This window comes from Zingiber officinale, chromosome 3B, assembly GCF_018446385.1.
Source record: "Zingiber officinale cultivar Zhangliang chromosome 3B, Zo_v1.1, whole genome shotgun sequence".
Taxonomy (NCBI): domain Eukaryota; kingdom Viridiplantae; phylum Streptophyta; class Magnoliopsida; order Zingiberales; family Zingiberaceae; genus Zingiber; species Zingiber officinale.
The window spans coordinates 125,864,108-125,936,196 of NC_055991.1; the positions used below are offsets into that span (position 1 = coordinate 125,864,108).

The window sequence follows — 72,089 nt, forward strand, 5'->3', positions numbered from 1 at the left end:
TAATGGATGCCTGTTTGTTGAACTCAAAGTTAAACTTGAATCTAACACAAGTTAAATCAAACCCTAAAATTTAACTTAACTCATCTCACAAAATTATATGATTTCTTGATTGAAAATATAGTTTAGGTGAGATGAATAAGGATTAAAATAAATTAAAATCAAATTAAATTAAATTATAATCAAGTTCACACTTGAGCTAAAAGTTTGTTTCTTCTAATTATTTTTAGAAATCTAAATAGATATTGGATAGTGGTTGCTTCCGACACATGACCGGGGATCAAACCATGTTCATAAAGTTAACCTTCAAAAGATTAGGAACAGTTGTCTTTAGAAACAATGACAAACTAATGGTAATTAGAATAGCTAACATTGAATTAGAATCTAATTTCATTATTAATAATGTACTCCTTATTGGAAATTTCAAATTTAACTTACTCAGTATTAGTCAATTGTGTCACTCATAATATAAGGTTAGGTTTACATCCACTCAATGCTTAATTAAACATATCAAAGACCCCACAATAAAATTAAAAGGATTTAGGAATAATAATATTTCTATAATTAATCTAGCCAGCTTCTCACTTAAGTCTTACTTGACACAAAAAGAGAAAACCTGATTGTGGCATAGGAGAATGCCCCATACTAACTTTAGAACCCTCATCAAACTAAATGACTTACTTAGAGGACTACCAAAACTACCTAACTTAGAATCAACAATTTATAATGTTTGTCAACAAGGAAAACAGACCAAATCAACCCACAAACCAACTAATCAGATTCAAACCAACTCAACACTTGAATTATTACACTTAGATTTATTTGACTCATATGAGATTAAATCGATTAATGAAAATTTACACCGTCTAGTAATAATTGATGATTACTCAAGATTCACTTGGGTAAAATTCTTAAAAAATAAAGATGAAACATTTGAAATATTTAGTAATTTTTGTAAATAAATTGAAAATGAAAAAGACTCAAAAATCAAAAGAATTAGGAGTGATAACGGTGGAGAATTCAAAAACCATAGATTTACTAAATTCTACTTAGAAAATGGGTACCATCAAGAATTCTCATGTCTGAGCAGAAGCTGTTAGTACAGTCTGCTATGCACAAAATAGAAAATAATAAATAAGAAACACAATAAAACTCCATTTAAAATTTACTATAATAAATTATCAAATATTAGATACTTTAAGGTATTTGGATGTCCTGTTTACATATTAAACACAAGAGAATACTTAAGAAAATTTACCTCAAAAGTAGAAAATATAATCTTTATAGAGTATTCTCTAAATAGTAGATGATATAGAGTTTATAATAAAACTACTCTAAGAATTGAGGAAACAAACAATGTAAAATTTGACGAAATTACTAAACAATCTAACTCAACTCAACCTCAATATCAACCAATGGACTTCGTTAAAGCTAGCACTGATCTAGGGGGAGCAAGTGAAAACCTAATAGGCCAATACGAGGATGAACAAAATCAACCACAAGAAAATGAACAAACACAAATTGAGTCTAGAACAATAAGAGTCAGGTCAGACCACCCAATTGAACAAATTATAGGTGACTCAAACCTAAGAGTTCAGATTAGATCATCCTTCAAAAACCTAAGTCAAATATTTTAATCTCTAAAATTGAACCCAAAATAATAGAAGAATCCCTACTTGACCTAGACTGGATTATAGATGTGCAAGAAGAATTGGCTCAATTTAAAATAAATGAAGTCTGGGACTCAGTACCACTACCTAATAATAAAAAGGTAATAGAAGCAAAATGAGTATTCAGAAAAAACTAAGTGAAAATGGAAAAATTGTTAGAAATAAGACTATACTAGTAGCCAAAGGGTTTAGTCAAGTAGAGAGATTTGACTACGATGAAACATATGCTCCAGTAGCCAGACTTGAGTCTATTAGAATGCTATTGAGCTATGTAACCCATAAAGGATTTAAGCTTTATCAAATGGATGTTAAATCTACCTTTTTAAATGGGCTAATAAAAGAAGAAGTCTATGTAGGCCAACCACCTGGGTTTAAAATCCTAGATCATTCTGACCATGTCTTTAAACTAAAGAAAGCCTTGTGTGGTCTTAAACAAGCACTTAAGACCTGGTATGAAAGGTTGACCTCCTATCTAATTTCTAAAGGATTAACCTAAGGTCATATTGATCAAACTCTATTTGTAGAATCACTCAAACAAGATATCTGTTGGATCGAAAAGAATTTAGATATCTCCACAATAGCATGATATTGTCCACTTTGGGCCTAGACCCTCATGGCTTTGCTCTTGGGCTCTCCCCAAAAGGCCTCATGCCAATGGAGATATCTTTTCTCTTATAAACTCATGATCTTTCCCATGTGTTTCCAATATGGGACTATGTTTGCAACCTTACAATCCCAACAATCCCCCTCTCAAACAAAGGACCATAGGCTTCCCACGTCCGATCCTCGACCCACCAGGTCTTCCTGCCCCTCGGTCCACCCGACCTACTAGGACTTCCTTGCCTAGTCGCAACTAGGACTTCCTGCCTGGTGTCTGGTCCTCTTGATCCGAACATAGGAGCCCCCATTCTTTGTTCGAGGTCAATATTGTACTCACATGGCTCAATCAGATCATAGCTCTTGTGCACAGTCGGCGGTTAAACCTTCTGGCAGTCCAGGCTCTGATACCAATTGTTGGATCGAAAAGAATTTAAATATCTCCACAATAGCATGATATTATCCACTTTGGGCCTAGACCATCATGGCTTTGCTCTTGGGCTCTCCCCAAAAGGCCTCATGCCAATGGAGATATCTTTTCTCTTATAAACCCATGATCTTTCCCATATGTTTTCAATATGGGACTATGTTTGCAACCTTGCAACCCCAACAAAATCTTTATAGCACAAGTATATATAGATGACATAATCTTCATAGCACAAGTATCTTCAAATCACTCAGAATTTTTAGTTCAAATCCTTAATGGAACAAGAATTTGAAATGACCCTAGTAGGCAAACTAACCTGATCCGGTGATGAGAAGAGGCCCGCTCAGCAGAGGGGGCAATGACACGGTGGTGGTCAACCTTACGTGATCATCCAAGTGGGCAGTTCACTTCCCCGACCGGATATCAGTACAGCTCGGTGGCATACCGAGCTTCTGACGCTCAGGGGACAAGTATCGGCAAAATCTGGGTGTCGAGCAACCAATCCGCTCGGACTTACCCCGTACCTCAGGGCCAGTAAGGGTGAAGTCACCACCGAGCGGAGCCAAGGCAATGGAAGGCAGGATGAGTGGCTATCCCGCTCGGCTCAAGGGTATGGGCGCCCGACTGGATGAAGACAGGCCGAGCCGAGCGGCTCTCCCGCTCGGCCTGATGGCAAGGTCGCCCCAAACAGATGACGATGAGCTGAGCGGCTCTTCCGCTCGGCCCGATAGCCGACAAAAGAAGAATTAGTCTATATCTTTGTGGGAGCCCGTGCCACCGACAGACGACGTGGCTGGTGGCATGGTCAGGCAGAGGATTGTACGACGGAAGCTTCCACTGTCTTGTCAGAGATATGCTCGGGTTGTTGAGGTATGATGTTAGGGACACTTTTCTAATACGTCTTTTCAGGATTGATTTTGAGGAGCGTACATGCCTCGAGAAGCGTGCATGCACTCTCCGGCAGTCCTATATAAAGACCCCCAAGCTTTGACGGAGGTGTGCATAATCTCTACTGTAGCTACAGTTACTCTACCACTTTGTTTCCTCATCTCTTCTACATCGCTGATGGTTGACTTGAGCATCGGAGGGCCATCGCCGGGGAACCCCTCCCTGGCTCAGCACTGACGTTGCTGTGGTTGCAGGTTTCACCGACGAGAAGTCCACCCACGGCCAACAGGAGTGCCACGTCCCCAGCATCCATCTCCTCGACTCTCGGATAGGATCATAACCTATTTCTTATAATTACAAATTAAATAAAATAATAAAGGAAATTATGTTTACCGACAAAAATACATAAAGGAATTACTTAAAAAATTTGAAATGAAAAATACCAAAGAAATAAAAACACCAATGGCAACTAACACAACCTTAGATAGTGATCCAAATGGAAAACTCATAAATCTCAAATATTGTAGGAGTGTCATTGGTAGCCTTTTATACTTAACTGTAAGTCAACTTGATATTTTATTTGCAGTTAGTATGTGTGCTAGATACCAAACCTGTGCTAAGGAATCCCACTTAACTAATGTAAAAAGGATTTTTAGATATTTGAAAGACACACCAAATGTAGGAATTTGGTACCCTAGAACACCTAATTTTGAACTAATAGGTTACTTTGGCTCAGATGTTGTCGGTTGTAAACTAGATTGTAAAAGTATAAGTGATGGATGCCAATTACTTAGAAAATAATACTGTGTTGCTTTATCTACTACTAAAGTTGAGAACATAGCAATGGGTGAGTGTGTAGCATAGTTGTTATAAATAATGCACACATTAAAAGATTTTAACTTAGACTATAAAAATGTAAAAATCTATATTGATAACATCAGTTCAATTAACTTAACAAAAAATCTAGTGTATCATTCAAGAACCAAACATATTGAAATAAAATATCACTTTATTAGAGATCACATTGCCAAAGGAGATATTGAACTCAACTATATTGAGTCTAAGTCAAATTTGGCTGACATTTTCACTAAATCATTACCAGAATCTGAATTCAGTAATCTGTGAAGACGACTGGAAATGCACACAATAGACTAGGACTTTTATTATCAAACAAATTTTCAAGTGATTTTCAAATTCTAGGAAAATTATTTACTTATGTGTTTAAAAAATTTCTCATTTCTCTAGTATTGCAAAAATTATTTTAGCCTTAGTCTAGAACGAATCTTTAGAAAGTATGATCTTATAGATCTAGGTAATGGGCATCTCACAAACACACTAGGTTTATCTTGATTGTATATTCAAAAATATAGAATGACATGAGCTACATAGGCATTTTACTTGGACTTCAGATGCTTATATTAGTGCATCAACATAAGTCTGGGAGAAAAATACCAAAATACAGTGATCAAATTAAGCAATCCTTCTTAATAAATAATAAGTTAGATCAAATTTTACTTAACTTGACTAACCAAGTAAATACTACTATCTTTTGGTAGATAATTAGTAACTAACAGTTAGACATGTGCTAAAGATATTGGTAATTGAATGATTATGTTTCAAATTAAGATATCAGATTTAGGAGGAGAATCAAATTTCAAAACGATTGTAAAAAATTCTAAGATGTTTACTTGAGAAATTTTTCCTAAAATTTTTTTCCTTAGAAAATTTTTCCTTAAATTTTTTTTTGAAAATTTTTCTCTAAAAATTTCTTTAAAAATTATTCCTTAGAAGATTTTTCTCTAAAAGGATTACTTAGAGAATTTCTTTTTAAAATCTTACTTAGAGAATTTTTCCTTGATTTTTTTAATCTTACTTAGAAATTTTTTTGTACAAGTTTTTTTGAAAATCTTACTTAAAAAAATTTCTTCTTAAAACTGTTTTGAAAATCTTTACTAGAAAATTGGTGGAAAATATTTACTAAGAATAATGTTTCTTTGCAAATATTTACTTAGAATCTTTTTTCTTTGAAATTACTTTACAAATATTTACTTAGAAATTTTTTAAAAAGTCTACTTAGGAATTTTTAAAGTTTACTTAGAATTTTTTAAAAAAAAATTACTTAAAAATTCTTGAAAAAATTTACTTAGAAATTTTGAAAAAGTTTACTCAGATATTTTTTTGAAAAAACTTACTCAAAAATGCTTTGAAAAGTTTACTAATAAATTTTTTGAAAAAGTTTACTCAAAAAATTTTGAAACGGACTACTTCAAAATTTTTGAAAATTTTGGAACATGATTTTGAATTCGAAAATGCTCTTAAAAATATTTGCAAAGTTTTTCTAAATTAAACTTTTGTTCAAAACCTCTTCCTAAGTTTGAGATATACAAAGTATTTACTTTCAACTATTTTTTGTATTACTATCCGACATTACTTCCTTGTGTTTAGATTTCCTTTACTTTAGTTTTTTGATGAATGCCAAAGGGGGAGGATAAGGGTTAATGTAGGAAAATAACAAACAAATGTGATCACGTAAAACAAATGCAAAACAAACTAAAATCATCTGTTTGCCTTTTTACATATTGTCTCTCAATATTGTTTCTTTTCTAACTTTAACCCAAGTTGTCATTGCATCAAAAAGGGAAAAATTGTTGGTGCAATTTACACTAATGATCTAACTCAGGTTTTGATGAATGACAAGTGGATTAAAATTAGAGTGTTTTGTGATCTAATTGCTTTACCAAGTGTGCAGGAGTTGACGGATCTGAAGGACTTGACACCAGGCTAAAATCCAATTAGGTCCGTGAGACTCGATAGCTAGTGTAAAGTCCATATAGGTCTATGGGACCCGATATCTGATGAGAAGTCTGGTTGGGTCTTCGGGACCTAACAACCGGCCGAAATCTAATTGAGTCTGCAGGACCTGACAACTGGCGCGCAGACCTGGTGGGTCAAAGGCAAGTTAAGCAACTGTAAGTGGCAAGTGAAGGTAAGCAACTAAAGGAGAGATCCAGTGAGGATGTATTCTCGGTTGAGAGAACTGTAGGTGTCGATCTAGCTTAAGTCCATTTGAGAAACATAAAATGAGACCTTGACTAGATTCTGGTCTTAGGAAGATAGGATCTAATTACTATTTCTATTTTATTAATGTTGTGATAACTTTATTTTATAGGATAAACATATTTTCTATTGCCTAGACTAACCCTTTTTAAGGGAAGAAGCTACTAAAATAGAGAGTCCAGGCGCTCAGAAGGGATATAGGTGCCCGGACTCTAGGCACCTGGAAGGGATCCGAGCACTCGGAGCTGGTCCAAGCACTCGGACCAGCTCATTCGGGTGGGTGCGGTAGGAACCCGGGCAGTCTGGGCACCTAGTGTTGGTCTAGGAGCCTGGACCAGAAAACTTATCCAAGAGCTGAGTTGGAGTACATCGACTGGCTGAGCCATGTCAATATGGTTCAGGCGCTAGAAGGGGTTCCAAACGCCCGGAATGAGCCCATATAAGGGCCTTCGACCAGTAGCTTCAAAACAATATCTTCTACGACTTTTATTCATATGTGCTGCTCCAGAAAAGTTCCTACGATGCTGTAAAGCTCCTCCGATAACCTGCGATCAAGATCTTCTTATTATCTCCGTTGTCGGTAATATTATTTTTAGTTCTTGTACTTAATTTTTATAATCATTCGAGCTATTAGTGGATTACCCAATGAAAGCACTTAACGAGTGTGGGCCTTGGAGTAGGAGTCATCGAAAGCTCCAAACCAAGTTAAAACTAGTTATGTTAGCGTGTGATTATTTTTTTCCTTCTAGTCTTTTTTTTATTATTCCGCTACGTAATTTGCTCTCAATTTTTTAAAATCGTTATCCCCCTCCCCCCCTCTAGTGTATTTACAGTCCTACATACAACATCTTGTTCATAGTTAGCTCCTTGCTAGAGGTCATCTTCAACACCACTTTCCCTTAGCCTTGAATGTTTGGGGTTGTTGAATTGCCAATGAACAGCTTGTCCTCATCTTTGACTTTTTCAAAGTTATGGAGTAGCTCCTTATTACAACAAATATGTTTGGTGGCACTGGTACCAATCCACCATTATCGTGGGTTAGAACCTATCAGGTTCACTTCAAAGACCATGGCACGGAGGTCCATGTTTGGTTCTTCATTCAAGTTGACTTCTTGCTTCTTCTTTGGTTTTTTACACTCTGAAGTTTTGTGACCAACTCGATTATAGTTGTAGCATTTTCCAGAGATTTTTTTCTTAAAGTTGTCTCCTGTGGCTATCATCTTAGAAGCTTTGGGATTCTTCCGTTTCAAGTTTTGACTGTGCTCGACCACATTAGCTTTTATAGGAGCCTAAGAGAATAGTTTCCTCTTTGAACTCTTATTGTCTTCCTCAATACGAATTCTTACAATGAGTTCTTTTATATTCATCTCCTTTCGCTTATGCTTCAAGTAATTCTTGAAGTCCTTCCAGCCAGAAGGTAATTTCCTAATGATCGCTACCACCTAAATGGTTTCACTCAGCATCATGCCTTCTGAGTGAATCTTTTGCAAGATCACCTGAAGCTCATGGACTTAGCTAATCACCGATTTAGAGTCAATCATTTTATAGTCCAGGAAGAAGCCAACAATAAACTTTTTGGTCCTAGCATCCTCCAATTTCTATTTCTTGTCCAGGAACTCCCATAGCTCCTTTGCCATTTTTTTCACAGTACACAACATATAGCGAGTCGACCAGACTATTGAGGATGTAGTTTCGATATAGGAACTTAAACTCATTGTATTTGCCGACTACAGTGATGGTTTTCATATCAGTTACACCCTCAATAAACTTGGGAGGTTCCTCAGTCAAGATCTGTGTCATATTCAGTGTGGTCAGGTAGAAGAACATATTTTGCTGTCATCACTTGAAGTTCAACATAATCCGATGAACTTCTTTGGCTTTTCCCCATGTATAATTGGCACATTTCCAATCGAGGTGGAGGAGGTCGACACATGTTGAACTTGTTGCATCTCAACATCTTCTACCACCATCTCAACAAAATGAGTCTTTTTTAAGATTATTGGAACTCTATTCACAAGTTGCCGGAGGGACAATACTTACTTATCTGTCAAGATGGCTTGTGCTAATAATCTCAATCTGTTGGCATGGTTGAGTAAGCTAATCACCAAGTTGTTGCGTCGGCGAGTGCTCTAAGTGCAGAGTTGAGGATGTTGATGCCGATGGCTTAAGACGGACACCGAACAAACACGAAGCCTGTGTCTAAGTTGCGTGAGGAGCTTCGCCCGAGGAACAAAGATGTCGAGTCCTGCTGCGAGGCAGTCTCCTTAAAATAGATTCGTCCCCTCCGACGATGCTAAGAGGTCATGCTTGGACATCTGTTTCCCAGGATAAAATGGCGAGATCATGACACAACCTAGCACAGGTTGATGTGATGAATTGAGCATATACCTGAATACTATCACGAGTGTCTATTGAACGAAGAATTACACAATAGAACGAAAGGAGAATGAAACGAGGTAATCACTCTTCTCTTTTTCTTTCCTTTTTTATAAGAATTGTTCACAGAATTCTACTCTCTGACTTGCTTTCACAACTCGTTTCACAAGTTCTCTCTGCTCATATATACTGCTGGCTCCTTGCTCCTTATAAAGAAGTGTTGAGCAACTTGTCATGCACGTGTGTTTATGCATGCATGACACTTGTGCTTCATCATGGATCCTCTAGACCCATCTTCCCTAGCCCCCCTTGGACAACAAAATCTGTATAAAAAGTGGATCACGTACAAAACGTGTGCACACAGAAATGCAATGCACATAGAAACATAGAGAAAGTGCAGAGCCCTAACCTCTCATGATCCAACACCTTCTCCGGACTCCCTGACCAAAACCCACTGCGATCCACCGATGATGAAAAACCACTTCTCTACGAACTCGTCTTCCCTCTCGCACTCCTCTTGCGACCTCCCTGAGCAAAGCCCATCGTAATCTGCCGTCGATAACCTAGTTCTCTGACTCCGAGGCCCCACCCTGCCCTTGACCCTCGACGACCCAAGCTTCGCTGTCGTTAGGGCTAATTTTTAGGTACTATTTCACCCTAATCTCATCCTTTGCCCTAATTTCATCGAGCTCAAGAAAGTCATGGTGTATTACCCCTTTCATATATTAGCCTGATTCTAGAAGAGCATTGATGCACTATTCTCTAGTCCACTATGATAGACATTTGGCCCACTTTCCATCCTATGTTTTCAACATGCTGTGTATGTCCCGGATTGTAGGATCTCACACGCTTATTGTATGGAAGTGTTCTCACATGCCCTATGTTGTCACTCAGATGATCTTCAAACTTGTTATATTAGTGTGGTCTGAGCCACGTGTCAATTTTAGATTGTCATCATTAAATTTGATTAATCAATTTGTATGAATCCAAATGCAAGCAAACAAGGATGAACATTGTCCACGCTCACATTCTTAAACAAGATAATTTTCTTTTGCCTAGGGTTACTTCCATACACCCATAACTATACTATAGTGCTAATAGATGCTAGAACATGTTAGATGCTTCTTTTATTGCTATTTTTTAGAGAAGTTGTACGTGCAAAAATTTTAATTAAAATCGTTGTTTTTAGATGTATCTTTTGCCGTTATTTTTTTAGCCCTAAATCATTATTTTTTTCACATAATCAAAGTAATTATCATGGAAGGTGAATCTACGAGTTGTCATCGTTTGAATTTAGAAGGAAATGAAGATAGTCAGGAAGGTGACTTTGATGTTATTAATGAAGATAATAAGATTCATATTAGGAATGTATTGAGCTTCAATATATCAAATTTCCCTTTTTAGATATTTTGATTTGTTTGTGTGTTGTTATAGGCTAGAACATTGAAATAGATTTGGATATACCACAAATGGGGTTACTGTTTGAGACAGAAGAATATACATATCAATTTTATTTGGCATATGCTAAAAAAGTTGGATTTGGCATAAAGAGAGGCAAAATCCACATTGATAAATCGGATAAATTACTTTATAGGATTTTTTTATTATTGTTCCCAAGGTAAAAGAGGAAAAGACAAATGAGATCTTTATGTCAAAGTAAGTCGTGATGAAACAAGATTTGGTTGTGAGGCTAAATTAAAGATTAGTAATTGGAAAAAAGTAAGTTTACTATGGTGCAATTTGTTAAAGAACATAATCATTATCTTTCAAGTCCAAACAAAACACACCTTTATAGAAGTCATAGGAATATATCTTCTTCTACAGTGATATAAATTGAGATGACAAGTGATGTGGGAATCCCCTCAAAAGCATCTCATGATCTTATGGTGAGGCAAGTAGGTGAGAGAGAGAATTTATGATTTATTCCTGAGCATTACAAAAATTACTTGCGATCAAAAAGAACAATAAACATGTGAGTTGGGGATAAGGGGTGTATTGGAGTATTTGCAGAAAATGTAGTTCAATGATCTAATTTTTTTTTTATACTATTCAAGTTGATGAAGATGATTTGATTACTAATATTTTTTGGTCTGGTCTGATGCTAAGATGAGAGCTGATTATGCTAATTTTAGAGTTGTTTGCTTTGACACAACCTACAGAAAAAATAATGAAGGTCGGTCAATTGCGTTGTTTATAAGTGTTAATCATCATAAACAATCCATACTTTTGGTGCAGTTTATTATATGATGAAATCAGTTTAACTTTTGAGTGGTTGTTTGATACATTAACTAGAGCTATGGGTGATAAAAAATCAACTATTATTCTTACAGATCAAGATGCAACAATGGCAAAGGTGTTAGCCTCCAGATGGTCTAAAACACATCATCATTTGTGCATTTAGCACATTTATCAAAATGTCGTCATACATTTGAGTGGAGTTTTTTTCTCAATTTAAAGACTTTGTTAAAGATTTTGCCTCATGTATATATGATTTTGATGAAGAGGGAGATTTTATTTCAGCATGGAACGTGATGTTAGCCAAGTATGCACTTGAAGACAATGATTGGTTGAGGCGCATGTACAACATCAAGGAAAAATGGGTTTTAGTATACGGACAACAAATGTTTTATACGGATATGACTCCAACCTAAATATGTGAGAGCATGAATAGTATTGTAAAAAAGTATGTCACTTATAAACACAAGTTTTTAGACTTTTTCAATTACTTCCAAAGACTCCTTGATGATCGTCGATATGAGGAATTAAAAGCTATTCAGATCAAATATAATTGTTCCATATTTAATGTTTCTAATTTAGAGTTTAAAGCATGCTAGTGAAATTTATACTCCTAAGGCATACAAGTGTTTTCAACAGGAGTGGTGATTATCTCATGTTCTAGTCTCGAAATTTGTGAAGATGTTGATACATTTACAAAATATAAAGTTACTCCTCACAAAAAGAGAAACTATCATATAGTTACAGCTGATAAGAAATGTGAAAAAATTAAGTGTAGCTGTAGAAAATATGAATTTGCTAGAATTTTGTGTTCTCATATTCTAAAAATATTTACGTGAAAAAATATCATAAACATTCCAAGTGAGTATGTATTGAAAAGGTGGACAAGAAAAGCAAAAATTGGGTATTTTGGAGTTAATGACCAACAATTGGTTACCAAGGCAGAAGAAAGGGAAGACACTTGCAAGTTTGTTAAAGATACTATATTGAGCTTTTGTAAGATGGTGGATGATAAGTTATAAGTTAATGAATCAAATATTCAACAATCAAAAGTGAGCTAAGAATCCTAGGAATTTGATTATTGTGAAGGGAACTCTACTGGAGTGGCAGGATTAAAATGAAGAAGAATACAGTGTCAGGTAAGTGGTTGAAAGGTGCGTTAGAGAAGATTTCAAAGAAAAGAAAAGCAACGAGGAAAACAAACCAAGCTGCAATGATTGTAATAGTTTATACTCCATAACTTCCAAATTTTTATTTATTTGGTATTATTTGTTGTTAAAATTGAACAACTTAAATCATTCTATTTTTTTATAACACAGGGTGTAGATCAAACTATTTCTAGCATGACTAGCATAAAATGTGACCGAATCAATTATCAAGTTAGTATTTATTTTACTTATGATAATCTAAGATAATTTATATTATAACTATCTAAGACTGTATTTTATTTTCTTATTTTAGTCTATAAATTCTGTGCCAACAATTGGTAATCTGTTGGTAGTTTCAGTATGACTGAGACTCAATTTCCACTATTATTGGCATCATAATTTTCTCATGTATTTATTTGTCATATAAGTTCACAATCCTTGATTAGATGGCCTAGTTTATTACTAGTATTTATTTTTCATACAAGTTACACCATTTAGTCATTTAATTTTTTTTTAATAGTTTACGATTGAGTATATATTTGATAATGCTTTACCAGTTGCCATATTATGCATATTACTGAGATTTTTTTTCCCAATATTTTGTTGTTGAAAAGAATTACTATACAGGAAGCAAACAATAGAACTAGTGCCAACTCAAAGATATTGAGCTCACTGAAGAATTAAATTGTCTAGTAGAAGAAACAACTGTAGAAATACTTTAATATACCCACCAAAAATTGAATTGGCATATGTAAGCTTCATGCGTTAACTATAGGGTATGAACAAAACCATTAACTTCATAGATGAATGGGCAGGTAATACTTAACACGAGAGAAGTTGAGTTTTCAAAATTTTGGATTTGGGGGAGTTGTATGCTATAAACCTAGATCCATATTAGTTGCATAAAAAGGTGAAGGAATTCCATGTGCCTTAGGAAGGTCAGTTTGATTACGATATGCAATGCTCTTGGCAGTTTCAACTTCAAATGGGAGCTCTTCCAAAACCTAATCATTTAAACATATGCAAATCAATCTCATTAGCACTTGGTCAGAATTAGGTGGGAATCTAACAACAATATGGAAGTACATGTTAGGCAGTACCTGTTAGGTAGTATCTGATTAAACTTAGTCAGAATCAGTTAAAAAGATAACTAATTAAAAGAGAACAATATAGGCGGTACTTGTAAAGTTTTCTAATTAAAACATTGTGCAATTCCCATTTAGTCATAATACTTTGTTTTTTAATAGTTTACAATTGAGTATATATTTGATAATGCTTTACTGTTATGTTATAGGTGCATCGGCCATCTCATCTTGATTATTTTCTGGCATATTACCTGGAGTAATGCTACAAAGGATCCCAAAACAAGTAATGAAGCTGCTATGTTTCATGGCTTTAACTCTCATGCATATCTAGAAGATTTAAGATTAATCTTTACTAGTCTATCCAAGATATTTTTATCTGTAATTATAATGTTTTTCTTTGATAATTACATATGTGGATTTCTAAAGCTAAATATGAAGAATCCGACCCCTCCATTGTCCATAGGAAGTGCTTCTGAGTTAAATTTCATTTGCATATTGTTGTGGAGTTCTGATGTGGTTTTATTGTGAATATTTTGGGTTTGTTGGAGCGATACAATGGGCTACTGGGGAATTACTACCAATGAATAATATTTTTCAGTTTTTGTATCAACAATGAATATATTGTAGTGTAGATAATAATAACCTTTTTCTTAGAGTTTGGTTAACCTTTTGTTTGTTTGTTTTCATTCATTATTTTTCAATATTATGGCTTCATATGTGTACCTCAATCTTTTGTTTACCTACAATATGAAAACCTTGAGGTTGCATTTGGTTTTTAGGAATTAACAAGAATCCATGAGAGTTGAATGGAACATGGAACAAAATAAAAGGAACATGTCTTTAATTTTTTTATTATGTTTTACTATGCTGAGTGATTTTTTAGCAAATGAAGTGAAAGAAAATATCATATTATTATTAATGTCAGAAATATTTTATTTAGTTGATTACCATCCGCAGAAGTTGCGAATAGAGTTATCCACATAAGTTGCTCACTTCAAATGAGATCTCAAACATTCCCCTCCAAATGAGATCGTCATTTCCAACTATAATCCTCGAAATTTTCTCGTCCCCATAGAACTGTAAGAAAAAGACCATCAAACCGGAAAAGAGAAAAATGTTGTTAGTCTCTGAACTCACTCCGAGCAATCGAGCATAATGTTGCTACATCTCTTCTTAATTTAGAGGACAATTGAAGTGCAATAATAGTTTACTTTTTCATATTTCTAATGGAATGAATATTAATTTCATAAATTTATCCTTGACTGGTAATTAAATTATAATAAAGATTATCATCTCAAATCCAAAATATTTCACAAGCGAGCATAAATTAGAAGCTCATAGTTTCAAATTGCAAACACAAGCAGACACATAGCGAACATAAGTTCATGAAGGTTTCACAAGATTCCCAGATAACAATTTTATGTAAATTCCAAACATCTCAACGAATGAAAATGTTTCAGAAGAATAGAACCAGTTCACTTTGCATAACAAAACAAGTTACATCACTTAGGACTACATCAAAATGTCAAGTTACATCACAAAACAAGTTACATCAACCACATCTCCATCATCACAATCCAGGTACATACAACTACAACTATAGCAATTCTAAATTTTCTATTCAATGAACATATTTGATCACTAAACTTCATAGTTACATGATTATTGTTCCCATCATCCAAAATATCACTATATTCAATTGCACCCTCGTACCTAGTACATTTCTTCAATTCACTAATCTGCAACTTTAATTTTTTATTATTCCTCTTTAACTCATTAATAATTATCTTACTTCTATCTGATGATTCTGGGTTATATCATAAGAAGAAGTCACATCCCTTTTCCTGAATTTCAAATCAACTTAATCAAAACTCAATAATTAAGAAACTCATAGCACCGTACTGGTATAATGAAAACTTACTCTAAAATTTGGACATGAAAAAAATCACCTTCTTAGATTGGATTCTGTCCACAATGTCTAGAGAATAGCTTGTAACCCACGATAACATAATATGTGTGGAACTTCACATTGCTCATCATTCATGCTTCGTCGAGTGAAAGATGATGCTGATGAAGAGCTGACTGCTATGTTTTTTCTTTCCTTTTACCTGAACAACACCAATTTGTGAAAAAGACATAAATTTGATTAAAGCATGTAAATTTCAATGAAAAAAAGCTAACAATGACCCCCAACATGTACAAAATGCCTTAATTCCGTCAAAGAATGCCACACTCAACATCTTATAATGAAACTTGAAACATAAATTTAATACCACACAAATTTATTACTGCTATTTTTTTGCTAATGGGTCATTGATAACCATGATTTTGCTATATTATTTTGACTCATAATGCATGTTTTTATTGGTCTATTCATAGCTAAAATTCATGATTACTTTACATTTTACAAATTGCATTTGATTTTGGACCAAATTGCAAGTTAGCCAATTATCATAGTATTTGATGCTAATATTTTATTATTATTTTGTAGGCATCAAAAGGGTCATGGACCCAATCAGATCAGGCTACATTTGGGCTCAAATCTAGGGCTAAACGAGGTGATCAAGCTTTAGATTGATTTGGACCGTCCATTGAAGATTGGAGAGATCTGAGCCATCCGTCAAACATTTAGTCCATCCGACCTAATGAGGAGTAGATCTGGACTGTAGATGAAGATCAGTACTGTTGGATCAGATTTTAGGCTATTTTCCACCGTTGATCAAACTCCGAGAAATCTCAGCCATCCGATCAGATTTGGGAGGATTTAAATAGCCGCGAGATTGGGCTCGACGTTTTCGCGACTACAGTGTCTTCTTCTCTGCGACACCGAGGTCCCATTCCCGATTCCAGATCCGGTTATTCTTCTTCTTCAACGACGACAATCTCAAGCCTCCGGCGTTCATCTTCCGGTGATCAGAGAGCGATCAAGGGAGGTTTCTTGTACGCGACTTGAATTCTATTCCACCGCCACATTCCTGATCGGGGAGGTTTCCAATCAGCAATCTCCGCATCCACCAGAGTTTCAAGGGAGGTTTCTTGGAGCTTCTGAACCTTTTCCGCTCTTCATTCCGCAGCAAAGTTATGTCGAATTGGCCGTTCGATTTGGTATGCAATTCACAGAACCTGAGCTCTATTTTTCGGCTGGTGAGATTATCAGACGGGTGTGAGCTTGAGGGGAGGTTTCCAAGAGCTGCGAACATTCTCTGGTGATAGTTGGAAGCTTGGTTGTTTGTAGTTGGGTGTTTGAGGGGAGGTTTCCAATGGCACACTGTTTTACAGCAGATTGGAGGAGTTTGAGTTCGAGATCTGGATTGTGGAATGCTAGGGTTTTGTTTCTTTTTGTGTGTTACTGACTTTACTATGTCTATGCTCAGATCATCATATTTGATTCCTTACCATACCATTTTCCTTTTGTTTCATTTTTCTTATGCAATTCGATTTCTGAATTTCCTCTGCACTTTTGTTTTTTGTTTGAATTCTATAATCCCATTTCTGTTTCCTCACTTGCAGTTCTGATTTGGATGAATTTCTGCAATCCAATCTTTGTTACAGCCACCTATTGGTTTGCAATAATTTGGGGATTTGATTGTTACCCTTTGTTCAACATTAATTTGTTAGGTGTTTGAATTTGATTGTTGAAACATATTAGATCATGAATGGGAAGCTAGTTTGATTTCTATAAGTGTGTTTAAGCTTTTGGATGTTACTTGTTATTGAGTTTGAGAATTGAAGGTGATGAAATTGAATTATTTGATTTAATGGATGCTTTAAATCAAATGAAGTGGAAAATGCTTGGATGAGAGTCACATTTCTTTGTGCCATTTTCAATTTGTTCTAATGGATGAATTTAATTTGTAATGTGAATCAAATGGAGAAGTTTCATTGATCTTGTTAAGGTAATAATTAAATTTGAATCAATTCTAGAACATTCACACACTCACTAGTTAACCTTGGAAAAATACGACTTGGGACTCCTTACTACACGTGTTTTATTTAGTTTAGTTGAGTTCCTAATTTTTATTAATTTGATGTGCCACGTGACATGCAAAATGGCCGACACCAGTCATCAATTACTAACCTGGTAAAAAGTGCATAATATATCTTGAATGTACAATATACGTAATGTGAGAAGTAATTACAATTAGATTATCATCTAGATCTTTGACCATCATGTGCCACACCATTACACTCTTCCAGAAGTAATATGATTATCTATTAGCTAGAAGTAACCCCGGGCAAAAGAAAATTATCTTGTTTGAGAATGTGAGCATGGACAATGTTCGTCCTTGTTTGCTTGCATTTGGGTTCATACAAATTGATCAATCAAATTTAATGATGACAATCTAAAATTGAGCACACATGGCTCAAACCACACTGATATAACCATTTGAAGATCATCTGAGCGACAACATAGGGCATGTGAGAATACTACCATACAATAAGCATGCAAGATCCTACAATCCGGGACATACATAGCATGTTGAAAACATAGGATGGAAAGTGAGCCAAATGCCTGTCATAGTGGATTAGAGCACAGTGCATCAATGCTTTTCCAGCATCAGACTAATATATGAAAGGGGCGATACACCATGACTTTCTTGAGCTCGATGAAATTAGGGCAAAGGATGAGATTAGGGTGAAATAGTACCTAAAGTAGCCCTAACGACCACAGAGCTTGGGTCGTCGAGGGTCAAGGGCAGGGTGGGGCCTTGAAGGAGTTAGAGAACTAGGTTATCGACGGCGGATCATGGTGGGTTTTGCTCAGGGAGGTCACAAGAGGAGTGCAAGAGGGAAGACGAGTTCATAGAGAAGTGGTTTTTCATCATCGGTGAATTGCGGTGGGTTTTGATCAGGGAGTCCGGAGAAGGTGTTGGATCATGAGAGGTTAGGGCTCCGCACCTTCTCTGCGTTTCTGTGTGCACGCGTTTTGCACGTGATCCACCTTTTATACAGATTTTGTGGTCCGGGGGGCGGGGGGGGGGGGGGGGGGGCTAGGGAAGATGGGTCCAGAGGATCCGCGCTGCTTATGCTTAACATGCACTAAGTGTGTTTGCTGTATGCATGACACTTGTGCTTAACATGCACTAAGTGTGTTTGCTGCATGCATGACACTTGTGCTTAACATGCTCTAAGAATGTGTCATAAGCAACAAAACATGGCTCGCTCATATGGCAAGAAGCATAGAACAACATGTGGTGCGCCAAATGTCGCGTTTCTATTGAGCCACATAGGCTGAGCGGGAACACACAAAATAGACACGACAACTTATAACTGATACATGTGAGCACACTGTGCCCCAGCCGCCGTCTATTTCGTGCAGTAATGTTCACACAAGAATCTTTTGATTCGTGTAATCCAGACTCTGAATTCACACCCCCTGATGCACTATCGAATAGTCGTAATGTCACTTAACTAATGTGAGACTAATACCTACAAGTGATAAGTTATATTTCCATTCATATTTTTCTAATAATTTTTTGGTTTCTTGATATAAAGATGATCAAAACATATAGATTAATATTTGAACTAAAATTCAATGCAAATGGAATTAAATTATTGTATTATCTAATTACTTGTATTTAATTTGGTAAAAGAGAGAGAAATTGTTAAATTCTTTAATAAGAATAAAATAACAATTTAGAACCTTTTAAACCAAATGATATTAACGTAATTGATAGCACTCCTCCTATATTTCTGCAAATCAGTATAATTTTCTTAGGTTAAGATTGATTGTACCATCAAGTATATGTAAAGCATACAACTTAATCAAGATGAATTCAATAGTAAAAAATAAAATTTCTAGTTTGTGAGGAAGTATCCGTGTTTGACTTACTAGAAAATCAGTGATCCAACTTCATAAGATTGGTCATTAACAAACATTATCTATTACAAGGGAAGTGCATTAGATCTCCTAGAATTAAATTTATTCATTCGCGAGGATTCATATATGCGTGAAATTTGAAATTTATGAAGGTATTGAGGGAATCTTAAGCAGCGACTTGATTACAGGTATTGAGATACAATTCATATTATTGAATTTAAGAAGAACAAGAAATTTCTTCCGATTTATTTCAACTCCTTTGCCGACCCAAGTAAACAAGCCTTGGGCTACCTAAGAAACAAGGATGGAAGTTATCCTATAGATATTGTATCAAAGTGTGTTCGAAATGTGAATCATACTAATTCATTCTTATGGGAGTGGGAAATTAGAAAAAAGAAGAAGAAATACTTTTTCTAGAAATATGGATAAATGGAAGTTTAACTCCTAAGGTTAGACTTTATGAAATGTAATTTGATTTATTTATTTTTTCTTTTCTATATGGGAGGAATTGGACATTAATTTTAAATTAAAAGAAAATAAAAACAAGTTTATTCTTTGATATTTTTTTTACTTTTCAAGATAGATTAATTAATCTAAAGAGAAATAAAAAAGAGTTACTTGATCTATAATTGTCTCGAAGGGTCAAATATACATTGATGAAGCATTAAGAGTTACTTGATGAAGCATTTTGAAATCAATTCACATAAAAAAAGTTTACATTTTTTAAAAATCCATTGTAATTATTTATTTTAAAAAAATGGAAAATTAAAAGCAAAAAGAAAATTGGGTTTTTCTTTTACATATAATTCTTATTTTTTGGAATGATTGTAAAAAAACAAAATATCTTAAGAATAGTAAGAACAAAGTCACTGATCCTTAGACAGCTAGCGTGAAGATCTTCTCGATGCCCCGCGATCTCTCAGGTTCCTTCTCCCTCCTCCCCATTCGATCTCTCGATAACGGTCTTAGCTTTGCTTTTGTTTTCTCAGAAAAGTCTAGTGGTTAGTGCATGAAGTGTTATCATCATAAAATTTGAAATTCGAATCTTGACAAAGTCGAAGTAAATATCTCCTTTATATGTTAGTCACTATTCCAAAGACTAATAACCGTCCATGATTTACCTCTTTCATATTGATTCTGAGATTGATTAACGAGTCCCCTCGGGGCGGAGCGATGGTTAAGACATGTGGTGTTGCCACATGAAGTCTTGGAGTCGAAACTCAACATGACCAAGCATAACCTCCCCCATGTCTTGACCATTTACATTAATGGCTAGTAACCACCCGTGATTTACCTCCTCCGTGTTAGCCTAGGGACGGATTAACGACAATGCTGGGAGCGAACGAATCACCTTTACCACCTGAGATCGATTAACGAGATACCTTTACCACCTGAGATCGATTAACGAGATGCTAAGACGAACGTATTCAACTTTTTATCATTGATACAGTCTTAACCTTAATCATCTTCTTGGTATTCCTCTAAAAACGTCATTTTGACACTTAGCTGCTCTGTCCTGTGGCTTCGGCTTCTATACTGAATAATTTCGAGATTCAACTAATGACTCGAAGTATGAAAGCTGTACACTATGTAGCTCAGATCATTCCAATTTAATGCGTATGTTTTCCTGCCTGCTCTTTCTTCCTTTTGGGTTCGTTAGGTTTGATTCATTAATTCCCTGCTATTATTTTATCTTGCACACTACAAAGCAATTAGGTGGAATCATTAGGATTCCGACGATTTGCTGACCAAAAGATTGATACATTATTTGTTTATTGTTGGTGACTGATTAATTTAAGGGAATTAGCTGATCCAAGTTTGAAACATTGAATCATGTTGATTCAATGGGAACTTGAACACAGTACCTATGAAATTGATCAGTCTCGGTTTACCAATAATGTAAACGGATCGATTTGGACATCCATTTATCCTTGCAAGTCAAGTATCGATGGTTGGTGAACACCTTCCTTTGGATTATGCAGAAACACGGGCAGCAGATAGAGTGCCTTCAAAATTTTTGAAAAGGAGCTTCTAAAACTTGAGAAATAAACTGCAAAGCCATACAAACTCGGGAGTAAACTTCTCTCTCTCTCTATATTTAAATCTGACATTACCTGTCAAAGAACAAAAGGTTAAACTTAAAACAGTGAAAATGCGCATCTGAAATGAATATATTTTTTTTAAATAACAGACTCAAGTAAAAAAGTATATTGAATGAAAAAATGTGGCTAAAAATTCTGTTCTTTGAAAATATATTTTCAATTTGCAGGTGGAGCCGTGAAGGAAGTTAGGTCTTTAGAACCATGAAGGCAAATGTCCATTCTCAATTTCTCATGCAAAAACTTATTTGTGCATTTATAGAGTCAAATGAGCAAACAAATATTAAAAATGAAATGTAAATATAAGTTAAGCACCTTGTAAAATAAATAAATAAATAGCAGTAAATGGATTACATTATGTGTATGGAAGATGGCCCCGAAATAGCAGCAACTTTCTGAGCTTTTTGGCCTTCACATTTGTACAAGCCTTTCAGTTCTTTCTTGGCCCTCCGTGATTCTCTTTTCTCTTCTTTTACAGCAGCCTACATTAAAAAGATGTTCAAGGATGAGATGGAGATATTTGCAGAAGCAGAGATCAATATGAAAAATATTACTCAAATAGTCAAGAGATATACAAATTCAGAATGTATCCAGAACAGTTAACTTCCATTAGATGGAGAAAGCACTATGAAGTACTCAAAGCTAGTGAGCTAGATATACTAAACATGTACAGACACTAAAACCATTAAACAATTGTATGTAATAGTCTGAGGTAAGACAAACTTCCATTTACACAACAAAGTCAGACAAATGAAAAATGATTAAATCAAACCTTTCTCTCCTTCTTTTCAGTCTTTGACTCCTCGCTGCGTGATCTCCTCTTAGGTTTATCATCAATCAAGGATGCTGGCAATTTTACTTTAAGAGCTTTTGCCTTGTTAGGTAGATAATCAACTGGAAGCTTCTCCTTTCCTCGAAGAGCAATCACATTACTTTTTGTACTTAAATCTCCAGGAAATTTTCTTGGAAGCTTCTTGTTTAGATTTTCAGGAGCCAGAATTCTTCCAGGGTGGTTGTCAAGATTTGAATAAGTAGAAACAATTGTCTCACAGTCCCAACCTTCAGATTCATCACTACTTTCCTCAACAAAGACTTCTTCATCATCCTGACTTTCATTTAAGTATTTTTCAGCATACTCAACACATCTACGGATCACTTCGGGATCATCTACCACTGTGCCTCCATTTTTCTCTTGATGGTCATACTTTTTATCTCCTGGAACTTTGTACTTGCCCTCAACTTCTAATTCGTCTAGTGCAAACTCTTTAAGGGCATCATGAAGCTTAGAATTAAGCACTTCACGTTCAGCATCACCATAATGAACATCATCATCATCACTATCATTGTCATACTCTCGGAGTGTAAGCTGGGAGAAAACAAACCAATGAATATTGCATGGACATCAAAAAGGCAAATGAATTTTTTTCTTTTAAATACATGAGCAGAGATACATCTAGATATTACTGATAAGTAATTACCACAGATCAAGACACACTTTGAAGAGAGGCCAATCCTAGACTAGGAAAAAAAGAATTCCTTGAGTGTTCAAACATCAAATATTGGTTTACCTCATCTAATTCCTTATTATCTATTCACATAAGGCCAAGAAGACAGAAGAATTTACCAGTTATAATCTAAGTGCCAAAATATTATGCATATAGTAGATCCACCGATATAATTGCCAGAGGAACTTAGCAATCCAATGGTGGAAGTACCTAATAAAGAGTCCATTGACCTTCTTGCAATGCATGATAAGCTGATGTAGGTTGTAGCAGAAGCTCAATAAAATGAAAGGTTGAAGATTCAAGATGGATGTGATGCCTAAGACTAAATAAATTAAACGTTGACACACCTAAAATGAGAGACTAGGAATTAACACAGTTGATGTCAGTATTCCTCATGTCACTTGGCAATTGTCACATGCACATTTTACTAGAGCATGAACACTATAAAAACACACAAGTATGACATTACACCCTCTTTTAATCAAGAAGCAATTGCCCAGCTGGATCAGTCAACTAAAATGTTGCATTTACGTGATACTAAGCATTTTGGACTATGTGATTCGCACAGTTTGATTAACAAGAAAATTTGCTCATAGGCAAGTAGTTGCTAGGACAGAACCTGAGCAAAATGCAATTACAAATAAAAAGGTAAACAATCACAGTCATTCTTCTAATTGTAGGGTAGACTGTATTTATCACAAATAGTGATGATTTAAGATTGATTATTCTTCAAAACTAGCCAGTAATTGTAGGATACATCATATTTATCATAAATAGTGATGATGTAAGACTGAGACGGACTAGATTGGGTTTTGAGTTTGGCAAATACATCAAGAAGATGCAGACACAGAGTAATCACCTAATTAGAAGTGGGAGCTTTATACTAGGATTTCTTCTGCAGCTTGCTACAGTTGGAGAAAATCCTATATGCAAGGTTACCGTTGACAGTGGACACAAGCCTAGTAAAAACATGCTCTTGACACACACAAGGGAGGTCCATCAGAAATGCTCAATATCTAAAAAGAGAATATATATAGTTTTAATACTATAACCCAAATCCTAAAGATTAAATCCTAAATTCTAAATCCTATACTCTGTGTGTGTGTGCAGAGTGACAAAACTAGGGATGATATGCTGCACACCCATCCGAGAGCACATAGTGTTTTTTTCCCTTAGTTGTCACTTCCTGTAGCCTAAATACTATACCCTAAACTCTAAAAAAAATTAACACTAGGTGCTCACGGATAGGTGTGCAACATATATATATAATTGTGATACAATTTAGTTAATATCTAAAGGCAAGATATCTGTGTTTAAAGTGAAAAAAAATATGAGAACATAAACTTAAGGAAAGACATACCAAATCAAACTGTTCATCCAAAAAGCGGCGTACTCTCGGTTTTTCATCACTTATAAAATTATCATTAACATACCCTCCCACTGTAACTGTTCCATCCACCTCCTGCTCCTGTAGATCTAAACCACCATCTGCTACTAAAACATCCTCTTCTTCAGCACCAGCCTTGACCTCCTCTTCTCCCTCTTCCTCTACATGTTTAACCTGTTCTTCCTCTTCTTCAGGAAGGTTTGCTTTGACCACAAAGTCCTCTTCAAAATCCTCATCCTCTGATCCAAACCGTGACAAATCACTGTCATCTAGCAATCTCAAAACATCTGGATCCACAACCCTCTGGACTTTGACTGATCTCGTGCCTGAAGCAACAGCATACATCATGTCTTTATCAGCATCATCAATAACCTCAGAATTAATCTGAAGCCTTGAAGCATCATAGGCCTAGCAAACAAGTCAAGGACATTATTGAAAGAACCAGCAAAAAGGTTTTTTTTTTTGCTCTGTTGAATTGAAAAATGCCTTCAAATATATTAAGGGATCAACAATATGCAATGATTACCACTAAAAGCATTTTTCCCATATACAAAGATAAAAACATTTTTTATCTTAGAAAAGAATTCACATACCTTGACATCAAGTGTCATATTGTCGAGCTTGGCCTTAGGGTTCTCAAAGTAGGAGGAGCCTCCACCTGTGTTCTTAATTTCACGCATGTGGATTAAATAGTTGTATCCATCATCAGGGAGGCCCAATTCTAAAATCTCCCTCCTGACATGATCTAGCAGCTCCCCTTTCTTAGAAGAGCTTGACATGGAAGTGCCAGCAGCCAATGGTGGCTGCAAGCTGCTTGCACACCCCTCATCATCTTCGTGATCACCTACAGCATCAGCAAAGATGGAATCTGGTTCTTCATCTATATCAGAATGGCCAAAGTTGTCATCGTCACCGGAGAATCCAGGACACTGGAAATTGTTAGTGTCTACCCTGACAAAAACACGATCATTCACTTGCCCACCAGAGAAAAATGCAGTACTGTCAGAAGTGTCACGGGCGAGGAGGTGGAAGGTAGCCGACTTCTTCTTATCAATAAACTTCTTCTTCCCCATATAAAATTGACGAGAATGGACTAAAAAAAGGGAGATGGCAAGAGTTAAACAGCTACAAGCTCTTCTGGCCTATGATAGAATGTTCTAACCTGATTGTAAATCAGCAAACGAATAAAAGGTTAAAGTTTCCATAATAATAATAATACCATCGGCAAACTAACACGGTGAAGACAAGAATGAAAATAGAAATAATTGGCCTTCAAAGTGATACTAACTCCAAAATTTGGTTAATTTTTTTTTATAGTGTAAGCAACAAATGTTAGTTATTTATTCATCATTGGGAGAATTATTTTGAACTGGGAGATCAGTTGAGCTTCATCAAATTTAATCTATTATTTGAAGATACTGCAACAAATATGGGAGGACGGATGGTCAAACTACAAAATTTGTTCTTCACTGTGGAAGAAACAAAATCGAAACTCCTAAAAACAATCCAAGTTTAGGGAGTGTGGAGTACATTCTTGAGAAAAGAAAAGTCAAAATTCAAGTGCTAATTGGTTCAAAAGTATGTAAGATATACCTAAGCGTTATGCCGTTTAGGACCTGTTCAAAGTAGGGAGGGGAGCAGCGCTGGTCCTCGAAGAAGCTGGGGGAAGGTAATATGGAGAAACAGGTGAGAAAATGGGAAAGGGACAGTTCTCCGATCGAAGGCGGAGTCGCACTGGCGGCGCCGGCAAGCGAAACACACAAGGTGTGAGGAGGGATGGAGGAGAGCATAAACGGGGGCGGCGAGAAGATCAAAAGTGATGGAGTTGTGTCGTGGAAACAACTCGGGAAGGGAAAAGCAGCACAGGTTGCAATTAGAATCTCGCGGAGAAGACGAGATCGTAAGATGTAGGCGAGGGCGCTGATAAAACAAGAGAGGTGGCTTACGGGATTAAATAGTTGAAACCCCACCCAAACCCTACCTTATTCCGCGGAACCAATATTTTAACCGAAGAACATGATTCCACCTCTAAGTTGGACCAGGTACCCAGTATGTCCGGGCCTCAAATAGGCCGTGTGATACAAGGTCCAATGTGGTCCACCAATCGAGCTGGGAAGTGTGACTTGGACCGCATATTACTTTAAAATTTTTAAAATTATTTTTTTTACAAATTTATATATAAATATATTGTAATTTTAAATATTTTTTATTTTTGTATTTATTGTTTTTAAATTTTATATTATTTTATTTTAAAAAATTAAGCCTAACTAACTTGGGTTCAAGCTTAGGTTTTATACAATTTACTAATGTGACGTCATATTAGAGATGTATCATAAGAAATCTTATCATGTTCAATAAAAACACAGCATACAGATGGGTTGATCGGCTTGTGTTATGCCTAGCTTAATTAATCTGTATCTATTTCCACTTAAAATTTACCAATTTAAATCCATTTTGAATTCAATTTGATCCAATTTACTCTTACCCTTAATGTATAATTAGAGACGTCAATTTGGGTTAGGCTCGTCGGGTTGACCCACCCCGTTAAACAATTTAAACGGATTGGGTTGGAATTTTATCAACCCAAGTCCGCCGTGGGCCAACCCACCTAGGCCCGCGACCCGCGCGGGTCGGCCCGCTCGGGCTTGGGTTGGCGCGCAGGTTAAAAAACATATGTAAGTTAAGTTTTAGGCCAATTTATTATCTTTCTTTGTTATAATTTTGAAATAAAAATAGTACTTTTCATCCAACATAAGTACTCGTTTGTGTTCATTTATATTTAAAATTCATGTTTATGCATACATTTAATTGTAGAAAACTTTTTCGAAGTAAAATGTTGAAGATGTGAAATATTTTTAAATTTTTTAAAAAAATTTTGATGGGCATGCATGTTGGTCTGCCAAACCCGCAATCCGCCTTAGAATGGGTTGGGTTGGAAATTTCCCAACCCACCAAGTTGGCGGGTTGACCCCCCCAAATGGTTAGCCCGCCACGGGCCGACCCACCCCGCCATGGGTTGGTCCGTCTGACAGCTCTAGCTATAATGATACTTAGAGCATCCACAGTGGTTAAAACTCACTGTGAGCTCCTTCGTTGCCACATCTGTGGCACATCAAAAGTTAAAAACTCCATGCATCTTTCCACTATCAAAAAACCTCTCAACAACTTCTTCATGGGTCCCACACTTTTCATTATATATATTTCCTTATCTCTTCTTCATATTTACATTTTATATAATTAAATTTTAATAAAATTTAAATTTATAAATTACTAACATAAAATAACTTTCATAATTAAAAAAATTACATAAATATCACAATACATATATCGCAATTAATAAATTATTTTTTCACTGATTACAATTATAGCGTGCCCAGATATACTCAACTAAGTCGGCTCGAAGTTGATGATGTAGCTGATTATTACGTAGCTCGTAATTTCTACGAATATATGCTTGGAATTCTTGAGTAGAGCCTTGAAATATTTGTGATTGAGAATCTTCTTCATCGTCCGACCAATTGACTACTGCATCTCCCTCATTCTCAATAATCATGTTGTGCAAAATAATATAGCTATACATGATGTCCTTCAAATTATCCTTGTACCAAAATCGTCCTGGACCTTTTATCATTGCCCATCGTGATTGGAGCACCCCAAATGTCCTCTCAATATCCTTTCTCGCAGCCTCCTGTTGTTCCTTAAATATTTTTCTTTTGGGATCCTGGGGACATGGAAAGCTCTTGACGAAAGTAGTTCATTCTGGATAGATCTCATCGGTCAAATAGTATCTTTTTGTATATTGTGTATTATTAATCGTGAAATTAACCTCGGGTGCATTCCCTTGTAAGACGTCGTTGAATAACGGTGATTCATTAAGCACATTGATATCATTGCGTGACCCTGCAATCCCAAAAAAGGCATGTCATATCCACAAGTCCGAAGATGCAACGACTTCGAGCACAATTGTTGGGACGCCATGATCTCCTCGAGTAAACTGACCTTTCCAAGCGACGGGGCAATTTTTCCATTGCCAATGCATACAATCAAGACTTCCCAACATGTCAGGGAAACCATGTCTCTGCTCATGCATTTCAAGCAAGTGTTGGATATCAGCAGCATTAGGTCTTCTTAAATATTGGGTCCCAAACACTTCAATTACACATCGGCAAAAGTTGAATAAACATTGGATGACAGTTGTTTCAGCAATCCGTAGATACTCATCATAATGATCAACAGGGGCTCCATATTCCAATTGACGAATAGCCACTGTGCATTTCTGAAGTGGTGATAAACCTTTTTTCCCCGCTGCATCGACCTTCTATTGAAAATATTCGGAATGATTTTTCACGGCATCAACTATACGAAGGAATAACTCTTTTTTCATTCGAAATCGACGTCGAAATATGTCATCAGGATATACCGGATCATTAGAAAAGTAATCATTGAAAAGACGAGCATGTCCAACTTCACGATCCCGATTCAAAGACCTTCTCCTTTGTGTTCTACCGGAAGAACTTTGAGCTCTTTGACGTACCGTTTGTCGCTGCTCATATAGTTAGAGCATTCTTCGTTCATCTATATCCTCCGCATCTTCCGCCAATTCATTTCTCCAGAATTCCTGGAGCATAGATCGATCTGGATTTTGAGTCATTTGAAATCAATCAAGATATTTTTGTGGTTGAAAAATATAGAGAATTGAGGAAAGAAATCGAAAGCAAAGATAACAAGGAGATGAATGAAAAATATGAAATCGATCATGTATTTATAAAAAAAAAAATTTAAAAAAAATTTAATTATAACTGTTGAACAACGACTAAAAATTAGCCGTTGCTCAACGACATACAACGGTTGTTCTCATTGAAATGAGAAGCAGACTTTAATTATCAGGCATTTTATTTTATTTTTAATTATTAAAAAAAAATGAAAAGACAAAGAAGCGGCTCGGCAACGGCGGAGCCGCTTATTCGTTTTAATCAAAAAACCTTCCTCCACTATGAGAGGGAGGTTTTTCGCCAAGTCCACATCACAGTGGGAGGCTGGGAGCTCGGAAAGATCTTCACTGTGGATGTTCTTATAAGGTGGTACAAGATATAAGATATTATTATATGAAATTTTAGGATTAAAACTCGACATGGCCGCCCTCTATACCTTGATATGTGCTGATCTGGATTTATTATTTTTTATATAATAATTTTCTACGTAATAAAGCCTCATATTTTGCTCAACCGTGGATTTACCTCTGCTGACCTGGATTTATAAAACATGCGATCCACTTTCTGAAGTTGTCAGTCCTATGGCTACTGCACTCTCGTTCCACAGCAGCGCTTCCATCAACGCTCATGGCATTTCCTCTCGCACATACCAGCGTAAGCGGCAGTCGACGCCTTCACTCGAGCCGCACGCTCGCCTCCTCACCGGTGCGTCGGTTTCCTCCACCGGGAAGCCTCGCACTTCCCGACCAAACCAGGCCCGCATCGCCCGCACGCTTCTGTCCTTCATAACTTTCGGCCGCATTCAGGAAGCCCTCTCTTTGTTCGAGAGCACCCAGAAGCCTGACACCTTCCTGTGGAACCTCATGATCAGAGGCTGCGCCACCGCCGAGCTCTACGAAAATGCCATCGGTTTGTATCGCCGGATGCAGGCCGCGGGCGTGCGGGCGGATCACTTCACCTTCCCCTTCGTCATCAAATCCTGCGCCAATGTCTCCGCTTTCGAGGAAGGGTTGAAGGTTCATGCGAAGTTGTTCAGGGTTGGATTGGATTCTGATCTCTTCATCTGCAATTCTCTTGTGGCCATGTATGTGAAATTTGGGTTTGTTGAAGACGCCGAGAATGTGTTTGATGAAATGCCAGTGAGGGATGATGTTTCGTGGAATTCACTAGTTAATGGGTATGTGTCTAATGGAGAAGGATGGAAGGCTTTACGCTGCGTGAAACAGATGCAGGAAAGGTTTGGTAGCAGACTTGACTGGTTTGGGATTACAAGTGCTCTGGCTGCTTGTTGTTCGGTAGGGAGTTTAAAACATGGAAAAGAGATCCATTGTTATGTGATGAGGAATGTGTTGGAGCTTGACATCAAACTCCAGACGACTCTTCTTGACATGTACTGCAAAACTGGAGACTTGGCCGGTGCTGAAAGGTTGTTCGACTCAATGTCTGATAGAAACGTCGTAACTTGGAATGCCATGGTCGGTGGCTACTCCCTGAATGGTGAACCACAACAGGCATTTGCTAGTGCTATACAAATGCAAGACAATGGCGTGGATCTGGATGTAATCACACTGGTAAATCTTTTACCAGCTTGTGCAGAATCTAAAAGCTTGCATCGTGGGAAATCAGTTCATGCATTTGCCACCAGAAGAGGCTTGATTCCTCATTTGGTTCTTGAGACCGCTTTGGTCGATATGTATGGTAAATGTGGAAAAGTAATGTCATCGCTATATCTGTTCGAGAAAATGTCTGATAAAAGCTTGGTGTCATGGAACGCAATGATTTCAGGTTATGTACAAAATGGGAGGAACATTGAGGCACTACAACTGTTTCTTGAACTACAGAAAAGTCCTTTGCTACCAGATGCCTTCACCATCTCAACCATCGCCCTTGCATATGCCAAGCTAGCATGGCTATGGCAAGGGAAGCAAATACACAGCTATCCTCTTAAATTGGGTTATCAAAGCGACTCGGTTGTCATGAATTCCATCATATGTATGTATGCAATGTGTGGTGATATGAATACATCAAGACTAGTGTTTGACAGACTGACGCACAAGAATGTGGCCTCATGGAATATGCTTATAATGGGATATGGAATTCATGGGCATGGGGAAACTGCGCTGAGACTCTTTTCTGACATGAAGGAATGTGGATTGAAGCCTGACCAGAGTACGTTTGCTTCTGTGTTGACTGCTTGCAGCACATCAGGCTTAATCGATCAAGGCTGGTTGCATTTTAGTTCTATGAGACCGGAATATGACATGAATCCAGAGATTGAGCACTATCGATGCATGGTTGATCTCCTTGGACGGTCAGGAGATCTTGAAGCAGCCACAAACTTAATAAACAAAATGCCTCTGGTTCCTACTGCAAGAATATGGGGATCATTATTAACTGCAAGTAAAAACAATAGAAACATAGAAGTAGCAGAGTATGCAGCGGGGAAAATCTTTCAACTGGAACATGAAAACACTGGTTGCTATATCCTGTTGTCAAGCATGTATGCTGATGCAGGGAAACGGGAAGATGCAGAAAGAATGATGTCTCTTATGAAGCAAGAGGGGCTAGAGAAGACAACAGTTAGGAGTTTGGTTGAGCTTGGTCGTCGAACATACAGCTTTATCAATGGTGATAGATTGCATGCTCAAAGCAGCCGGATCCATGAAGTATCAAGCATTCTCTTAAATAAGATTGGCGAAGCTACATATGAGCCTGGTAATGTGTTTAATCCAACAGATATAGTAATTAAGAAAAATAATTCACCAAATAGGCATAGTGTAAAGCTAGCAGTTGTATTTGGCCTGATGTCCTCACCAGTTGGCATTCCTGTCTTGGTGAAGAAGAATGGCACAATGTGTAATCGATCTCACCAGGCAATTAAGCTGATATCTGGTTTTAATGGACGAGAAATTATAGTAGGTGACACGAAGATCTATCATCATTTCATTAATGGAAGATGTACTTGTGGTGATTATTGGTGAATTTGAAATGGAGAAAATCTATTATATCAGCAGTTCACACTTTTCTATCAAGAAAACATGTTCCACTGTCCCAAAAGCAGGGGAAGGAATTAAATGAGAAGATGAGCATGCATGCATGCTTAAGAAGTACAAGGAATTAATGGAGCTTATAAGAAACTATGATGTAAGATAAAATCAGAGCACATACAGGATAATTACATCAAACAGCGGGACTGAACAAGGTATGGAGACCAATGGTGGAGGGTGGGTTGCTGTTTAAAGAAACAAAATCATTTTAGATACAAGCTCTCATATGAACTAGTTACTAAATTGAAACAATGTGTTTATTCATTGCTGTGCTGATACATCAAAAAGACTTTTTCCCCTTACGGTTTTAAACAATTGAAACAACCCTATAAGTCCACCAATGGAACAGATCTTGGAAAGACTTTACTCTAATGTTGGAGCATTGAGTACATGCAGTGAGTAGAGAAAACTTTCGAGTTGTTTTTGTATAGTGTATTATATGTAAGCTGCCTTTTCCTAGGTTAACCGTATTTGCATTTATGCTCGAGTTTGTACGGAATTTTTTTTTGACCTAGGTTAACCGTCGCAAATCAGCGCGGACTAGCAGGCGTGTTTCCTTCCACCCAAGTAAACAAGGGCCTAGGCGAGGCGATCTGGCATTCTGGCCCATGTAACTTTCCATTGGCGTCTCAGATTATTATATATTTTTGGCCCAGCAGCGGCTCTTCTTTCCCGCGACTTCACACTCACTTTAAGAACCAGCGCCACCACCATCTCCTCCTCCGCCGCAAGAAAAGAAGCTAATTCCTCCCTTCTCTCCACACCACTACCACTTTCATCCTCTTATACTTCCAGTTTCTCCTCCAATGCGTTCTTCTCTTCTTCGTCGCCATTGCCATTTCCATCTCCATCTCTGTCGCCATCGCCCCCAACCCTACTCCGATGGATTCGACACCGGACCAGCGCGTCCTCCTCCACGGCGACCTCGACCTCCAGATAATAAGCGCCCGTAACCTCCCCAACATGGACCTCTTTTCCGAACGGCTTCGCCGTTGCTTCGGCTGCTGCGGCCTCCCCTTCCCCCGCTCCGCCAATGGCGTCGATCGCTCCCACCGCTCTAAGATCATCACCAGCGACCCGTATACCACCGTATGCATCTGCGGCGCCACTGTCGCTCGCACCCGCGTCATTCCCAACTCCCAGGAGCCCGTGTGGAGCGAGCGCTTCAGAATCCCGCTCGCTCACCACGCTGATCGGGTCGAGTTCCAGGTTAAGGACAATGACGTATTTGGTGCTGAGGTTATAGGGACTGCCTCTGTGTCTGCCGCCCTTGTCGCCACTGGCAGGCCCTTTGAGGGGTGGCTCCCAATCATCGGGTCATCCGGGTTTCCACCGAAGCCAGACTCCGCTCTCTACGTTTCCTTTTTATTTACCCCTGTGGAAAACAATCCAATATACAGTCATAGTATCCCTTGTGATCCAAAACAATTAGGGGTGAGGGACACTTACTTCCATGTGAGAAAAGGCGGAAAACTAACTCTCTACCAGGACGCACATGTTAAGGAGGGAGAGCTCCCTGAGATTAAATTGGACGGAGGGACGGTGTTCAAGCAAGAGAAGTGTTGGGAAGACATATGCCATGCAATCATTGAAGCTCATCATTTAATTTATATTGTTGGCTGGTCACTCTATCACAAAGTGAAGCTGGTAAGGGAGCCAACTAGGCCATTGCCGGAAGCTGGGAACCTTACTTTGGGGGATTTGCTGAAGTACAAGTCGCAGGAGGGTGTTCGAGTCTGCTTGCTTATTTGGGATGATAAGACTTCACATGATAGGCTCTTCTTCACCAGTGTAAGAAGTTGGTATCTTCTGATTATTATTTTTCTTCCGTGACGCTTGTTATGTTTCAGGTGTTTTTACTGAACAATTGACTTCAAAATAAGATTGAGCAAGGTATTATCTAGATCAATTATTGATGCAACATGAGCACGGATATATCTCTTAAACAAAAACATACCATGAGAACATTTATGAAACCAAAAGAGAGGGAGGGTGGTGGCGGTGGTTGTGATGTGAGTTGTTAGGGCTCCTTCCATAGAACAAGAAAAGAGTTATCTCTTCTTAATCAATTTTCCTAAATGGGTTCTTATTTAACCTAATGGAATATAATAAACATTTTAAACCTTAAACAACTTTTACAAATACAAAACTTCAAATTAAAAAATAACCCTAAAACTAAATCCCAAATTCTACTATTGCATTATTCTCCCTCTCAGAAGAACATGACCTTATCAAATATTAGGAAAGCAATAAGGTCAAATTCAATCATGCCTAGCACAAGCGTTAAGTGGATGATGAAGGAGGTGCCTTTGGAAATGATGACTCTTACACTTGTGATTGGATCTCAACAAACTTTTCAAGAGCAATATGAAAAAAGGTCATCTTTGATGATCTCAATTCTTTCTAATTGATGAAGTATCTCTTAGTGCTTCTACGAGGGGTTAACGTTCTTTGTGTATCAACTATGCTCTCAATTTGGAGAAAGCTAACTATGTCGCATAGGGAAGATCAAGTACAATTAACAAGTTAACAACATAGCCATTATCGTAGTTTGTCTCACAATACAGTGATTGGGGAGGTCATAGTCAAGATTGCAGGGAATATATTTAGGCAGTCCTCATAGTCATAGAAAGTAGCTAAGACATCATAGGGATCATGTTCACTTTCACATCAATGGATCTACACATATGACCCTGCAACATTAGCAACCCTGCCGAAGTGTTTTAGATGTGGTCCATGAGACCATAGATTGTTCTTTGGATATGCTCCCAAGTTGAGTCAACCCTTCATTTAGAGTCCATTCTAAATCCTAAACATTTAGGCTAAATATGATTTGCTCTACTCGAGCAAACCACCAAGTTCTTCCTCATTGTTACCTATAGGGTAGAGCATATTTAGCTCGAGGAGGGTTTACTTGATCTTGGATGGACTTTAAATGAAGGGTTGACTCAACTTGGGAGAGTCTAGGCTACTTTCCTTCACCAAGTGCTTTGTAGCTTATTATTTGAGGAGCTTTAGTGTTGTACATTCTCATTGTACAACCTTACTCTATTGTCCCATTCAAAGGAGTGGTTTAGTGGAATTTAGAGTGATGCACTAGACATGTTGTAGGTCATGGATATTAGGAGTAAAGTCTTTGAATCATGTTATATACTTATTAGGGTGTGTGTAATTATTTTATTTATTTTTCTGCATTACTTATTACTTTGATAAGTAATAAACTAGAATTTTGGCGGGAAACACTAGAAGTGAAATGTTTTAGGCTTAGTAGAGTAAAGACAGAATATATGAAATTTAAGTTTAGCAATATTAGACATAATGAGATAATTGTTAAGATAGGATATGACGAGTTGTTTGGAATTGAGAGCTTTAAATATTTATGATCATTTTTGCAAAATGATGGAGGGAGTGAGAGAGATGTCTTACATAGAATACAAGTAGGATGGTTGAAATGGAGGAGGGGCGTCAGGTGTTTTATGTGATCGTAAAGTACCTCTAAAACTTAAAAGGAAGTTCTACAAAATGGCGGTTAGACCTGCTATGTTATATAACCCTAGATGTTGGGCTATGACTTTAGCACATGAGCAGAAGATGAGAGGTGCAAAGATGAGGATATTAAGGTAGATGTGTGGACATACGAAGATGGACAGAATAAGAAATGAGAGCATTAGAGAAAATAGGAGTTGCATCTATTCAGGGAAAAACTCCGAGAGAAATGTTTAAGATGGTACGAACATGTACTTCGACTAGGCGATGTGAAACTATGACAAATAAACACATCAAACGAGGAAGACCAAAAAAGACTTGGTTAACAACAATAAAACAAAGTAAAATTTATTTAAGTATAGATGATGGTATAGTAGGGGCTAGAGTCCAGTGGTGTAGAAGAATCCATATAGTTGATCCCACCTAGTGGGATAAGATTTGGTGCTTGTTGTTGTTGTATTACTTATTACTTTGATAAATTACACATTCACAAATTGTATTTACTGCACATTGTATTTGACGTTGAATTGATTTTTGGTTATACGAGAAAAAAGAAAGAAATTCGACACTGTCTACTCAACCCTCTAGCTAGACCGTCATTGATCTAAGTATATGTAGAGCTGTTAGACGGGTCAACCCGTGGTCGAGAGTCGGCCTGTGGCGGGACGGGGTGGGCTGACTCGTCATCTTGGCGGGGTGTGAAATCCTCAACCCAACCCAATCCAAGGCAGGTTATGGGTTAGGCGGGCCAACCCACAGGCCATCAAAAATTTTAAAAAAAAAAAGTTTCATATTTTCAATGTTTTACTTTGGAAAGGTTTTATGAATCAAATGTATCTAGAAATAGGTATTTTAAATGTAAATGAACACAAATAAGTACTCATGTTTGATGAAAAATATTATTTTTATTTCAAAATTATAATAAATAAAGATAATAAATTGATATAAAATTTTGCTTACATGTGTTTCTCAACACGCGGGTCAACCCAAGCCCATCGCGGGCCGACTTGCGTGGGTCGTGGTCCTAGGAGGGTTGGATCGCGGAGGGTTTGGGTTGATAAAATTTTAACTCAATTTGCTTAAATTGTTTGGTGGGACGGGCCAACCCGACGGGCTCAACCTAAATTGACGGCTCTAACTATATGTTCACCTTATTATCACACATACGACACACCAAAGATTTTATTTGTGGCTTTTTTTCTCCAAAAAGGACTTCACACATCTCTTATGGGACCTGAATAGATGGGCGCTTATGAACTTGATAACTCATGTGAATTTGACCAGGCTAAGTTTTAAGACAATGGAAAATTTCCATTTAAAAGAGAAGTTGAAACAATTAGTGATTGATAAATAAGTTATGCGGTTATGGTTTATGGAAAAAGACTGAATAAGATTAGTTATTTGCAGATTCAAATTAGTTTGAAATTTCAGAAGAAATCAAATATTTAGAACCTCTTCTACATCTGTTTATTACAGCACATGTAACCAATATTTTGTCCTTTCTCCAACAGATTCAGTTGAGTTCTGAGATCATAGATTATGGCTCTTATAAAACTCTAGAAATACATTTCTTGTAGTGTAGTCAATTAGAAATTAGAATGCATATCTTGTAATGATAGTTAAATTAGAAAACATTCTTGTAATGTTAGTGAAATTCTTTTTAACGACATGCCTTCATTTTTCTTGTGTGAAATCATTTGACAGCAAGCAAATCCTGTTAATCAAGATCACCACATCTTGCATTCTTAATGATTCTTTTTAATGACACGCCTTCATTTTTCTTGTGTGAAATCATGGCAGCAGCAAATCTCTGTTAATCAAATTCTTGTATGTCCCTGCAAATATCACCACGTCTTACATGGTTGATTCTGAACTTAATTGGTAAGTAGTAATATGAATTTAGATGTGATAGCTCAAATAAACAAGTATCTCAATCAGGTATTGTAATAAATTTGACTAGTAGAAGAAATAATTGAAACTAAAGTAACCGACACGTTGAACTTTATCACACTTGAAGGTAGAAGAAAACTCTTACTGCACTAGACCTTTTCAATCAACCCAAGCTTGGACTTCTTCAATAAAGTCAGTCAAAATTATTTAAAATTTACTACACATGAATTTGATCTCTATAATAACAGCGACATTTTTGCTATCCAGTAACAGCTCTATATCCCCTTAATCTTCCATTAGGATATCACCATGAGTACCTGGTTCATATTTTGGTTAGGATGAACTTACGAGGTACTGCTAATAGAGCATGATATTGTTTGTTTGTTTGATAATGCATTTATTGGTGCAGGGGGGACTTATGCAAACTCATGACGAAGAAACAAGAAAATTTTTCAGGCATTCATCTGTGGTTTGTGTGTTGTCGCCACGTTATGCAAGTGGAAAGCTTAGTTTGGTCAAGCAACAGGCAAGTTATATGTAGCAAGATGACCTTACACTATGGTAGTGCCTTTGACTCAGAAAACAAAGTTCTATATCCCCACTCAAATTTTCTTCTCATCCAGCAAAAGAAAGCTTAAAAACTAGGATTATATGAAAAAAATCAAGATGTTCCAACTAAAGACTGAGATTTACAAAATTGATACAACTCTTAAGTCCATACTACTTGTTCATCTGTAATGGCAGCAGTTAGTTTCTTTGTTCATATCACAAATTCACACCTCTAAACCATCTTTGTGGCTAAGGATTTAATGAAACTTCCTATTAATAGTCTCAACTGCATGGAAGTTTAGAGCACAAGAATCTCCTACAATAGAATCCACAAGATTCTCACAAAGTTATATCTGAACATGTTATTTTGAATTTAATGTCCGAATAGATCTTATAGCCTCTCAGTTCAGTGACATTTTTGTCCATTTTTCCTTTACCACTCTCCTTATTTGCTAGTCAATAATATTTTCCCTTTCACATTCCATCTACTCACAACTAGTTGAGATCAAAGAAATACCTGAAGAAAATATTTTTTGCAACTGGTAAATACATGAAAATAACCTGTCATTCTTATAAAAGCATAAATTTTCAACGTTGATGTATATGTTTTTTTGCCAAAAATTTTCTGTAATCATATGAAATGGTAGTTTGTGAGTTGGGTGACCAAGGTATGCATCAGGGTAATAGCCTCTCCATTCCTTATGAAGAGGCTGTGCAATCAATTATCCCTAAATCTGTATTGGCAAGAGGCTTTTACATTTGATTGTTCTTCCTAAGTCTTTTACACATGCGTTCTAGCCAGAGTTCTATGTCTGAATATGTTAAATTAACCATGCAATTTATTAAGAAGACTTAGATAATCACTGTCAACAATGTGGGTAACCAACCAATTGAAGCTATTTAACTCAAATGTCTCTTCATATCAATGCTTTATGTTATTAATATGAGTAAGACAAACCTTGACAACTTGCTTGTCCACAGGTGTTGCTTCAGGAAAAGAAAATAAGAAAGCATTTAAATTTGTATTGGTTATTGAAATTTGTTACATATAGATGTAGGTAGAAACTATTAGTGGCCATTGTTCATGAGTCTTATATATCATTATAGTGCATTTTCCCTCTATCCTAATTGAAATCTGACACATATTCTTGCATATTTTCATATTTGATGTAGATTGTGGGTACCCTCTTCACACACCACCAAAAATGCGTGCTTGTTGATACTGAGGCTTCTCTGAGTACCAGAAAAATTACAGCTTTTATTGGAGGTCTTGATCTCTGTGATGGACGCTATGATACTCCATCCCATAGACTTTTTCAGGACCTTGAGTCAGTGTATCTTGATGATTGTCACAATCCCTCAATCAATGTAAGTTTCCTTTACACATTTGATTTGCAATTCGCAGGTACTCTATTCCTTGGATAGGCTAAGAAGACAATTGAGAATTTTAGTCTAAAATGCTAGGGATGGAGATTTTTTCTGTCCTTGTTTTTCCTCTTAGAATTATTAGAACTATTTTTAGTAATTATTTTTATAATATATTGACAAGATTTAGTTGACATTGACTATTGAATTATATAATAGGCTATCCCTTAAACAAGAATAATAATACAATATTTTATCCCTTTTAGCTTTGTATTAGAGCCATTTCTCCATAGGTTAGAGTGCCCTTTAATTTCCTTAGGACTTAGGAGGAGGTCACATTTAATATGGCAACGTGATTGTCATACCCCGCCCGAGGTCGATCCACCAAAAGATGGACTTCCATGGATGCTTATGATCGAGAGCCATCTTAAAGCAAGAAATCTATACTTTGATCAAGTATCAACAATCATCCAATAATATCTGCATAATCAACTTAATAGATTACCTGAAACATGAGGCAACATAGGGAAAGTAAGAAGCATAAATTGCAAAGTAAAAATAAAGGACAACATGAACAGAGGTAAAAAATAAAGCTCACCAACAATAAGATTCACAATAATGCATCAAGGTAGTCTCGGGGCTGCAATGCAACGGTTAGATCCTCCGAACGGTTAACCAGACATCTAAGGCTTGAATCCCAACTATGGCGCATTACAGGGATTTTCCTCCTGTGGGATGATAAACCTAAGAACATTGGCCGCTTGGATGCGCCTCCACGAGTGCTTCCCGATTTATCTTAGTACCGGTGGGAAACTTCTGTGATTACTTGGATTACAAAAAAAAAAAAAATGCATCAAGGTAAATGCTGAAATGAAAATATGTAAATCTGCAAAGGTCATCCATCATGAATATCATATTACATCCATCATGAATATCATATGACAACTGCTAAGTTAAACATGCAATGAATGATTTGAAATTGGAGGCTACATAGGCAAAGTGAGCACAAATATGTAAACTAGACATCAAGGACAACATGATATAGGTATAAAATATAACTCAACAACAACAAGGCTCACAATAGTGTATCAAAATGCTCCGGGGCTAGGGTGCAGCGGTTAGGCTCTCCAAGCGGTTAACCAGGCATCTAAGGTTCGAATTCCAATTGCGGCGTATTACTGGGATTTTTCTCTAGTGGGACGACAAACCTAAGAAAGTTGACCGCTTGGATGGGCCTCCACGAGCGCTTCCCAATTTACTATGGCAGTCGGTGGGAAACTTCAATGTGGCTGGCCAGTCACCTCTATGATTAATTGATTCGAAAAGCTGGATTCCTGGATCACAAAAAAAACAATAGTGTATCAATGCAACTAATAAATGCAAGCATGTAAAATTGCAAAGGTCATCCATCATCCAACATGAATATATGACAAACTGCAACAATTGCTAATTGAACACGTAATGTGTAGGATCGAAAAGAATTTAGATATCTCCACAATAGCATGATATTGTCCACTTTGGGCCTAGACCCTCATGGCTTTGCTCTTGGGCTCTCCCCAAAAGGCCTCATGCCAATGGAGATATCTTTTCTCTTATAAACCCATGATCTTTCCCATGTGTTTCCAATATGGGACTATGTTTGCAACCTTGCAACCCCAACAATCCCCCTCTCAAACAAAGGACCATAGGCTTCCCACGTCTGATCCTCGACCCACCAAGTCTTCCTGCCCCTCGGTCCACCCGACCTACTAGGACTTCCTTGCCTAGTCGCAACTAGGACTTCCTGCCTGGTATCTGGCCCTCTTGATCCGAACATAGGAGCCCTCACTTTCTTTGTTCGAGGTCAATATTGTACCCACATGGCTCAATCAGACCATAACTCTTGTGCACAGTCGGCGGTTAAACCTTCTGGCAGTCCGGGCTCTGATACCAAGTGTAGGATCGAAAAGAATTTAGATATCTCCACAATAGCATGATATTGTCCACTTTGGGCCTAGACCCTCATGGCTTTGCTCTTGGGCTCTCCCCAAAAGGCCTCATGCCAATGGAGATATCTTTTCTCTTATAAACCCATGATCTTTCCCATGTGTTTCCAATATGGGACTATGTTTGCAACCTTGCAACCCCAACATAATGCCCCCCAAAAAATAATGCAATGACTTAAAGAGCTCCACATCTGCTAACTACAATCCACCAATAGCATGTTTGGACTTGTGACTTATCCAATGTGTGTAAGCCCTTACACTACGGAAGGCGGTCCTTGGGTGTTGCATCCAACACATCACACTAGTCGGTAGGCCAAACACAATCAAGGTGAGAAGGAATTGGTATAAACTACTATATAATTCAAGATCATCCTTATGTGTTGAAGGCTGTATCCATAATAAATCCTTGCCAGATTGCCTATTTGCTTTTATCAACAATGTGCAGATCCAAGGTAAAGGTCCACGGCAGCCATGGCATGATCTACATTGTAAAATTGAAGGGCCTGCTGCTTACGATGTACTTACCAATTTTGAGCAGCGTTGGCACAGAGCAACAAGATTGCATGCTTTTGCAAAAAAATTTGCAAAGGGTGGCGACTGGCATGATGATTCTTTACTAAAGATAGATCGTATCTCTTGGATACTCAGTCCACAAGATCCTGAACCATATGGTGATCCAAATTTGAAGGTTTCAAGTGAACGAGATCCAGAGAATTGGCATATTCAGGTTGCTTTGTTAGTAAGCAGTTTCACTTCTTATTTCTGTTATGGTTAACTTTATTTATTCTTATCAGGTTTTCCGGTCTATTGACTCTGGATCCGTGAAAGGATTTCCTCAATCAGTTCATGATGCACAAATGGTGGTATGTTTAAGATGACACATTTAGCATCTATTTGTCTGTTATTATTCATGCATTTTCTGTGAGGATAACATTTTAACATGAAAATCTCCTGGTATCAGTTAGTCTAGTCTTGTATTTGGCTTGTCATATTCTGTTGACTTCTTACTAAAAATGACAGAATCTTGTATGCGGAAAGAATCTGATGATTGATAAGAGCATCCACACAGCATATGTGAGAGCCATCAGATCTGCACAACACTTCATATACATTGAAAATCAATATTTTCTTGGTTCATCTTATGGTTGGCCATCTTATGAAAATTCAGGTTTCAAACCTTTCTCCTTCTGCCTAACTTATTTTTGTACCTTGTTTTAGTTTATTTAACATACTAGGGTAGACTGTTTGAAACCTTTTCGTAATGAACTCTTGGAAATTTTGACTAATTTACTTGAAACTGTTATCCCCTAACATCCACAGCCTTTTCATTAATGAGATATTCAAGAAAACCCATACATTTTAGATTGTGCCACCCATTGTATTCTATCACCAACTGCATCTCATTGCTGATTGGACTTAGCCATTGATGCTCCATGCCAACCAAATCTCTCTTCAACTCCAATCTTCCTCAGGGTTGCCATCCTGCGTTGACATTGTTTCCGAGACTGTTTTCTGCTCAGATCCTCAATGGACCACAGCTTGTGTCATTGTTCCCCAGCAATGCTTCCGGCACAATTCTCACCATGTTGCCATCTGCACCATTGCTTTCCACACCATCTTGATCCCAATACTACCAACTCTGATGTCCACTGTGCTTGACAGATCACAATTGCAGCTGTGAGCTTGTCCTCGTGTCTCATCTTAACGGGATCCCAAATCTGAATTAATTCACTTAGACAAAAGAGTTAGGTGTGCAGTTTCTGTAGCACCTCTAGTAACCAAAAAAAGCAACAACAGAAAGAAAAAAAATTGCCAAAAAGGGAAAAATATTTGGCAGAAAGAGAGAAAAAAGCTTGTGCTGTTGGGTCCTACTTGGTCCAGGTCTAGGAATTGGTCCACCTACAACTACAAGAGAGAATCTCCTTTATCAGTTGATAAAGATTTGAACATCATTGCAAAATCCATCATCAAAATAGGCCCGCTTCACTTTGGTAAAATTAAAACTTTTTTTTTTTTAAAACTACTTTTGGTTAGTTTGTCCATAATTTTAAATTGCTTGTATTTAATTAATTTTCTCACTCGTTTTTGCACATCATCATCTATTATTCATTTAGAAAATACAAAACTATCATCACTTAGTTTGTATTTAGTTTTAAAAAAATCAACCTAAGCATGACTACTTTACTTGCACGTAAGTTTTATCATTATCATCCAATCTATTATTGTATTTCAGGTTTAATTTGTCGCATTGTTTTATTTTATAATTACTGTTACAAGTTTTTCATGGTGAGAGATCAGCACAATTACTAACACATACATGAGATTGGAATTACCAACAATACATGAGAGTGGAAGGTATAAACCCAACTACCCTCGTATGGGAAAAGATCTTAGATTCATGAAACTGGAATGGCTCATCTAAATTATATTATGTTTAGAAGTGGTTCAAGTCACTTCCTAAAAATAATGATCGATATAGGCCTAAACATGACATTATTACTTTTGATAAACAATTAAACCCTATCATATTTTTAGATTCAATAGACAGCATTAAAGACAAGTTTCGACCTCAATTGAATGGACATGATTTGTCAACATCAACACAAACAATAAATAATGCTAATAGAGTTATTTGGCATGGGAGCCTAGCTCCTACTCCTCAACCTCATTTGGTAGGTGAATCATTCTCGGAATCCACCATAAAAAACTTATCCTTTCCCAAAGGTAGAGAAATCTCGTATATATTGTTTCTTCTCTTGCTCTTGGACGTTGTTTTGCTCGAGCAGTATTGTTGGAAAAAATTACTAAATAATTCATGCAAACTTGTTGTTTGAACAAAACAACGCCCAGAGCTTATATAGAACAACCTCCAATGGCTAACCAACAACTAATTTTTGAATGCCTCTAGTAGACTGGAAATATGGTCCAGTCAATTGGACTAACATAAGCAGTCGTTGTGAGACAACACTCAAAAGTTTAGTCAATTGGAGCCAGTCCAATCGATTGGAACTCAGTCTAGTCAACTGTACTGGATTAGTCAACTGGAGCTCAGTATTGTCCACTAGAACCCAAGTCAAATCAATTAAAACTCAAATATAAAAATTTTATTTTCGAACATAGAGATTTCAATCGACACCCAAATCGACCAAACATTCTAGTCAAATGATGCTCTTCTCCACTTGATTGGATACACTTTGAGATCCCAACTTCACTCGACTTGAACCCTCGTGGGCCTTCTCAAAGCTTGGGATCGAGCTTGACCGGCGACTATAAGCTAGAACTCAAAACATGGAACATATCGTTTGTTAGTCAAATGCTCTGTACAGGTCAATTAGGGAGTCCCTACCTAGTTTAGCCACATCATCCAAATAGTGCCAAAAGAGCAAGCCTCAGATTGCAATTTATATATTATGTTTCACATCTCACAACTTCCAGTATTTAAGCTCCCCATCATTGTCAATGATGTTGTTCAAAAACTCTTGTCTCTAAGTTTTCACTTTACTTTGTTGACTAGAGACTCCTCACCTCTAGGTCTTCACTTCTTTTGCTCAAAGACTTGCCTTCAGGTCTTCAACCTCTTGCCCCAAATGCTCGCTTTACACCAATTACTTTCAAGTCATTGTTCCAAACCACAGAGAAATATGTGGGGAAGTTCCAGATAATTAGCTTTGCCCTTGTAAGCAGAGAGAGTGATTGCCCCTAATTTTTGGCCTCTGGTGTATGCTCCTATGCATTAATCTTGAGTTGGTTAGCCTTGACATTGTTTGATTAATCTCATTGACTCGAATGGAGTTTATATTTTTGATCTTTCTGTGCTTGTCCATTTAAATTCAGTTCATGCATGACTTTAGCTGTCATGAAATAGACTATTTACAATTTAACCAAACTTGGCTTTTTCTTATTACAATAGGTGCTGACAATTTGATACCAATGGAGCTAGCACTGAAGATTGCTAGCAAAATTAGAGCTAGAGAGCAGTTTGCTGTGTATATAGTCATACCCATGTGGCCTGAAGGGGTTCCTACATCTAATTCCGTTCAAGAGATCCTATTTTGGCAGGTGAAAGTTTTGCTTGTACAGATTTCACATGTAACACGCAGATTGCATGGTGTGTTAGTTATCCATCTTTAATATCAAGATATTTTATAGCTCAGTAATGGGAGAATCTGAATTGTTAGTTGCGATTCTTGCAATTACATACCCATTTCCCTCTTGTTTATTTGTTAACTGTAATATCCATATAACTGTTAACTCTATATTACAGGCCCAAACAATGAAGATGATGTACAGGATCATTGCTCATGAGCTTAAATTAGCAAACTCTTTTGAAGCACATCCACAAGATTATCTTAATTTTTACTGTCTTGGAAATCGAGAACCATCAAGTTATATTATCCCTCCAACTATGCAACCCTCAAATGAAGTATTTCCTCAACTCCTACCAACATTCGACTTCAATTGCCTAAATATTTGGTTATTAGATAGTCTCATGATAGAGAAGTTAATTTTCAGTTAACTTTGGTTTGGTATCTACATTGTGTGTTTTAATGAATGCATTGATACTTCCTTTGCTTATACTACAGATATTTCATTCATGCACAATATATTGCTGGTTCATAAACATGAAAATTTAAGAATGCTTATTATATAAGGACTCAAATAAGTTTTTTTTCTCCACAATTCCACTATATAAAATACTAATATTATTAAGTATGAAAGCATATGCAAAGAAAATAGACAGAATAGTTTATATTGACAATGGTAAGTGTAGTATAGACATTGAAGATTCTGGAATCTTTAAACGGAGACTTTCTTATGCTACAAATACCATGGTCTACCGCTTAGAAATGAATGTGTAAGAGGATACTTCTTGATATTAGTTTTTTTTACTGCTCATGTTATGGTGTTATGGGTGCTCAAGACCAATTTGTAAATAGATAAAATTGTAGGTGTATATATAACATTCTTTATTGGTCAATAATATATATATATATATATATATATATATATATATATATTATATGCCGATTTATGGAGTACACATGCCATAGACCTTTGGGTAACGACTTTAAGAATTCTATGACAGCTCAAAATGATCAAGGTTTATCTTGAGGTTGTGGGTTATTTTGATGCAGATTAGGTAAGTTCTTCCATAGCTAGATAAACTACATCTAGCTATTGTACCCTCTTGGAGGTAATCTGGTCTCTTGCAAGAGTAAGAAACAAACCGTTACAGCTAGATTGATTGTAGTAACAGACCATGACCCTAGTTACATATGAGCTCATCTGCATCAAATAACAAGCTAGGATATGCCCTCCATAGCCAATGAAGATGTATTGCGACAACCAAGTTGCCATACACAACTTTAAACCTATTTCATGAGATAACAAAATATATAGAGGTGGATTGCCACTTTATCAAGAGAAAGTGCAATAAAATGTAATAATCACATAATTTGTTAGCTCTAATGATCAGTTGGTGGATATTAACTAAATCTGTAAAAGGACCTAGAGTTGATATTTGTAGCAAGTTAGGTTTCTATAATACATCCGATCAAGCTTGAGGGGGACTGTCATGGTATTATGGGGTGTTACAGCCCAATTTGTGAATAGATAAAACTGTAAGCTTTACGTATAACCATGGTTTAAAGTGTCGTGCCGAGATGGACAAAATGGGCGAAACATCTCGTTCCGTCTAGCGACCGACACTTACACGACCCCGACACCAAACTTGCAACAACTGTGACGTGTTGCGCGACCCCGTGGCTGCAGCGGAGGGGTCGCATAACCCTTTCGCTGCAGCTGCAGAGGCGTTGTGCAACCTTGCGGCCGTTGCAGAGGGGTCGCACGACCACTGCGGTAGCGCTAGAGTAGTCACGCGATCCCCGTGGCCATGGCTGAGGGGTCGCGCAATCCTGCGGCAGCGTCGAAGTCGTGCAAGCTCGGGAGTGGTGTTAGATTTTGAAATTTTTTAATTAAACTTAGATTAATTATTTTAATCAACTCCTAGCTATGATGGAGATAATCTAAAGAGGCTTTATTAAACCCTAATAAAATTATCTAATTAATTTTATATTTCATTTATTTTAATTTAAAAATTATAATAAATTATTTATTTATCTATTTTTATATCTTTTTCTTTTTTAAAAGATTATTTTTTTAATTAATATATTTTATAATTTTATATACCGAAACTATATCGACACGATACGATACGGTACCGAAATCGTATCGTTCCGGTCCAGTATTGAAACCTCGGCACGAGTCGAAATTTTAAACCTTGCGTATAACATTCCGTATCGATCTACAAATATATATATATATATATAAGAGGCTACCTTGGAATTGTATAGAATTTCCTGTACAGCACTACACAACTGAAGAAACATGCAAATAATGCATATTGTGCTAATATCCCGCCGTTGTGATTGTGGATCCTTGTGATATTGGACTTTAAATTAATTTTTGTCTGCCAAGCTACTTATTGTGCATCATTATTTTTTTACTATGCTGTTTTTATTCGCTTATCTGCTTCTAGTGCAAAATTATCTCAGTTCCCTCTATCAATCTTTATGTGTAGCATCACATTATTATATACTGTCAAAGTAAAGATTCAGAAAGAATCTAGGATAGGTATACATCCTAAAAAACATTTCATCATCATCATCACCATCATCAATTAGTATAAATCCCAACTATTTGTGGTTAGAAGGATTGACCCTTTACTGACCTTCATGAAAGACTAAGTAGTAATATTCAAATAAATTAAATTTTGCTCTTGCTATACCCTTAACACCTTCTATTTTAATCAATTCAATTATAAAATTTATTAGTCACCTTTAAACATCTTAATACTTTTTCAAGCCATTTTCTCTTATTTTATTGCCTATTTGAGCTACACCTAATTATTGTTAGATATCTTGCCTAATAACCCACCACATCCTTTTAGTATTCTCATCTATTATATTATTTTTTCATATGTTGTTTCCAAATTGTCCAATACTCTTATAGTCTTATTTATATAATATGGTGAGTTTTATAAAAATTTTCATATGGTGAGTTTTATAAACTTTTTATTTTAACCTAAGGGGCATATGATTTATACAAAAGTGAAGAAGTTCCTCTCTCTGTTCCAATTATTCACTCTATCCTATATTTATTAATGATATCTCATCAACATGTCCTTGTTAAATAATAGATTTTATTTAAAACTTATGACAATGTCCATCGATCTTAACTATTTCTTTTATTGCTGAGATTATATTTCATATCTCTAGCTTTAGTTCTACTTAACACTTTACTTATTTGTTATAGGAACAAAATGGAGTTAAATTTTTGGCGTGACATATTTAAATAGAGATGATAAGTCAGATATGGAAAAATGAGTTTGAAATTAGACTCTCTCCCGATCCAAGAAAGAAGTTTATCTTGTTCTTGGACTTTAAATACAATTCTTTTTGTCTGTCTTTGGTGCATGGATTTCTTGCTCATTTGTGGATTCACTTCTTGTCTTATGATACACTCCTGATAGTTTGTGTATCTCAATTCAGATTGGGAGCTGTGGTTGCTTCAGCACTACAATAATACATTCTTCTCTTTATTCATCCAACTTCTTCTGTCCTTTTTTTTTTTGCTTCCAGGAAATTTCCAAAGTTCATTTTTGCACTTACTGTTGTGAACATTTACATCCTAATATTCATTATGGTGTTGTTCTGAGAAATAAGAATTACATCAACACAATTTACGTTGAGGACATCTTTTAGAAACATAGTGGAAGTATTTCCAGATAAAAATTCATCTTTTGTCTTGATGCTGTTTAGGTCTTGTCGACGAAATATAGACGTTTCATGATTTATGTCCATTCAAAAGGGATGGTAGTGGATGACGAGTATGTGATTTTGGGATCTGCCAACATTAATCAAAGATCAATGGACGGTTCAAGAGACACTGAAATTGCTATGGGGGCATATCAGCCTCAACACACCTGGGCAGGGAAAAAACTTCCACAAGGCCAGGTAAGGTTGTTTACTATTTCTTACTTGTTTTTTTGCCTTACTCTGAAGTTCAGTTTTGGGAGTTATGATGGTTTTGGAATGTTTTTAAAAAATGACGCGTATAAATATCTGAAAATATCTAGAGGCTACATAAATTATGAGAAAAGGAAAATAGTATCTAAGCATGATTGGTTGATATATTTGTCTTTAGGAAATTTGTGATGGTTCTTTTCATAGGTTTATAACAGAAGTTTATAACATACCCATCAATATATGTGCATATATACAAAAAGATTATGTAATGATTTCCTCTTGAACTCAAAGATAATTTGAGTCTGAGTTCTTACAGTTGTAGTGCAATACTTTTGGCCTCATAATACTCCTAGTGACTATCTTTTTCATTGTTCTCATGGAAACAATTCAATTAGATAATAGATGCATAATTATGGTAGTATGGTTATGGCATTCAGAATATTTTTGATAACTGGAAAATTATTTGGTGTGTAAAGCGCTTAATTCCTGAACTGCTATTGAAAAGGTTGCGGTTGGCATTATAATTTACAATTACACAAATGAATTTATTTGATTACTTTAAATGTATGAATATGTCAAAAGGGCATTCTATTCCATCGTGTACAATTCTTTGCTTCTTTCGGTGTGTAATGCATGTATTAGAAAGTTTGAAATATCAGTTAATGATCACAATTTTCAGTTTATACTTGCATAAACCTTCTGACATCGGGACTTTACCTCATTTTTATTGTAGGATTGTCTTGTAAATCTGGTGTGACATCCAATTAAAAATTGTAGACTGATGAATACAGTTATAAGAATTAAATGAGCGAAATACCACTGGCTTAGACTGAAATATTTTAGCCTAGTGGTTGGTTTCTCATCTAGGCAAGTTGCTTAATTGGTATTGAGGCTGGCCTTATCCTAGGCACGATTAGGTGTTCTAATTGGAAAGAATTGTTCGTAGTGGTGGAATCATAATGTCGAATATCATTGATGAAAATAATTTCGAGCCATGAGTTAGGCTTCAGCCTTAATGAGTGTGTCACGCCCAAGTGGGTGAGACTCTGATATGACAATTAATTGAATATGGGAAGTTTGGGCTAATGAAGAAGACTTATATGACTTTTGTTAATGGACTACTATTAGCTTATGCTTAATATCAAAAAAAAAAACAAGGGCATCAGCAATGATAACTGCGTTTGCTATTGTAGATGACTTATTGCAATAAGAAAAATCATCACAAGAGTCATGTAGCCTACTTTGTCGCAAGTTCATTGCAGTTGATTATCATTTGTGATGGTATGTGACAAGACCTATATGACACTAGTAGTTGTGAATGATATCTGCAACAGAATAAATTGTCACAACAGTACCATAAGTTGCATATAAGCCTTTGACAATAGTTTTAACCCCCTTGACATGCCTTTAACCTCCGTTGCCATCCTGGCCAATCTCAGCTATATCTAGCTGGGGTTTCTCTGAGCCCCCCACGGGCGTAGTTGAGTTGGTACTCAGATGCTAGATTTATAACCTAGATGGGGGTTCTTTGAGGTAATTCAATCTTAAGAATGCCAATGGTGAGTATGATGCCTAAGAGTGAACGCATTGAGTGAACACATTGATTGGTATTCCTGGTCTTATGTAGCCAAGTCTTGTCACTTGATTAAGCACAGACGATCATTGCTCCCGATATTGTCACCCAAGTTTCAACTTGATCCCTAGGGTCGAGGGGGAGTGCAAAGTTTGTGTTTCAATGCTAAAGAAGACGACACATGAGAGACTAAGCGAGAAACTAGGGCTCCAATACCATGTTATGGGGAAACATAAGATTATTTTTCATAGCCTCTACCTATGTATTTTGTTGACCAACATAAATATTACAAATAGGTCCATGCACTATTGATATGTATATTTAGCTCAGACCACGAGTTATGCCAAACTTCTCGTGCGTGCTATGTTTCCTTAGCATGCAGAAAAATCTTTGCCTAAAATAGTGCAACGCTCATTTGAGAATTTTCCTTTTTATGCAAAGGTCTAAATGCCAGTAGACCTTAACAAGGTAAAAGAAATACATTAATTTTTTTCTTCAAATTATCTGGGATTGAGATTAATAGTGTAAGAAAGATGAACTGCTCTGGATAATGTATAATGTGATTATCACTCGCCAAACTAAATGTGACATTGATGATGACTAAAAAAATTAAATCTATCTTAGAGGGTAGTCCGGTGCACGAAGCTCCCGCCATGCGGGGTCTTGGGGAAGGATCCATTGTACGCAACCTTATCCTGCTTTTTGCAAGAGACTATTTCCAGAATTAAATCTATCTTAATATAAATATATTCTAATATTCAGTTGTTTGAACACAAACTTAGATGCTATCTGTTGAAATTTTCCCATGCTAGGCTATTAGCAGGATGTACCATAATAGGCACATGAATCTCTAGTTCTCTTGGTATGCCCAGTTGTGTGTTAATTTGTTTTGACATAATTAAGCGTTGTAGCTTTGGTGCTAATGGGAGATAATGAAGCCGCTTATAAGACATTGATTTGTTTTGTTAAGAAGATTATAGTGTTTCCTCATTTCATAACCAATATAAGATGATATATTATATGTGCAATTTGCTTATAAAGTCAGTTTTCAATAAAATAGAGCATAGTAAATATAGATTCTTGATGATTAAGTTGGCAAGAGCATATTCTATTAAGGTATAGTGGATTTATTTATTTATTTTGTTCAAAATAATTAAATGCTACATAACTAGTTAGCAAAGTTGAGTGAAATAAATTCCAGAGGTCATAATTATGTGGGGTTAATGTGTACTTGTCTATTATTGAACAATAACAACCAAGCCTTATCCCACTAGGTGGGGTCGGCTATATGAATCCTTTTATGCCATTGGGCTCTATCCCCTACTATATCATCATCTATACTTAAATAAATTTTATCTTATTTTATTATTGCTAATCAAGTCTTTTTTGGTCTTCTTCTTTCTCGTTTGATGTGCGTGTTTGTCATAGTTTCACATCGTCTAACTGAAGCATTTATTGATCGTCTAAGTACATGCCCGTACCATCTTAAACGTGTCTCTTGGAGTTTTCCTTCAATAGATGCAACTCCGACTTTCTTTCTAATGGTCTCATTTCTTATTCTGTCCATCCGCGTATATCCACACATCTATTTTAACATCCTCATCTCTGTAACTCTCATCTTCTGCTCATGTGATCGAGTCATAGTCGAACATTCAGCGCCATATAACATATCAGGTCTAACTGTCATTTTGTAAAACTTTCTTTTAAATTTTAGAGGTATTTTATGATCACATAAAACACTCTACGCCCTCCTCCATTTCAATCATTTTGCTTGTATTCTATATAAGAAATCTCTCTCAATCCCTCCATCATTTTGCAAAAATAATTTTAAATATTTAAAGCTCTCAGTTTCTGGCAACTTATTATCTTCTATCCTAATAATTGTTTCATTACGTCTAATATTTCTAAACTTAAAGGGGAGCCTTGGCACAACGGTAAAGTTGTTGCCATGTGACCAAAATGGTCACGGGTTCGAATCCTGGAAACAACCTCTTACAAAAAGTAGGGTAAGGTTGCGTATAATGGATCCTTCCCCGGGACCCTGCATGACGGGAGCTTCGTGCACCGGGTTGCCTTTTTTTTTGTTTTTTTTTAATTTCATATATTTTGTCATTATTCTACTAAACCTAAAACCTTTCTCTTCTAGTGTTTCCCCCGAGGTTCTAGTTTAGCATTTACTTCTTCATGTGTTTCATCTACCAAAACAATATCATCTACAAACATGTACCACTGTATGTGTGCAGTGAGTTCGTCCATAATTAGTGTAACAAGATAGGGACTTAAAGTTGATCCTTGATATAACCTTATCTTTATTGGAAATGTTTCAGTTACTCCGCCTAAAGTCTTCACTCTGGTCGTTACATCCTCATACATATTCTTAATTAGTTCAATATATATTACGTTAACACCTCTCTTTTCTAAAATTCTCCATATAATTTTTCATGGGACTCTATCATTAGTATTTTCTAAATTAATGAATACCATGTGTAGATTTGTTTTTGCTTCTGATATTTTTCAATTAGTTATCTAAGAAGATATATAGCTTCTATTGTCGACCTTCTAGGTATGAACCCAAATTGGTTTTCGATCACCATGGTTTCCTTCCTTATTTTTTTTTCTATTACTCTTTCCCAAAGTTTCATGGTATGACTCATTAGTTTAATACCCTTATAGTTTGTACAATTTTGTACATCTTCCTTGTTCTTATATAAAGGAACTAGAGTACTTACCTCCATTGATCGAATATTTGTTTTCATTTTCAATATCATGTTAATAATTTTATAAGCCATTCAATATCTTGTTTCCCTAAGTACTTCCATACTTCTATCGAAATATCATCTGATCTAACGGCTTTTCCATTGTGCATTCCATTTAAAGCTTGTTCTACTTTTGAAGTTTGAATTCTATGATAAAAATTTAAGTTTCTATACTCATTTGACCTACTTAAGGGACCTAAGTGAAGTTGGCCACCTAAACCTTCATTAAAAAGTTGATGAAAATACTTCTTCCATCGCTCTTTTATTTCTCCATAGTTTACTAGTACCCTATTGCATTCATCTTTAATGCATTTTATTTGGATAAGATCTCTTGTCTTCCTTTCTCTCACTTTAGTTATTCTATGAATGTCTCTTTCCCCTTCTTTTGTATCCAATTTTTGATATAATCGTTCAAAAGTTTCATTCTTCGTTTCATTCACTATTTTTTTAGTCTATTTTTTTAGCTATTATATATTTTTTAAGTTTTACTCGTTCTTACAAATATATAATTTCTTATTAGTGGTCCGTTCTTCTTTCATTTTCTCTTGTACTTTTTCATTCCACCACCAAGATTCCTTACTTGGCTGTGTATGTGCCTTTGACTCACCGAGTACACTCTTAGTTATTATTTTTAAATTTGATTCCATTTTATCCTATGTCATATTAGAGTCACTGTATATTTTACCTAATGCTTGTACTTTTAACTTCTTAAATATGTTTTACTTTCCATCCTTTAACTTCTACCATTTAATTCTAGGAATTGTATATATTTTCTTTCTATTAATATTATGCTTGAGACGTATATCTAACGCTACTAACCTATGTTGAGTGGTTAAGCTTTCTCACCTTACAATCTTTACAAATCTTTCTATCCCTCTTTCTAACCATCTAACCATAAGAGGGATAGAAAGATTTGCATTATAAGTGGATGATTTTGTTGGATCAACTCAGTGGATGATTTTTTTTTTCTCAATTTGGATGAGTTGCTTCAGTGTGATCTTGTGTTATGTTCAAGAGGCTACAATTTTGAATTAATTGTCATGTATTTTATTGGCTATCCTATTTCCATAGATATGAATAATTTTTTATTTGACTATGTACACTTGTAATGTTGAATTGCCTTAACTTTACATGTGAACTAGTGTACTGTCCATGCAAAATCCACATATGGAATTGTGTTCAATTTCAATGAACCAATTGCTACTCAAGTATTCCGTGTCTCTAAATATCTTTATTCATGTTAAGCTTCGAATGTAACTTTCCCAGATTATTAATGAAATAGCTTCCTTTGAGAGAAAAGTTCCCTTTAGTCCTGCATTGTAACTACAAAGGTCATCATAATTTGACAAAAACATACAGTTCCTTTTTTTTTTCCCAGAATCTCCTCCATTCCTATTTATTTATCTGTTCAACAGCGCACAACTATATCTTTCAATGGTCTTACGCGATATATCCATTGTAGGTACACGGATACAGGATGTCATTGTGGGCGGAGCATCTTGGTATGGATGCCCACTTAAATGATGCTCACAGCCTGGAATGTGCTAGCCACATCAAGAAGCCTTACAGTTTGGAATGTGTAAAGTTTGTTAACAGGGTAGCCGAGGAAAACTGGTTCCGATATACTGCTGAAGATATAATTCCATTGAGAGGCCACCTTCTCAAATATCCTATTCAAGTCGCTGCTGATGGTGAAGTGGCGTCGCTTCCTGGGCAAGAAACTTTTCCTGATGTTGGAGGTAAGATTTTAGGAGTATCCACTCCACTCCCCGACGAGCTAACTATGTGATGTGTTTTCATCATTTAACGAGCAGCCAATTTAGATCTAATTCTTTAATGTTAGAGCTCTTGTGGTGCTGCTAACAATTCAAGTCAAACTTTAATTCTAATGCAGCTTGATTGTAATATATAATGTTTAACATAATTGTATAAACGTTCAGTTATTGATGTACGAGATTTACCTTTGCAGCTAGAGTTAATGGCATTGTGGTGAAACCATGTAAAGTTTTCAAAAAAGGAAAGGGAAAATTGGAAAAAAATTCTGTTTGTTCTCCGAAACAAAATGCTGCAACTAGATCTAAGTAGGAAATCGAACAATCAAACCAACACCTCCCACCTTTCAGTACCTCGTACTTGAGATGAAAGAAAATCAGAAGAAGAAAAAATAGTTTAATCTTTGGATCTCTTCAAGAGTGCTGTGGAGAGCAGGCATCCATCCACCACCACTTGCAGCGAAGACCTTAAATTATACAGCACCTGCTCCAAGCTCAGTGCCTCAGTGGCGCTATAGCATTTGCTCTGTAGTGATTCATCTATGATCATGGATGAGAGTCGCATTTGCTCTCACCATGGACGAGAGTAGCATCCTAAAAAAAGCTTCAGCTCATGTTGCTGACATTTAACTTGACAAGTCAGTTGCATCATTCCATGACTGCTTTTCACAAGAGAAATTGCATAATCATTTTTATTTATTTGTGCTTAAACATATTCTCATATTCTAATCTGAAATGCTTAGAGCTACATTATCCTTGTGATGAGGTGATAGAGAATAAATAAAACAGCCAAAATCCTAATCCGAATAGGACCGAATATTGTAGGGGTAGGAAGACCGTAAAAAAAAAAAAAAGGAAAAAGTGTCCGTTGCAAACGGCAGATTTTTGGACGTTAGGAATCCTGGCAGGTTGTTTGCCGTCATTCAGGTGTCGCAAAATGGTTAACATTTGACGTGCTACGGAATTTTCTGCATCTTTCACTCTTGACGGTCAGTGCAAAGTCTTGAAATCCTCCGATAGTATATGAATTTTTTTGCTATGCGCATGACCTTCTTAACAATTCTGCACAAAGAAATAGGCTCAAGGATATTTAAGAAAACAACTGATCTTGTCTGAAAGTTAAGTCAGACAGAAAGACCGGTGACGAGGGCAGAGTGTTGACGGAGAGAGGACTTGAGGGGCTAGAACTCGAGGGTGCGCTGCAATCTTCAGATCCTTGTACAGGGTAGGGAAAAACAACCAAAAATAGTACTCGCTAACCTACACACACTACATAGAGATAACACAAGAGCATTAGGGTAAGAACCAGAGAAGAGATCCCTGGCACAAGCACTTCGACGCTCAAGTCAGAACGGTGCCGAGTGAAAATTGTTCAAAGAAGATGAAGAGAAAAACTATGGTAGATGCGTGTATCCGTGTGTACCTGGCCAACGGTGAGGACCCCCTTTTTATACCACCTGTCATAACCTCCACAATAATGAGGTGTCAGAGAATGTCGAGTGTCAGGATATGTCAGATAAGGGAGGATGTACGATAGACTTCCATTGGGTGAAGGAAGGTTTTGTAGCATGCATGTGATAGAGTATCAGAATATTCCATGACAGATAGTTGTAATTCTCTGACAAATTGTTGCGATTTCCTAACCATGTTGTGTTGGTCGCTTACGGCTGGCAAGAGGGGGGGGGGGGGGGGGGGGAATTGTCTGAAAATAAAAACACAAACCTTTCTCGATCTTATAGCTTGATTAAAACACTTGTACAAATAAAACTAATAAAAGAGAAAGAGAAGACAAATCTTTTACTTGGTTTGCAATCAGGAGATTACTAATCTAAGATGTTGAAAGCTTACTAAAATCTTCTTCTGGTGAAGAAGTCTCTTACAGCAGTTAAAGCATTATATCACAAAGCTAAACAGAAAGAATATCATTTACAAGTGTTATATTTAACTATTGGGATCATAGTTGTATTTATAATCCTGATCGGGGCGTCTGAAAATGTTCCAGGCTCTTAGAAGGGTTCTAGGCGTCTGGACGCGGATAAAACTTTATCAGCGTCACAATGGATCACGACAGCTGGCGTTTCAATAAATTTTCTAGTCCGGGTACCTAGACTAGCTCCGGGCGCCCAAACCGAGTTGAACTAGGGCTTGATCAGGGCGCGTACTGGGGGCACCTTGGTCTACCCCGGTGGTCCGGGCGCTCGAACCAAAAGTCAACTCCACATTGACTTTTTCGGTTCGGGTCTTCCTCTCCGATTCCGCTCGCTTGGGTTCGGGTCTTCCGCTCCGGCTCCGCTCGCTTGGGTGATTTCGGCCATCCAGAATAGGGCTCACCCGAACCCATTTTTCAGCCTTCTCGAGCAACCTTCCGCTCCGGCTTCTCGTTCCTCGGAAACATCGCACGCCTACTTCTTGTCCACTAGCGTACTCTTCCACAGTACCTCGTCCCTCGGACACAGTGAGCCCATCGACTCTCTCTCGTGTCGTCCTTCTCGCTAGCTGCATCTTTCGCTTGACTTCCTGTACTCCTAAGTTCCTGCACACTTAGACACAAAGGGTTAAACTACAACAGGATCTAACTTGACTTGGTTGATGATATCAAAAGTACCATGGGGTACTTACAATCTCACTTTTTTTTAATGTGAGCAACCCAAGTTAAGTTAGGATAAACCCAAAAATAAAAACAGTACGGTAATAAATTTTGCAATTAAAAAAATGCAAAAATTAAAGATTACTCTCCCCTAGACTTAACATCTAATTCTCGTCCTTTGATCACATTAAAAATAAGGATATAACATGAAATAAATTTAAAAATAGAGTCTAAGGGATAAAACTATAGTGACTATCATCCAGAAAAAATAATGAACTTCAAATTTAAAAAATCTGGATTTTTTATAATTTGTAAACCATTTAAACTAAATAATTTGAATAATATTTTTATTTATTGAAAAATTCTAAATTTTTTATAATGGTTGAACATACATATTTAAAGTAGAGATAAATTTTCATGAAAAACTAAAATTAATTTAAGAAGAAATAAATTCGTTTATTCAGCAAGATGTATTTTAGAAAAAAATATTTTAAAAATAATTTTAAAGCTATAAAAATCTTGAAAAAATTTCTGGAAATATATTGGAGCAAGTTCTATTGCAAAAAAATAAATTTTTAAAAATTAACTTTTTGAGAAGTTTTAATATTAAAAGTTAGCATTTGGATAAATAATTCATATAAAATTTAATAAGGGCTAAAAAATTTCAAAAATATTTTTGTGGATAGAGAAGATGATAATCTTTAACAGAAAAATAAATTTTTATAAAAATAACTCTGAGAAATATTTTTAGAGAAAAAAATATTATTTAAGAACAAAATCATAGAAAAATAATACAATGGTAAAAAAAAAAAAATTCTTGAATAGAGAATATGATAATATTTCACAGAAAAATAAAGTTTGAAAAAATAACTTTGTGAAATATTTTTAAATGAAAAAATATAATTTTTGGTGAAACAAATAATTTAACGGTAAAAAAAGTTAAAATTTTTTCCTACATATAAGTGATGAAACTCTCTTTCTCGAAAAAAATTAAATTCTAATTAATTTTTAATAGAAATTATATAAAACAATTTATTTGAAAGCATTAGATAATTTTTTTAAAAAAAATTCTAAAAAACAAGGCATGCATAAAAATTTAATCTAAACGTGATTTTGGAACCAAAAAAAGATTCCTTTCTATTGTATTAATAAAATTTTTTCTCGGAATATATTTTTATGATATTCTTCTAATTTGACTCTTATGATATCTAAAGTGCCAGTTTAATCAATTATAATTTTGAACTTATTGAACATGTGAGCATGCAAAATTTTTTATTTCTATTTTCAAATTTTCATTTTTTATTTTTATCTTGTCGAAATCTTCTAATTGACAAGATGTTACTAAAGTTCCTTTTAACTTATTATTTTCTTTTAATAATTTTTTCTTTTCTATTTCTAATTTATAAGAATTTTTTGACAATATTTTTTATAAATTTAAATAATTTATCAGGAGGTAGAGATCATACTTGACTTACCTTGTCGATCTCAAAATCTGATGCCCCCCTGTAGAGCTGCTTTCTTCTGATGTTGCTCCCCCTTCATCGATGCTATCCATGCTCATTGCGGATGAACTTGCTTTATCTTATTCTTCTTGGTGACTTGCCACTAGTGCAAGTCCGGCAAGGGCTTCGATCTTCGACTCGGACGACATTTCGTCCCACATCGCCTTTAGATTTCTATTCTTTGTCTAGATTGGCATATTGTTCTTCTCCTTGTTCTTCAACTTTGGACGATTGTCTTTGATGTGCCCTTCTTCGTGGCAGTGGTAGCATCTTACCTTTCTTTTCTTTCTTTTTACCTTGCACTTGATTAAACTTATTAGTTTTAAAGAAACTTTTGAACTTCCTTACCATGAATGTCATTTCGTCATCATCGAGAGAAGTTTCAGATCCTGGTTCATCCATTTTTACCTTTAGGGCAATATTCTATTCCGTCTTCATTTTTAGATCTTCATATCTAGATTCGTGAATTTCAAATGTCGAGAATAATTTTTCTAAATTACTTACCTCTAGGTCCTTAGAGATGTAGTATGCATCTACTAAGGATACCCATTCAGGAGTCCTAAGAAAGGCGTTAAGTGTGTGCCTTAGAGAATCTCGATTTGTTACCTTTTCTCCGAGATTCTTGAGTCTGGTGATTAGTTCTTTGATTCTTGAGTGGAGGTGTGCGACGGTTTCACCTTCTTCTAATCAGAGGTTGTTGATCTGGTTCCGGAGTAGATTCCGTCTCGTGAGTTTTACCTCCAAGGTTCCTTCATGGATTTCTAGGAATTTTTCCCAGAGATCTTTGGATGACTCATAGGTCCCGATTCGGTTGACTTCTTGTGACGGTAAAACGCTCAGCAGATAGAATTCTGCCTTGCCGTTGCCACGAAGTCGGCTTGCTCCATTTCATCCATTGATATTCTTCTTTGTCTTTTGAGGTTACAAAACCATATTTCATAATAATTAATAATTCAAAATTCATTTTGAAAAATACCTCCATCTTCTTTTTCCATTTTGCGAACTCTCCCTTGAATTTCGGTGGGTAGATGCTTGGTCCGACCATCCTCTTTTGTGCTTCGATCGATGGTTAGTCCTTCTGAAGTGGTTGGATGATGTGTGTTGATTGTATACACTCTTATGCATGTTTTGACGCACATTCACATATTTTAAGCATGCTTTATCTATGTATTTTTATACCTCTTGTCTTACTTTCAGTATAATTACTTTTCTTTGTCAGAGATATACTCTTTATGCATTTTCTGTAGATAGGAACCATTTTTAGAGCGAAAATGGTACTTGCAGTTGATTCGGAGAGCAAACGAAGGCAAACGACATTGGCCGTGTGACCCCACACAGCCGTGTCAAAGAAGCATGTGGCTTCACCAGAGAAAGAGCAGGGCACAACCGTGTGAACCAACATAGCAGTGTCACCTATTCAGCAGCAAACATACCACTACCGTGTGAATCCACACGGCCGTGTGGCCTAGTAGAGGAAGAGAAGAACATGACCGTGTGACTCCACATGACCGTGCAACATATCTAGAGGCAAAGTAGCACATGACCGTGTGAATCCACACGACCATGGCATGGGCCGTGTGGTGCCCGCGCCCTGCACTATAAATGGGGATTTCTTCCCCTTTCTAGGGGAGGAAGGTTCTCCCTTTGGGGAGATCCAACTTGGTGCCAATCCTCGATCCCTCTGACCTTCGTTAGATGATCCAAAGCTATTTCCATCACTGCATCAACTCCGAAAGCTTGGGATTGAATCAGAAGACCACTCGACGTCATTGGATAAGCATTTCTTCCCTTCTCTCTCTCTTGTTTGGGGTTTGAATGCTTGTAATTCTCATATCTTTGAATCTCATCTTTCTTGCTATGGAGTAGATCTATTGTTCTAGGATTAAGGGAGTAGTTGTGGTGTAAATTGATGTAGAACTCATGGATATTCCAATTTCCTATTTAAATGATATTAGCATGCTTTGTATCCATTTGATTTTATATGAATACATGTGTTTGGACCTAATCTTCATATTTGATTGAATGTTTGTGCGTACTTGTGGATCCCGTAGAGGGATGCCCTAGATCGTATGACCAAGGGACCCTAGTAATGGGGGTAACCCGTTAACGGACGTCTAGGGTATCATCTTGAAAGGAGAAGCATGTCCCTACAGGGAAGTGGGTAGTTGTATGCAATTATCATCTTCATCTCTATGTGTGTTGAGTAGTGCGTGTGTTTCTGTGATGTATGACCGAGGGGCCCTAGTTACAAGGGTAATCCGTTAACAGACTTTATAGGAATCATTATTATTTAATTGCTAGTGATATTGATCTAAACACCTTGCCGGTTGTCCTCTGCAGGGGAGAACCGACAACTTCCTATAGATGCATGTGAATTGAGGATAATGAATTGGTGAACCATGTTACATTGATGAATATCATAACAAAACTGAACTCCTAGAACGTTCCCAAAACCAAGTTCCTCTTCTTCTTCCTTGTTCTAACCTTTGTTTCTCTTGCATAGCACATAACTTGCCCTAGACGATTGTTTAGCTAATTCTACTTGAGAGATCACTAGTGATTATAACCAATCACTGTGGGTTCGATATCTCTAGTATTATTGATGACGTAACCATGCATTTGCGGTTCGTAACATGTTTTTGGCGCTGTTGTCGGGGCTGCGCTTATAACATAGTTGATAATTATTTGAGTTAGTTTAAACTTGTTTTTCTTTTTCCTATTGTAAATATTTTCTACAAATTCTATTTTTGTAGTCACATCTTACAATAGTTATTTCTTTTTTAGCAATTTTCTTTCTGTAATTTAAATTTTGCACTTTAGATTTCCAGCATCTTCCCTGTCATCTGCATTTTGGTGAAATTCAATCTTTCTTGCACATCTAGCTTGTTCAAATAAATATGGTCCTGAGACCATTGAAAGACTCCGGGGCTCTAAAGTTTACCCAAGAGCTAGGGCCTATTATTCAGCCATAGATTCAAGCAAATAATTTTATGCTTAGATCATCTTTTATCTCTAAGATCCAAGAGGATCAGTTTGGGGGATTGAATTTGGAAAATCCCTATTCACGTCTCATGGAGTTTCATAGATATTGTAACACACTAAAATATGAGAGGGTTTCTACTGATTCTATATGACTTATGATATTTCCTTTCAGTCTTAGAGATGTTGCAAAGGTTTGGTTCAATACCTTACAACCCAGAAGTATCCAAACTTGAGATGAGTTAGAGCAGAAATTTTTTAATAAATATTTTCCCCTGAGGAGGACCATACATTTGAGGAATCAAATCTTACATTTTAAGCAACTTGATGGAGAGGAATTGCATCAAGTCTGGGATAGATATTTATCTCTTCTGCATAAGTGTCCACATCATGGTATTGAGAATTGGTTGATTATCCACTTATTTTATATTAGGCTTTCTTTCCAAAATAAGAGTCAGTTAGATATGACATCTGAAGGATCTTTCACGAAGAAAAGTTTGGACGAAGCACACAAAATAATATATCGGATAGTATCAAATCTTAATGATTGGTTAGGACAAAATCTAATGACTCTTTCGTTATGTGCACTTGAAGCAAAAGCAAATGATGAGGGATCAAAAGGAGGAAATAAACAAGAGCATGAAGATGGTGAAATTCAAAATGATTCGAAAGAAGACATCAATTTAAATCGAGGGTGATCCTGTCTGAAATATATGAGATAGCGAACTGGCTCCGGTGAATGATTGATCCGAAGAAGATGAACTTCTAGGGGTCTGGAGATGTTCCTCCAAGATCCTGCGCACAATGAGACGAGCCAACGAAGTGTTAGTGACCTAAGATCGGGGTGGGAATCCCTGCTAGGCCCTCTGACACTCAAGTTAGTTCCTATTTCAAGTGGAAGAAGTATAGTAACAAAGAGATGTAGAGAAGTAGTGTTTCAGTTGAATCACTTACCTTGCCAGCGTTGGGTGCTACTTGGAATATCGTTCTATTTCCCCTGTACAAAAATTTGTACAAGCATAGAACTTTTCCTAGCAACCCATGTGCTCTTCAGAAGTTAAACTTGGATTGGAAATGAAACTTAACATTTTTACTCCAAGTTCGTTCTTCAAAGTTATTAAACTTCGATTGGAAATGAAACTTAACATTTTTACTCCAAGTTCAACTCTTGTGTTCTTCATAAGTTAAATCATATTACAGAAGTTGATTAAATATCTATTTCAAGGATTGACTTCCAGGTCGTTAGCGAGGCACTAGGCCTTCTTCGTTATGGGATCATCCACCACTTCCTAGAGAAAGTCTTTCAAAGAAATTGAATATTTAAACTTCTCACAGTAATCTCAAGATTAACTACAGAGACCTCAATCAAAGCACAAGATTGAAACACAAAATCAAAGCATAAAAATGAAAACACAAAATCGCTAGCCTCTTGTGTTGGTATTTCAGGATCCATACAAAGAACACAAACTAATTATGTAGCGGAAACAAATAATTAGTTATACCTTTCTTTGTAGCTTAAAGACCTCATGATCTTCTGCTGTATTCCTCTCCTCTTCTTGGACGTTGTGTGGGTGACGATCTACCAAGATGAAATCCACCCGAACCTTCTTTTTTGCCTACAAGTTTTGACCACCCAAGAAATGCCAAAATAGGAAACTTCCTTCTATTCTTCTTCCCCTCCAAACAAACCGGCCACAAGAAGATGGAGCTTGATGTGTCGCCGGCCTTAAGAGAAGAAAACAAAGGGAGAAGAGAAAAAGAGAAGGGCCGGCCACCAAGGAAAAGAGAAGAGGGAAGCTTAGGTTTCGACCCTAAGGGAACAAGAGAAATATGGAGATGTGTTATGTGTTATTCCCATAAGGTACCCTTTACCTCTCTTTTATAATCCTTGGTCATAGTAAAAAAAGAAATTTTAATAATAATTAAAATCTCTCTCTTTTAAATTTCCTATTGTGATGGCTATAAAAGGAAAGTTTTAAAAATTAATCTCTCTCTTTTCAATCCTGATCCGGTGGTAAGGACGGGGGACCCTCATGGGCGGAGGGTCAAAGACACATGGAGGTCAACCCCAGGTTCGCGCCGAATGGAAGGATGTCGGCCGAACGGAAGGATGCCGGGCCGAACGGAAGGATGCCGGGCCGAACGGAAGCATGCCGTGCCGAACGGAAGGGTGCCGGGCCGAATGGAAGGGTGCCGGGCCGAACGGAAGGATGTCGCGCCGAACGGAAGCATGCCGGGCCGAACGGAAGCATGCCATGCCGAACGGAAGGATGCCGGGTCGAACAGAAGCATGCCGGGCCGAACGGAAGAATGCCGTGCCGAACGGAAGCATGCCGGGCCGAACGCAAGGGTGCCAGGCCGAATGGAAGGATGCCGCGCCGAACGGAAGCATGCCGGGCCGAACAGATGCATGTCGGGCCGAACGGAAGCATGCCGGGCCGAACGGAAGCATGCCGGGCCGAACGGAAGGCAACCCGACCATGAGCGGGTTTCCGACGCTCATAGTGAAAAGGGTCACCGGGCCGAGCGGATAGCCCGCTCGGCCGAAGCATAAAGCATCGTTGCTGTGGAACACTCTCAGCTGAACACCCGGTCAGACCGATACTTACGCCCGGTCGGACCTATGCCTGCCAAGCGGATGAATGCTTGGCGTCAGGAAAAAGGAGACAAAGGCAAGGGGACATTAGGGAACATCATTTTCTGACAGCAGGCATGTTCGACGACCAAGACATACATAAAATCGTACGACGGAAGGACCTGCTGTCCCATCAAAGAGGTGATCAGACTGTATAGTATGGAGTCAGGCATGTTCCTCTGACAAGCCCATGCTAAGGTATGTGTTAGAGTGTATACTAAAAGCCTAGCTTTTGGTATAAACATTTATCTAGAAATAAGAATCACATTGGTCAAATATCTACATTTATGATAAATGTAGTTGTTCAATTAATTTATATTGTAGATAACATGGTGTGTGGTGTCACACACAGAGGATCATGTTATCAGTACCTTATAAATTATAAACAGTAGCTCACGACCATAATGGAAAGGAACAAACCATTGGAAGGTCGTAGTGTAATTAGGTATTAGTTTATCTTAACTATATAATTACACTAGTACACTTAGAGTGTATTGAGTAGGACCATTAGAGGTCGTTTCTTTTATACTGACTTTATAAAGAAACAAAGACCTCAGTTATTATGGAAGTGTGTGCTCTTAATCCTAATATAATAACAAGCACATATATTTGATATTTATTTCTTTAATTTATCAATGGGTGAGATTTAGTTCGATGAATCAATAAGCCCGATAAGTTGGGAAATGATATCACTTATAGTGTGTGTTGTTGACTATAGAAGGAAACTGTGTCCTAGTGATCTAGGTTGAGAATGTCCCCAAGAGGAGCTCATAAGGATTGTCATGTTAAACCCGCAGTGGACTTAGTCCGACATGACGATGAAGTTGAGTGGTACTACTCTTGGAGCTAGATATTAATTAAGCGAGTTGTTAGTAACTTACTTAATTAGTGGACATTTGTTATCTTAAACATGGAGACTAACACACTCATAATAAGAAGGAGCCCAAAATGTAATTTGGGATTGGTGCGGTAGTTCAATAATAGTTCTTTAGTGGAATGAATTATTATTGATGAAATTTAGTTGTGTGTTCGGGGCGAACACGGGATGCTTAATTTCATCGGGAGACCAAAACCAATTCCTCCTCTCGGTCCCTATCGTAGCCTCTAGTATATAGAGATTTATACCTACCGCATACCCACCTTCTTACCCATCCAATGGGGCCGGCCAAGCTAGCTTGGAACCCAAGCTAGGGCCGGCCAAGACCAAATGGATGAGCCATGTAGGTGGCCGGCCAAAGCTTGGGTCCCAAGCTTAGGTGGCCGACCACTAGAATATTTAAAAGGATTTTTATTAAAATTATTTCTTATGTGGATATCATGATTTTAAAAGAGAGTTTAAAAATTAAAAATTTCCTTTTATAGCTTTCTACAAAAGATTAAGAGAAGAGATTAATCTCTTTCCTTATTTGTATATTAAAAGGATGTTTTAATTTTTGATAAAAACTTTCCCTATTTGTAAATTATCTTCATGTTTAAAAGAGAGTTTAAAATTTGAAATCTTTCCTTATTTGTTGATTAAAGGAGGATTTTAAATTTTAAGAAAACTTTCCTTTTTAACCATGTTCATGATTTAAAAGAGAGTTTAAAAATTAATAATTCTCTTTTATTAGTTTCTACAAAAGATTGAGAAAAGATTTGATATCTTTCCTTATTTGTAGATTAAAAGAGATTTTAATTTTTAGAGATAACTTTCTTTTTATCCACATGTTTAAAAGAAAGATTTTAATTTATTAAATTTCCTTTTTATAAACCAATCATGAAGGGATTAAATTATTGGAGAAATTTTATAAATTTCTGGAGACAAATTAGGAAGTTTTAATTAATTAAAACTCTCCTTGTTTGTAGCTTTGGTGTGGCCGGCCATGTAAATTGAGAAAAGGAAAATTGTTTTTAATTAAATAAATTTTTCCTTTTCATGGCAAAAGAATTAAGGAAGTTTTTAATTAAATTTCCTTATTTGCCAAGACCAAGGATTATAAAAGAGGGGGTAGAGAAGGCTTCATGGTGAACAACCTCTATTATTTCTCTCCCTCTTTTCCTTGGTGTTGTGGCTGGCCAACCTCTCTTCCTCTCTTCCTCTTGGTGGTGGCCGAACCTTCTCTATTTGCTTGGAGCTCTTGTGGTGGCCGGATACTACTTGGAGAAGAAGAAGAAGGAGAAAAAGCTTGTATCTTCTTGGTTGGTAAAGATCTTCTTTTGGCCGAAACTAGCTAGAAAGGAGAAGAAGGTGCTTTGGTGGTTTCTCATCTCGGAAGATCGTTGCCCACACAACGTCCGAGGTTAGAAAAGGAATACGGTAGAAGATCAAGAGGTCTTTCTAAAAGGTATAACTAGTAATTTTTCTTTCCGCATCATACTAGTTATTTTTGGAAATAATACCAAATACAAGAGGCTTACGATTCTAGTATTTCGAATATGGTTTTCGATGTTGTGTTCTTTTGTTTTATTTTTCCTTGTGATTTGATTGTTCTTTTCGGTTAACCTAAAGTTATTTTAGGAAATTAAATATTAGCTTTCTATAAAAGGTTTTGTCTAGTCGGTGGTGGTTGCTCCCATATCCAAGAAGGCCATGTGCCTCGCCACGTCAGTACTGGGAACCAATTATGGAAATTAATATTTAATGGAATTAATAACTTAAGGTGATTTGGGTCGAACGTGTTAAGTTCCGCAGGAGATCCAAGTCAAAACCTAAAAGAACAAATAGATTAAGTTTTGGATCAAACGTGTTAAGTTCCGCAGGCGATCCAAAATTTAATTTAAAAGAACACATGGTAGCTAGGAAAAGGTTCAGACCTTTGTACAAAATTTTTGTACAGTGGAACCTATAGGTTTTCCGAGTAGCAACCAACAATTGGTATCAGAGCTAGGGTTTTGCCTCTGTGTATTTGGTATTAGTTTAATTATGCACATGTCATACATAATTTAGGCAAGTTAATAGTAGGATGTGCTAACTTTGTGGACGCAGGATCCAACTATTATGGCTTATAGTTATTATGTGTGTGATTGGACCCTTGGACATGTCAAGGGCATTTATATGTGTGCATGATTATATTATAAAATACAGTGGATTTAGTTTTATTAGGATTTTATTTTTGATCTAGATACATGTACATTCCTTTTATGGAATATAGGATCAAAATGTAAAATTCTATTTATGTCGCGGATCGAATCTTGCAAAGCGTGGAACCTTCTAAGGACCAGAGGCGCAGCGGAACTAGGAGCAAGATGGATGCGACAGCTAGACCCGGTGGCGGTGGCCAAATATGGCAGCAGCTTGGGATGACAACACACGGAGGACAACTAGAGATAAAAGCCATAATAGTTGAAAATTAGATTTTCTATTTATTGCTTTTATATTGTGTTGTGTGTACATGTTGGTTTACATATTTAGTAGGCTAGCATAGTTAAAATTCCTCATTTATAAATAACTAAGTGGGAGAGGGATTTTTAAGTAAATCTCATGGTCTCCATTACTGGTTTGTAAGTGATGCAAACAAGCTTGCGCGTTGGCTCTGAGTGCCTTCCTCCATAACGGATGAGCTTGTTTGTGGATCACTAGAACAGACTTCCATTTTTGGATGACTATAGGAAGTTAATTAAGAGCGTGTGATCTTCCCCAACGGAAGGGGCATAATCTTATTAATGGACTTAGTGTCAAGTAATGGTATACACTTAGACACATTTAATAGTATCCTCCCCAACGGAGTCACTACTATCACTTGTGTGACCAAAGGGAAACCAACTATTGATTTGTCATAAAATTAGATTGGCAATATAATAAAATTAATAAACCCCTCTTACAAATGTTTGAATTTGTATACGTCCACACTAACGTGGCATACAAGATTCATGGTGTTTGAGGTAATTTTATTTGTCAAAAAGTTATATTGACAAGATAGTCAACGGGTAAAACCCTCCTCTTACAAATGATGAATTTGTATACGTCCACACTAACGTGGCATGCAAAATTCACGGTGTTTGAGGTGTTGGTGAATTTAAATAATATTGTTTGAGGAATCAATGTTATTTTAAATTCAAAGAGTTTTGACCAAATATTTGATCAAAGACAGATCAACTATTAATTTTATTCGTCATAAAGTAAAGTTGACGAGATAATAAAATTAATGAATAAAAATCTCCTCTTCGATTTTGTATACATAAAATACATGGAGATTTTAAGGAGTTGATCTTGACCAAATATTTTTGTGATTCTTAGGATGTTTGTCAATCCTCAGTAGTCATACTATAGAAAAAGACTTAGTAGTCTCAATTGTAATGATTGGAAATAGGACTTGGACATTAAGGTAGACTGTCTTCTTAGAACTAAGAACAATTTAGGTGTATTTAATTCATTAGTTGAAACATGTCTAGTGGTGTTATCTACCAGAACCTGGAGTGTAGATATAAGATGCCATTAATCATGTATGCAATTCATTGCAGGGTTCCAGGAAACCCGACAACTAAATGAAAGGTAAATCACCGTCCACATGGGCACTACTGTAAAAGTGGTAGCTATGGGAGATGTTTATCCTTTGATAAGAATAAAATATGGATTTTAAGTAATTGTCTTTACGTACCAAGTTTAGAAAGAACCTGATTTCAGTTTCTAAACTATTATAGATATTGTGTCTATTTTGATAACAAAGTTGTTATCAAGAAAAATAGGAAAGTTATCTATTCTGGTATGATGGTTGACAATTTATAATCCAATAACTCCCACGATGCAACAAATGGAAATTAGTAACACATCTTCTAATTTTAAGAGAAAGCAACCTTCGGAAATGAACCAATTATATCTTTGGCATCTAAGGCTAGGTTATATTAACTTGAGTAGGATTCATTGGTAGCTGATGAACTTTTTGGTTCATTAGTAGTGGAAATCTTTCCAACCTGCGAGTCTTACTTGGAAGGAAAAATAACCAAGAAGCTTTTAAGTCTAAGGGGTATGAAGCCAAAGATATGTTGAAATCGGTTCATTCTGATTTGTGTGATCCTATGACTATCCAGACAAGAGGTAGTATTGAATGTTTCATCTATTTTATAGACAACTATTCAAGATACAAATAAATTTACTTAATGTACCGCAAGACTAAGTACTTTGATTAGTTCAAAGAGTACAAGGTTGATGCGGAGAAATGTTAAAGTAAAAAGTCACTATGGAAGATCGTAGTGGCAAGTACCTCTTGAGAGATTTTAGGAGTCACTTATCAGAAGTTGGATTTCAATCCCAACTAACTGCATCTGGTACACCCCAACAAAATGGTGTAATAGAAAGAAGGTAAAGGACTCTTATGGAATAATTAGATAGATGATGAGTTATTCAGAAAATTACCAAATTTGTTTTAAGGATAAACTCTGAAAATGAAAGTGAACATAGTACCTTCCAAGTTAGAACTTTCTACTCATATAGAATTGCTGAATAGGTGAAAACCTATTTTGAAGCATATTCGGATTCGGGTAATCCATCACATATGTTAAAGAGAGACAATGATAAGTTGGATAGAAGTTCACTTGTTTGTAAGTTATCCTAGATAAACAAAAGTAGGTTTATAGTCTTAAAATCAGAAGGTCATTGTTAGCATCAATGACTGATTTTAGAAAAGGACTATATAATGAACCACGTGCTCATAAGTAAATTTGTTCTTAAGGAAATAATAAAGGACATGTCTAACCTAGTACCAACTGTACAAGATGAGATACCACAAGAAAACTGCAACACGTATCACAAATGATACACAATTGCAGAAAGTGCCTTGTCGTAGTGGGAGGGTTGTTAGGCAACCTAAATAGGTTCATGTTTTGGGAGAGTTTTTGGATTCGATCCCTGGAGGACATGAACCTGATCTCCGGTCATATGATGAAGTACTCCAAGATAAAGATGTAGCATCTTGGCAAAGAGTAATGAATAACAGAATTAGAATATATATATTCTAATAAAATCTGGAAGCTTGTAGAATCACCAAATGGTGTAAAAGTCGTTGGGTGTAAAAGGTCTATAATAGGAAAAGAGGGATAGACAGGAAGGTAGTAACTTTCACAGCAAGGCTTGATGAAAAAGGAAACTTTTTTACTGGTAGCCATGCTTAAGTCTATCCGGATTCTTTTATCTATTTGGCAAGTGGATGTCAAGACAGCATTCCTTAATGGAAGTCTTGAAGAAAGCATCCATATAAAGCAACCAGAAGGGTTCATTGCAAAGGGCTAAGAGCATCTTGTGTGCAAGCTCAATCAGTCTATGGACTGAGGTAAAGCTTCAAGGTCTTGAAACATCCGGTTTATCAAAGTGATCCAGATCTATGGATTTAGTAATCGGATAAGTCTTGTGTATACAAAAGGTGTGATGAAAGCGTGGTGGTATTTTTTGTACTATACGTAGATAACATTTTTGGTAGTTGGAAACAATATCAAAATGTTGTCAGAAGTAAGGGTATGGTTGTTCAAACAATTCGATATAAAGGACTTGGGAGAATGTATATATTCTTAAGATCAAAGTAATAAGTGATCGCAAGAAAAGAATATTTTACTTATCCCAAGCTTCATATATCAGAAAAATCCTTGCTCGTTTTAAGCATGCAAAACTCCAAGAAAGGTTTCTTACCTTTTTAGGATGGAGTAACTTTATCTAAAGATATGTCTCTGAGACATCAAAGGAGATAAAGGTTCTTTATGCTTCGGCTGTTGGAAGCCTAATGTATGCTATGCACGAGATCGAAATCTGTTTTGCCAAGGGCATAGTTAGCAGATATCAAAGTAACCCTAGACAAGGACATTGGACTGCAGTAAAGCATATATTAAAGTACCTTAGAGGCACTAGAGATTATATGCTAGCTTACAAGGCAGTTAATTTGGTCCTCGTGGGTTGCATGGATTTTGACTTCCAATCGGATAGGGACAATAATAAGTCGACCTCGAGGTTTTGTGTTTACTTTAGG

General features: G+C 36.6%; 3 protein-coding genes across 4 annotated transcripts; 2 read left to right on the plus strand and 1 right to left on the minus strand.

Moving 5' to 3' along the window:
• Positions 1-21,007: 21,007 nt before the first annotated feature.
• Positions 21,008-26,267, minus strand: LOC121967615 (protein LTV1 homolog). 2 transcript variants are annotated; one of them, XM_042517944.1, is made up of 6 exons: positions 25,886-26,267; positions 24,886-25,385; positions 24,266-24,700; positions 22,173-22,766; positions 21,755-21,882; positions 21,008-21,415 (listed from the first exon to the last, which is right to left on the minus strand). In XM_042517944.1, the coding sequence occupies exons 2-6, from the start codon at positions 25,363-25,365 to the stop codon at positions 21,412-21,414; spliced, it is 1,641 nt and encodes a 546-aa protein (XP_042373878.1). In that variant the 5' UTR covers positions 25,366-25,385; positions 25,886-26,267; the 3' UTR covers positions 21,008-21,411. The 2 variants fall into 2 exon arrangements, with proteins under 2 accessions (XP_042373878.1, XP_042373877.1); XM_042517943.1 differs by having other exon boundaries at positions 24,886-25,454.
• Positions 26,268-29,570: 3,303 nt separating this feature from the next.
• LOC121967616 (pentatricopeptide repeat-containing protein At4g35130, chloroplastic-like) lies at positions 29,571-32,322 on the plus strand. Its single transcript, XM_042517945.1, has one exon. It carries the CDS (start codon positions 29,586-29,588, stop codon positions 31,983-31,985), a length of 2,400 nt encoding a protein of 799 aa, XP_042373879.1. The 5' UTR covers positions 29,571-29,585; the 3' UTR covers positions 31,986-32,322.
• Positions 32,323-32,718: 396 nt separating this feature from the next.
• LOC121967617 (phospholipase D delta-like) lies at positions 32,719-55,691 on the plus strand. Its single transcript, XM_042517947.1, has 10 exons — positions 32,719-33,842; positions 37,837-37,953; positions 39,150-39,344; positions 41,772-42,053; positions 42,121-42,189; positions 42,347-42,494; positions 45,237-45,385; positions 45,591-45,749; positions 49,147-49,341; positions 55,145-55,691. The coding sequence occupies exons 1-10, from the start codon at positions 32,934-32,936 to the stop codon at positions 55,469-55,471; spliced, it is 2,550 nt and encodes an 849-aa protein (XP_042373881.1). The 5' UTR covers positions 32,719-32,933; the 3' UTR covers positions 55,472-55,691.
• The last annotated feature ends 16,398 nt before the right edge of the window (positions 55,692-72,089 follow it).

What these genes read in the sequence shown, in the direction of transcription:
- LOC121967615 (XM_042517944.1), bottom strand. Translation starts at nt 25,365, where the DNA reads ATGGGGAAGAAGAAGTTTATTGATAAGAAGAAGTCGGCTACCTTCCAC. An exon ending in ATATGACACTTGATGTCAAG is followed by an intron (nt 24,701 to 24,885) that starts GTATGTGAATTC and finishes CTTGTTTGCTAG; the next exon opens with GCCTATGATGCTTCAAGGCT. An exon ending in CTGAAAAGAAGGAGAGAAAG is followed by an intron (nt 21,883 to 22,172) that starts GTTTGATTTAAT and finishes TTTTTAATGTAG; the next exon opens with GCTGCTGTAAAAGAAGAGAA.
- LOC121967616 (XM_042517945.1), top strand. Translation starts at nt 29,586, where the DNA reads ATGGCTACTGCACTCTCGTTCCACAGCAGCGCTTCCATCAACGCTCAT.
- LOC121967617 (XM_042517947.1), top strand. Translation starts at nt 32,934, where the DNA reads ATGGATTCGACACCGGACCAGCGCGTCCTCCTCCACGGCGACCTCGAC. An exon ending in GCCATCTTATGAAAATTCAG is followed by an intron (nt 42,495 to 45,236) that starts GTTTCAAACCTT and finishes TTATTACAATAG; the next exon opens with GTGCTGACAATTTGATACCA. An exon ending in CTATGCAACCCTCAAATGAA is followed by an intron (nt 45,750 to 49,146) that starts GTATTTCCTCAA and finishes GATGCTGTTTAG; the next exon opens with GTCTTGTCGACGAAATATAG.